At 31.2% G+C, this 72,089-nt stretch overlaps 1 protein-coding gene and 1 long non-coding RNA gene across 2 annotated transcripts in view; one reads left to right on the top strand and one right to left on the bottom strand.

The window, feature by feature from the left end:
- LOC134709407 (uncharacterized) overlaps nucleotides 1–192 on the top strand; it is a 5,830-nt gene extending 5,638 nt beyond the window's left edge. Inside the window, exon 2 of the mRNA XM_063569569.1 lies at nucleotides 1–192. This exon is cut by the window's left edge and continues 218 nt beyond it. Within this exon, the coding sequence (XP_063425639.1) occupies nucleotides 1–192 (192 nt within the window).
- Nucleotides 193–21,632: 21,440 nt separating this feature from the next.
- On the bottom strand, nucleotides 21,633–22,816 carry LOC134711389 (uncharacterized). The gene is made up of 3 exons (XR_010106182.1): nucleotides 22,673–22,816; nucleotides 22,357–22,469; nucleotides 21,633–21,716 (listed from the first exon to the last, which is right to left on the bottom strand). It is a non-coding gene; the product is annotated as an uncharacterized LOC134711389 (long non-coding RNA).
- Nucleotides 22,817–72,089: the final 49,273 nt, after the last annotated feature.

Raw genomic sequence — 72,089 nt, 5'->3', positions numbered from 1 at the left:
ACTATTGGTTATGGATATTCTAAGGGACATGGATATAGCGATGACGAAGTATACGGTACAGGTTCAACGTCAGCGATAATTAATTTAGCCATAGGTGATAAGATATGGGTAAAAACAAATGGAAATTACCATTTTGGCTCTGGAGATATGGTTGTCGAACTCTATTCTTCATTCATGGGATATCGTTTGTAAATACTGTAAAATAAAATGTTTCTCTTGTTTTATTATTTCTTACAGAAACGTAGGACGCTGAGTGAAAGATATGAAAGTTATTATATGTAATGTTTCCTTTTCTAAACAGACAGTTGGTAAACCCTTGGTAACTTCCGCCATAATTCTACTTAACTAGGACAATGTAATGTAATACAAAAATATATATTTCGTCTCTTGCCTTCACGTTACAAACAGATACTGTTTATTCAACTAGAGTGATTAATTTATGAATATGCCACTCAAATACTACAAATAAATCCTCAATTTAATTATCCCTGACAATATTGACAAACTGTTAAAAAAATAATGGCTTTTCGAGTAAGAATAAGTTGTGAACGCATTCTATGATGAACAATTCAGATTGTACCTACGTATTTATTAAGGAAACATAATTAACTCAACCGTGTTAACTCTATTGTATTGTTGGAAATTTGAATACACCTGATGGAGTATTACTTAAAAAGTATGAATTCGAAATACTAAGATTTTTCTTATCCCAGGCATAGAGTACTTTAGCAGTATTTGGACAACTTTTTGGAATTTTTGGTACTCAAAGCTCTTCAACTTTATACTCGTTTGTCTTTCTTACTATTTTAATGATGTACATAATTCATGAATCAGGTATCGTCGTAGGGAAAGAGCAACACATAGTTCTTCAAAATGTGAAATATCGTTCTTACTATGTTTATAACGAGAACTTATTATTTTATGAATTTGCATTCGTCTTATTGAATGTTCTACATAAAGTCTTCTTGCACGAATCTTTCCTTCAACATTTGTGTTGATCGCAGATTTTTACATTTCGATTGTGTACCTGCCTTTCAGTATTTGCTGTTGCAATGTGATGATCAGATGGATATATGGTATCGCCAATAAAGTAAAAATCACGAGGAAACGAAAATATCTCGTGTTGATCGATCGCATCCATCAATGTTTAAGTCATTGCGTCATTGTTATGACCTAAGAAACCAGATTTGATTTATCTTATTTCCTTTCCTATGTCTATGACTTGCGTAACAATACAGTGTATATTACAATGTCCACTATTAAAGAATGCCTGGATTTTTGGTTGGAATTATTCTTTTGCATGGAGGTGCCACCAATAGATCCAAATCCCTTTCTAATTCTCGCCAATTACTCTTTATAGATTCACATTCTTCATCTGAAGGCCTTGTTACCATTAATGTTGAGTAATTTCACGTGCAGCTTTATGGGTCGATGCCTCTGCTGGTTGACGTTTCGTCCCCGAGGGTATCACCAGCCCAGTAGTCAGCACTTCGGTGTTGACATGAATATCAATTATGTGGTCATTTTTATGAATTTCCTGTTTACAAAACTTTGAATTATTCGAAAAACTAAGGATTTTCTTATCCCAGGCATAGATTACCTTAGCCGTATTTGGCACAACTTTTTGGAATTTTGAATCCTCAATGTTCTTCAACTTTGTATTTGTTTGGTTTATTACTATTTTGATATGAGCGTCACTGATGAGTCTTATGTAGACGAAACGCGCGTCTGGCGTACTAAATTATAATCCTGGTACCTTTGATAACAATTTACACCACTGGGTCGATGCCTCTGCTGGTGGACGTTTCGTCCCCGAGGGTATCACCATCCCAGTAGTCAGCACTTCGGTGTTGACATGAATATCAATTATGTGGTCATTTTTATGAATTTCCTGTTTACAAAACTTTGAATTATTCGAAAAACTAAGGATTTTCTTAACCCAGGCATAGATTACCTAAGCCGTATTTGGCACAACTTTTTGGAATTTTGAATCCTCAATGCTCTCTAACTTTGTATTTGTTTGGTTTATTACTATTTTGATATGAGCGTCACTGATGAGTCTTATGTAGACGAAACGCGCGTCTGGCGTACTAAATTATAATCCTGGTACCTTTGATAACAATTTACACCACTGGGTCGATGCCTCTGCTGGTGGACGTTTCGTCCCCGAGGGTATCACCAGCCCAGTAGTCAGCACTTCGGTGTTGACATGAATATCAATTATGTGGTCATTTTTATGAATTTCCTGTTTACAAAACTTTAAATTTTTCGAAAAACTAAGGATTTTCTTATCCCAGGCATAGATTACCTTAGCCGTATTTGGCACAACTTTTTGGAATTTTGAATCCTCAATGCTCTTCAACTGAGTATTTGTTTGGTTTATTACTATTTTGATATGAGCGTCACTGATGAGTCTTATGTAGACGAAACGCGCGTCTGGCGTACTTAATTATAATCCTGGTACCTTTGATAACAATTTATGGTTTAATGTTTTACTAGCATCAAACATCAAAGCAATGTGTTCAAATGTAGGATAACATCTTAACCAAATCAAGTTTGTTTTGCTAGATTATACGTACCTCTCATTTATTCCTCTGTCTTATCCTCTCATGTTTTTTTTTAATGTATTTTAGTTAAAAAAAATCCATATCTAAATTATAGATTAATATTCATTGCTCGTTGAATTTCACTTTGCTACTTTGATAGATTCATGTAAATTGTTGAATCGATGATATACTCCATCTAGTGTATTCAATGTTCACACAATATAGTGGAGTAACAGGGTTTAATTGATTGCACATTAAAACATTTACCATTTACATGATTTACCTCACTACTTTTGGTTTCGGAATCGGTTTCAGTTTTGGTATCGGCTTATGGTGAACATGTCTGATAGAAAATCATGTATCTAAGACTAAAATATCAATATGTTGTTTAAAAGCAGACTAAGTCCTATAGATAATTTCATATGTAAACACCTTAAACCATGACATGATTTCATTCTTAAGAAATTTGTTCACGCACGCATTAACGTTTAACATAACAGTCATCCAATCAACAATTTACCTTTAAATATTTATAGATATGTCAGATATTCTAAAGTCGTATTTTTTCTCCTTTTTTTGATAACCATTGAAAAATTTGACAATATTGAGGTAAACTATGCGTTTTTTCGTTGTCACAATTGTTTATTGAGGATATGAGGGAATTAATGCACATATCTATAATACTAAAATTACGAAGTCCAATTTGTCAGCCGTCATCACGTAAAAACGACGAATCAAAGAATTCAACTTTATATATAACTAATATAGTACAAAGGTATAGATTAAAAATTACACCACTCCAGGACCTTTTGTTTTCCACGTAATTAATATTGCCAATAATTAAGAAATTCCGGGTCGAGTCCGATACCGATATCAATAGTATAATTTACCTGTTACCTATTACCTTATCTGTACGTCCCGCATCTGACAGGCGCACCACCAAACGGTGTATTCAGGATTAATATGCTATATACACGGGTCATAATCACAGGGTAACGTTGACACTACTAAATTGTCAAATTGTTACCTATTGTAGTGTTTTAATCAGTAAGACTTTCTAAGATAACCATACGCAAACTAAAAATCTATACTGAAAATAAGGCGCATAGGTACAGTTTTCAATTTGTTAGCGGGCATTACGTAAAACGGCAAATCAAAGAATTCAATTTTATTTATAACTTATATACGACAATGCTGTTGATTAAAAAATACTCCATTCCAGGACCTTTTGTTTTCCAAATAATTAATATTACCAATAATTGATAAGTTCCAGTTCAACGGGTTCAAACAGAAAGATTTGAAAGCAGAGAAAACTGTGTATCTTATAATCGGCATGACTTTATCAGATGACAAAACTAATACTAAAATAAGGCTTGCGCATAGTTATATACTTTAATTCAGTCACGGACCCACGATATCACGGGTGTGTTCTAGTTTAATAAAGTTTTACGAACAAGAGGATTCATACATACAGCAACGTTATTCATTAAAAACTATTATCTGTAGAAATTTCCTAAATTTAGACTTGTCTTGCAGCAGTGACTATACAGAGTTAAAATTAAGACTAAAATTACAAGTGAATTGTATGTTTATTCTTGAAGATATAGTTAGCAAAAACACGAACACCATCACTTTTTAACTGCTTATTTCTATCTAGTGGTTACACAATTCTTTTCACACTCCGCCATTGAAAGGAAGTTATTGCCATTTCCCCGGCAGCCACCATAAACAAACTCTGTGCATGAATTTGTCTTATGGTCATAAGAATACCGTGGGAAATACGCATCACAAGGTCCTACTACAGTTGGTAACAAACAATCTGAAAAAGGTAATCACTCGTTTATACCTGTTTCTCTAAGTTCTTCCTGAAAGAACGTACAGTAAAATGAAAATAGATAAATGAGTCATAAACATTCAATAACATAAATAAGACAAATAATACAACAATGAAACCAGACAAAGTGACATATAAAAAAGAAGATGTGGTAAAGCGCAAGATTGCAACTGAAACAATTCTTCACAGAAGACTTATTGACACAGACATAAACAACTATAGTTCAACGAATGGCCTTTAACAATGAACAAAGCCAACACCACATAGTCAGCTATAAAAAAAAACCACGAAATAACCGAAATGATAAATGTACAACTCAAACGGAAAACTAACGACCCAGTTAATGTACAACAAAAATGAACAAAAAAAAAACAAGTATGTAACACAACACCAAACGACAACAACCAATAACAAGTTCCTGATTTGGGACAGACACATTCATATAGAATGTGGCGGGGTAACATATATTAGCGAGATCCAAACCATTTTCTAACCTTGGACAGTGGTGTAAACGTGTAGCATAAGAAGAAACAATAAAAATCAGTTGAAAAGGGCTCAACTCACCAGACGGATACAAATAGAAATACATAAAAAAAAAAACACAGAGTTTTATAGTTCTCGTCACAATTCAGGTCGTTTTCTTTTTTTTTCTTTCTGTTTGACTTTTTTTCGTGCAAGTGCATTTTCTAACCCACTATGTGGCATGAGATTTGTTCCTTATTTAGGGTCATATTCTCACCATTTGATTTTAAGAGGATAGTTTTCCTATTGGCAAGCACACATAAAATGTTATGATAATAATACAAATAAAAATTTGTTTCCCTCAAAAGAATATAAAAAAATATACACAAATACGTAAAAAGGTATAGAACTTACGGAAGTAAATAACCGAGGACCAGAATAAATTCAACACTAGACCAAATAACTGTTTTTGCGCTAAGGGGTTGAGTTGTTAGCCTAAAGTTGATAACAGATTGTTGATTAACGAATAGTGGCAGTGATGCCATGTTTTTCGGGACCGGAACTAGTTAATAATAAATACAACAGGTAAGTTGGACAGAGTGGGACAACCGAGATAAAAGATAAAAAAATATACACGGTCACATGAGGAAGAAAGTGATCGTCCACAGACAAAGACCCCGATGTAAAAAAAACTCACTCTTTCTAGGTGGGGCATCGGAATTTAAAATACGAAGTAACGTGCATATTCATTCATGCCGGATAACCAAAGAGATTCACCACTTTAGCATGAAATAAGCTGTCAGAATATGAAAAAAAACAGGTGTCATTATTTCTTTATCAAAATTTATCTTGCAAATAGACATCTCAACGAGTTGTAAGAATTATATTACTCTGATGATATCATTGAACTAATTATTGGACGTAAACTCATCGTTCCGACAAAACACAGTGGGGAATTTACACATCCAAGCGAACGCTAAACCCACAGCAGGGATGTAATTCTGAATGGAAGAAGTCCATTAGAAATTCTAAATATAGAGGTATATTGGGAAAAATGTTACCATTATTGTGGTGATGTCCAGTTGTTGTGGTTTCCGGTGTTACGCTTGACACAAAAGTTAACAGTACCATACAGCAAATACAAACGATGGTTGATAATGCTTTCATCTTTCACCTACAAATAATTTATAATTTAGGAAATATCGTTCATTTGGCGTACGTACATGTTTATTCGAAAAAATTTAATAATTTAAACTGTAATTAAAAAAAACCAATACAATTATTGATATATAAATTTTATTTGACTTTGTTTGCAAGACACATCAAATACACATTTAGAGAAGCAAAAAATACATTCTTACCAATTGACAAAAGTTCCAATTTATCTTCATGTAGTCAAGACCTAAATATATCAGAAATTGACTTATTGACCTTCAGATTGTATTATTTAAAGGACATTTCATGTCACAGTTGATACCAAAGATTTTGTGTCAAAATCGTGAAGGCTTGGAAAAAGGAATATGGTCATTTATGTTATGTTTTTTCAAACCCTTATAAGATATGCAGATTATCTAACAAGTTTGGTTTAAACAGTAGAATCAAGTGACTTGTGAACAATTATTAATTAAGCTATTACACGCATCTTATCTTGTCACATAGAGATAACTGCCAACCAGATAATTCCCTGTACATTTGTGTACATGTTCATTTATAGCAAATGATGATTGGAAACAAAACTTTTATGAAAACATTTTATGAATTTTATATGCAATTTGAAATCCCTTCGTATTAATTTATTGGTTGTTTTCCATGTTCCTTATTTTTTTCATAGCGTTATATTTTAAGATTTTATAACAAAATATATATAACTTCCGATAGTTTAAAAAAAATGGTTGCTCCTTTTTACTTAAGGTGATACTCAATACATTCACTAAAATTAATTTGACTCGTTTAATTTCAAAAAATTTTGTGTATGTATTTACTTTGACCCTTTAACAAAAATTAAAAAAAAATCAAAAATTTTGAACCAACCGTTTTGTCAGGAAAATTACACTGGTTATATAGCAGTTTGACAAACTCCAATATTGATCATTGAGAAGCTTGATATTCCCTTCCAAAACAACGTAATTAAAACATTTAGCTGACTATACAGCGTTATCTCCCTGAAGTGTTAGGTACCACCTTAAGGTTACAAGAGCGCAATTATTCGTAATGTATTTTCCATAGGGTACCACTAGTGTTCCGTATTTTTTTTCTCGAAGACTACACAAACTAGGGAAAAACTGGTGGCAGTTCCTGTTACTAGAAATGCCAGTGTTGCAATAAAACTAAAAAAATATATAGGGTCATGCGGCTCAAATTGACTTAAAATGCAGTTGAAAAAAATCGTCTACTTTTTTCGCTTAATGAAAAAGGCATATTTTTAATGGCTCCGACGTGCAGAAATTGAAGATATTTTCTATACTTCGTAAAATGTGAATATGATGTTCGGCAATTTTTAAACCTAATTGGATAAGCTTTCGATTAAATGTAATTCCAATCCTGTAGCCAATCAGAAGCCGTATAGGATTCTAATCTGAGTACCATCTTGGGGTAAAAAACTTGCCGGTAAAATGTAAACAAATAATTGCGCTCTTGTAACCTTAAGCAAATTTAAAAAATACACAACCAAGTACTGACTAATGGACTTTAAATTAAATACATTAAGCCAATTGTTTTACCCATACATAACTTGCAATCTTAGAGTTAATTGGCTCTGCTTTGTATTATACACAATATATATGTTTGGCTACAAAAAAACCAACACAGCTTTAATCCTTTAATGACATAAACTCCATTATATGCATTCGAAATTGAACTGATTGGAATGTGTTTCTTCCGCGTTTTTTCAATAGTAATTACCTGCTTCCAGTCAGTTGTTCAAAAAAAATGTTTGACATATTATGACAACTATATATTATTCCAATGGGAGATATTTGAAGAGATTTTCTTTAAACTAGATATAGGAAGATGTGGCATGAGTGCCAATGAGACAACTCTACATCCAAGTCACATTTTACAAAAGTTAACCATTATAGGTTAAGGTCTTCAACACGGAGTATAGTCCCACACCAAAGCTATAAAGGGCCCCAAAAATTGCTAGTGTAAAACCATTCGAACGGGAAAACCAACGGTATAATCTATATAAAAAACGTTTAGCATGTTAACATGGGCATCGATTAATCTACATAATACCTCGATTTTAAGTTTATTTAACGTTTGTCATAATGATGTCATCAAATGTCTAGTCTTAAAAGTTCTGCAGCGAAATTAATATGACAAAATCCCATTAATCAAATATATAAACATTTAAAGATTTTCGTTTGACGGAGACTGAAATTATATAACTTTTGAAATCATATTAATATCAATCTCGTTTGGATAATTACCTCTTGAAGATTCTTTAATGTACTTTTCATTGTCTGAATTATAATGCTATAAAAGATAGGAATCATACCACAGGCAGCCAAAAGCTGCAGTCGAATGAAAAAGAAATTATGATGAAGATGTATATAAGACACTCTATAATTTTGATTGCTTCCAAAGGTAGCTTCGATATTAGCAAAGTAATTTTCGTAAAGGCTTTTGATAAATGAAAAAAAAATGTATAGGTATTGAAACACCTCTGGTACTGACATGATTTTAAAGACCGTTGTTCAAGAAAGTATATCAAGACAAGCTTTTCGGACTCATGTAGTTTGTTAAGTCTTTCATCACTGGGTACATGTAGGTACCGCTGATGATGGACTGACAGTCCTCAATGATATTATCAGCTCAGTAGTCAGTACTTTGGTCCTGACATGATTAATATTAAAAGTAACTGAAATTGTCTATCAGCAAATTCAGAAATAATAAAAAAAACAAACTAGGGTTTTAATAATAATTTTCAATATTTCAACTACTCTGCATGTGGGATTGACGTTTCCAAACTCATTTAGTATTCATGAGCTTGTTGCTTCTACTAAGACTCTGTAAAACGTTACCAGTGTCTGAGCATAAAGTTCATGAACCAGGTATGTCAGAGAACTTCTCGCACACTGAAAATATAATGGAATAAATTCTTTCAAGAAACATTTATTCATATAAAATCAGTAGTGAAAAACGGCAAACACGACATTAGCTGCTTTACAACGAGGCATAACACCTATTTGTGTTCCTCTACCTAAAAACTAAATCGACGACCCTATTATCATTTCACATCAAATAAACCATTTCAATTTTTAGGAAAAACCTATGTACTAGCCAATGGATGTAAAGAAAGCAGTTATAAGAATGATTTTGTTGAGCAGGATCAGTCTACTATTCTGGAGCATCTTACACCATCCCCAGTTTTTGTTGGGGTTCGTGGCGCTCAGTTTTTTGTTTTCAATGTTTTTTTATGTACTACTTGTTGTTTGTCTGTTTGTCTTTTTAAGACATTGCGTTGTCAGTTTATTTTCGGCTTATGAGTTTGAATGGCTCTTTGATATCGTACGACTATATTGAGCTAAGAAAGAATTGATGTAACTAAAAGTTGCATGTAAAATTTCAAAACAATGTGACCCATTTACTGTTCCTTGGCGGCCTTAATGATCTTTCTGTGCATATGTTACTTCCTCTTTTGCGTCATGTGGTGATTTTCTCATTCTTATCAAACACATGCAATAAATATCGCCAACATTCATATTCTTACTGGATATAGACGACGGAACGATGTGTTATACATTTCTTGTCATTAGCATTGTGGTCGTTGTATCAGGGCAGGAAGAAAGCAAACATACAGCGTTTCTAGATCGCGATGTGAATGCTTTAATTGAGATCAATTCGAAGATTCTTAAAGAAAATGAAAACTTGAAAAATCTTATTAATACTCTTGCTGATAAAAATATTGAACTGGAACGCAGAGTTCATTTTATCGAGAAAAATGTTCTTTTTTTTAATAACGAAGGCACAAAGAACGGATTCGAAAGAAACTTCCAAGAAAATATAAACGATAACTTGACAGAAAAGTATGGCCAAGCCAATCGCGAAATCGCGAAAAAGAAATATCCAATGCTAATGTCAAGGAATTTAAAAGATAAAAATTATGCACAAGACAAACGACATAATCAAAGGGAGACAACAGGTTAGTAATATTTTTATGAAAATTGAACCTATTTTACCGGTTTAAGATAAGGATTTGGTTTATTGCTATTTACTGCCAAAGAATAGTTAAATGGACTTTGTTTGAGGTTTTGTATGATTTTGCACAACATTTTGCAATTTTGGACCATCAATGCTCTTCATCGTTGTACTTTTGGCATTATAAATATTTTGATATGAGCGTCACTGATAAGTTTTATGTAGACGAAACGCGCGTCTGGCGTACTAAATTATTATCCTGGTACCTTTGATAACTATTTACACCACTGGGTCGATGCCAATGCTGGTGGATGTTTCGTCCCCGATGGTATTTCCAGCCCAGAAGTCAACATTTCGCTGTTGACATGAATATCAATAATGTGGTCATTTTTTTTAATTTCCTGTTTACAATACATTGCATTTATCGAAAAACTTAGGATTTTCTTATCCAAGGCATAAATTACCTTACCCGTATTTGGCACAACTTTTTAGAATTTTGGATCCTAAGTGCTCTTTTGTACCTTTGGATTTACAAATATTTTGATATGAGCGTCACTGACGAGTCTTATGTAGGCAAAATGCGCGTCTGACGTACTAAATTACAATCCTTGTACCTTTTGACACAACTTATAACTAGGCCATTGAACGAATAGCTTAGAATGGAAAAAAAACAATTTATTGATCTGTTGTAATCGATAAAATACGATTGAGTAAATAACCTTCAAAAAGTTCCAGACAAAACAACAATGTTAAACTTCATCCGACGTTTTGTTGTATTTTTCATTAAGAACACTGCTTTGACCTAGGTTAACCCTAAATTTTACATCAAGAAAAGGAAAATATATCAGTGAAAAACATATCGATCTTCAATCAAATTGTATGAACCGAATGTAGCAAATAAACTCATTTTAGATTATATACCAGTATTAATGTTTGTATTTACGACGACGCTTGAAAAGGCCAAAATACATCTAAGGTAATCTATTGTTGAGGTAGAAAAGCATTAGTATATCAAAAATTCAAAATTTTGTAAACAATTTTTTTTTATGAATGTGACCATATCAATGATAATTGATGTTAGTACAGTGCAATAGTTAACAAAGTTTTCGATAGATTTAACATACAATCATTTCTGTTAGCACATAACCAACAATGTTTACACAAAAAACTAAGTCGAAATTATTGTATACAATGTATCAATGACACAGAAATTTAAGTAGCAACAACTTATCTTACAATATGTAAAAATCCTTTCGAGACGGACGAACAGAACGACTGACAGAAAGACGGACCGTCGGCAGAATGGTCAAGACTATCACGTTAAACCCCAATCGACTAGCAGCGGGGGCATACAAAATACGTTTTATTCAGAAAAAAGTGATTTATGCCCCTACTCTAAAATAAAAGTTTTTACAGCGCATGAATAGACGGTTTCAACATATCTTAGCATAGGTAACCTGGACATTAATTGATAAATTTAATCAGTAAGATCAAATTAAAATGCAAATAGATAAAAAAAAAATTGGTGGAACTTTTATACTTATACTTTTTATACTCAAAACTTAATTTTTTTTAAAATATCAAGGATCTCCTATTCCAGATATTGATTATTTTTCCTGTGTTTATGAGAAAAAAAATAGTCAGGGTCCTCAATACTCTCCTCTTTCGTTCTTTATTTGACGTTTAGGTATTTTTTATTCGAGCGTCACTGAACAGTCTTTTGTAGACAAAAAGCTCGCCTGGCGTGCAAAATTTTAAGCCTGGTTTTTATTATGCTTTTTTTCTGAACAGGTATCTTGTTTGTATTTGTCAGGTTTACTGGCCTTTCATACTTAAGAAGTAGCGTTTGAGTGTTGGATTTTTGTTAAAAAAAAAAATTATACAGAAAAAATTCACGAGGAAAATCATTAAGGATATATTATATATATATATGACTCATTTATAATATAATAGTCTGCCTGAATATTTGAAACCAATTGTTCCTATTGATAATTATGAGATCACAGTCTCTACATTTTGTATTTGAATAGTTGATTTGTATAAATGCATAGCATATTGTCATCATGTCTATAAAAACCCGAAAAGCCTCATATATTTAAATGTAATTTTTATTTCAGATGAGCATAAATGTCCATTAAGAAAGCGAAAATATCCTATGAAAAAGTGCCAATCTCCCTTAATGCTTTATTAGGGATTTTATTTCCTTTACGGGGATTTCGGCTCATATCCCATGTTTAGACAACCAACCAAATTCAAAATAATAAAATCATTATTATAAACACAAATATCAACATGTCCAGCACAATATTACTCATCTTTTTAACCATTGTCCAACCTTTTTTTCTCATCCTAACACATGATATATGTATAATTGATAAACCCTGAAATAACATCAGTGAAAAGGTGAAATAATTATAAAATTACTAGTCATTTTCAGGGATGATATATAATATTTAATGAGTGTCTTTATTATGCATTATACCTGAACAACAAGGAATTCTACATGATCACTGATTACACAAATTCACTGTAACATAAATGAGGCTTTTCTATTCTTTGATACTGTGAAATTAAACAGTTTACTTTGTTAAAATTTTGTTTCAGGAGAAGTTGCATTTTCTGCAAAAGTATCGGATACTTTACAAAATTTGGGAGACCATCAATACATTCTGTTCAAAACGGTTGATGTTGATACTCACAATGCATTCCACGGAGACACAGGCATATTTACTGTCCCTGTTGCAGGTTATTATGCAGTCTTTGCAACTATACTTACCTATCCTGGAGTTAGGGTTGAATTTCAAATTATTCATAATGCTAACTGGTTGTGTAAAGGATACTCCAAGGGAGTAAGTGGAGGAACCAATGTATTTGGATCTGGTACGACCTCTACGATAGTCTATTCAAACGTAGGCGATAAGATATGGACCAAAGTCAATTCGGATGCCCATACTGGCACTGGTGATATGATTTTCAAAGATTATTCTTCTTTCATGGTATTTCGCTTGTAAATACATAAAATATGAAACAATTCTCTAATTCTCTAAATTCTTTTTCTAGCATGGCAGATGATCAACGACAGATTCTTGAGTGATAGAATTGAAAAAAAAATCTTCGACACAAATAACAAAAGAATGACAATGGGAATGGAAGATACACTATTCATTATTTGAAACATATATTTTAAACTATCTTTTAAGTGGGTAGGCCTTGGTGACACAAGAATTATCCTATCGTTTTTTTTCCGTATATTTACAGCATTGAAAAGGTAGGGGTCCATGCATCATCTGCCAAAGTCTTAAAAAACGTTTAGAGTTTACTACATTCTTGATATAGCATATCCGCATCATACGCTCTCTTGTGTATAATATTATACAAACAGATGTGGTACGAATGTCAATAAAACATATATTTTATTGACATTCGAATTCTTACCACATTTGTTTATGTTTAAATTGGCCTCAGACTTATACACACATTACTAGTAATTACTTTACATTCATTTGGTAGCAAGTCATATATGTGGTGACTTTTTATAAACAGTAAGTTTAATTCCAAATTATGTTATATATCATGCATATTTAAAAACAATTCTTGTTATAGAACAGAAGTGATCAAAACGAACGATCGACCGGAGGGAGGTCTTTCTTTAGGCAAACCCAAAACCCCGAGGTGTGGTATACAGCAAGAAAAACTTCACATTATTTAGGTCGAAAGTTAAAATGAGTGTCAACGACACTTTTTGTTATTTCAGTTTGATTAACACAGGGAACATTAACGGTTGTTTCTATCCAAGATCTAACAAACTGCAAAATGAAAAAAAAAAATAAACCCCCAATACGCAACAGAAAACGATGACTTTTAAATGAATTACATGTTAAAGTACATTATATTTTCATTTTAACCAGGGAAAGTAATGACCTTACACAGGTCATTGTTTATGCTTTGAGGCAAATTTTATTGAAACTTGGTATCGTCCAGGTTGATTCTTCAAAAGAACAACCTGTCGATCTGAAAGAAACCAACTCCATATAGGTACATAAAGAAGTATAATTTTAATTCAAAATAACACTGCATGTAAAAATACCAGTGAAATGTATTATCTGATTTAAGATCATCGAATGCAGTTTTGACACTTGTTTCCATCGTAATATGGTTCACCTAATAGCTGAACTATTACTAATAGTGTCTGAAAAAACAAATCGTTTCAATGTTAGATGAAACTTGTCAGACGAACAATCTATTTAGAGCTAATATTATAAATGATCCTTCTTGTCATTGTGGGTCAGATATTGATGATGTCTACCATTACTTCTTTGTTTGTCCAAAATACACATTATGTAGAAAAACCTTATTCAATAATCTCAACTGGCTATCCGAAAACATTGTTTTAGATACAAAACTATTAATTTGCGGACACATGGAACTTTCGAATGAACAAAATATTCAAATTTTCAAACATGTTCAAAATTTCATAAAATGGTCAAACAGATTTTTTATGCCTTGATAGAGGTTACTGTTACTGGCACGGAACATCATTGTCATCATCAGTACACACGTCACCGTCACAGAATCATATGACTTTTCAAACTTTCTTTTTCTCTTTTTTTACGTATGAAAGCTAGTATTATTCTATAAACTTATATGCATGTCCATTATATCATACTATTATTGTAATTTAAATTGTATTATGGAGAAGACTTCATAAGTATGATTTACTTGTGTCTAATCCTTTTTGCTTTAATTCAGCAAATAAAATATGTTTCAACTAACTTAGTCTATACTTATACATTATCTACTACTCACAGGGTTGTATCATTTGGATTTATCTGCATTATTTAAGTTAAAACTATATTATTCAGCTTCATGTCTTATGCAATATAAAGACTTCGCGGCATACATTCACTAGCCAAAATATTTGTTTCTCATTCAAGTCACCTTTTGCATATAATTTTTCACCACAATAACCTTGCATCAATGGTCTGCCATTTTAAAACCATCACTTGACATCTCTTCACAATTTATTTTTTATGAATAAATACAATAAAAAGGGTAAATACTAATAACTTATTGCAAAACACCTTTCATACCTGCCTAATTTTTATTAGAAAACTGAGAAGGAAATTTATGTACCGACTACAGGTTATGTATTAGTTATGGGGACTGACAGGCTTTTTTTTTTTATTATTTTTTTTATATTAATGCTCTTCAACTTTGTACTTGTTTGGCTTTATAAATATTTTGATTTGAGCGTCACTGATGAGTCTTATGTAGACGAAACGCGCGTCTGGCGTACTAAATTATAATCCTGGTACATTTGATAACTATTAACACCACTGGGTCGATGCCACTGCTGGTGGACGTTTCGTCCCCGAGGGTATCACCAGCCCAGTAGTAAACACTTCTGTGTTGACATGAATATCAATAATGTGGTCATTTTTATAAATTTCCTGTTTACAAAACTTTGAATTTTCGAAAACCTGAGGATTTTCTTATCCCAGGTATAGATTACCTTAGCCGTATTTGGCACAATTTTTGGAATTTTGGATCCTCAATGCTCTTCAACTTTGTACTTGTTTGGCTTTATAAATATTTTGATTTGAGCGTCACTGATGAGTCTTATGTAGACGAAACGCGCGTCTGGCGTACTAAATTATAATCCTGGTACATTTGATAACTATTAACACCACTGGGTCGATGCCACTGCTGGTGGACGTTTCGTCCCCGGGGGTATCACCAGCCCAGTAGTCAACACTTCTGTGTTGACATGAATATCAATAATGTGGTCATTTTTATAAATTTCCTGTTTACAAAACTTTGAATTTTCGAAAACCCAAGGATTTTCTTATCCCAGGTATAGATTACCTTAGCCGTATTTGGCACAACGTTTTGGAATTTTGGATCCCCAATGCTCTTCAACTTTGTACTTGTTTGGCTTTATAAATATTTTGATTTGAGCGTCACTGATGAGTCTTATGTAGACGAAACGCGCGTCTGGCGTACTAAATTATAATCCTGGTACATTTGATAACTATTAACACCACTGGGTCGATGCCACTGCTGGTGGACGTTTCTTTTTGGAGTAAATTAGTATTAAATGAAAATAAACTTAGCAGTACTTTATACAAGTTAATGCTATGTTTAAAAAGCAATCATGGTGTGAATTTCAAGTGGATAAACCACATATAATCTATATTTAATGAGCTAGGCATGAGCTTTATTTTTTTTAAACCAGTTTGCTGTATACGAAAAGGCTTTAGTAAAACAAATTTTGTGTGACCAGTTCATACAAAAATGGTATAGTGATTTACACACCACATCACGTGGACAATTTTATTCACTGTTCAAAAAGAGTTTTGAAATAGAAAGATACCTTATTAATTTACCAGAGACATCTAGAATTTGGATTTCAAAATTCAAAACTGCAAACTTACGATTGCCTATAGAAACTGGTAGATGGTACAATATACCAAAATCAGAAAGAAAATGTAATTTATGCAAAGAGGATATTGGTGATGAGTGTCATGTATTATTTATTTGTAAAAATGCAGAGATAGTAGATTTGAGAAACAGATATTTACCACAGTGTTATAGAAATAATCCAAACATTGTAAAAATGGAAGGTCTTTTGTCACTTTGCAATATTGAATTATATAAGAAACTGTCAATGTTTATCAGAAAACTGTCTTCTCTTCTTTAAATTTTGTTTGTATTAATTTTTTAATCACATGTTCATTTCTGTCATATTTAATGTATATATGTTATCAATGATGACCTCTTGTAACACATTGTAAATGTGTCTGAGTGTTTTCCTAATAAATCTTGAATCTTGGTAATAAAGATAAAAGATATATATATACCTGGGCTTCACAAAAATAAAGCTTTTGGTGACCGTGTGTTACCTTTCCTCGTCAGTTTTAATCTAGCGTCGTACTACAGTACAAGATATATAAGGCATGGAGATGTTATTGTTACAGATCAGCTATATATATATACAGATCAGATATATATATATACAGATCAGATATATATATATACAAACAGTTTTAAAATTGGGCATTTAATTCGGTGTCATTTTTGAATTTTGGATACACTTTGGTCAAGAGTGAACATTTTTCTATGGCTAATATCTCGAAAACAAGCACATTGACCTATTAATATTTTTTGCTCTTTTGATTGCTTTATTTATCCCCTATCAATATAAACTAGTGTTTTGAAAAGCTTATTATTTGGAAACTGAGAAGCAAACTCCCTTAATATTTCTTATTTTTATAAAAATTGTTTTGCGTATCTTCGTTTTTTTGTAATTTTTTATTTTACTGAACTCTTGCATATTGGTTTACTTTATTAAGTGTCTGGTGTTTTCAGTACCTTAGATCGGCCATATTTGATATGGTGGCATTTCATAATTTTGTTCCAGGCTATAAATATGAATTATGCTTTTTTTCTCTACTAACCCATTAGGCAAAGTTCACGCTTTTACCATAAATGGATACACAACAAAATCAAGCGTAACGGCATTAATGGATCATTTTTAAATTGTTTCATAACGTTAGTATAAAAAAAGCTGGGACATCATTTCACACAAAACAAAACTGATGTATTGGTAACAACTAACTATTTATTTCTGATGCTAAAAAATAGGTTTGTATGACCATTTCATAGGGACGGCTTGTGAGGAGTACGTGGTATCGGAAACGATATGCTATTTTAATATGATTCACGGTGACAACTGAAGTACAGTATTTGTTAAAAAAAATAAAAAAAATATATCATCTATTTGTGCAAGGATTTGAATGAACACTGGTATTGTAAATCGATTGCCCTTGTCAATTATTGTTCTTCTGTATTAAAAGGGCTTCATATATACATAGAAAACCATGGTCAGCTTGAATTTTAACGAATCTTGATATTTACTTAACAAAATATGTACTGAACTTGTTCATAGTGTCAAAACTCTTATAAATTAAGACACTATTAAAATAATTATGTGTTTCGAATGGATTAGAATTTATCATTTGTTTTTTTGCGATTCGCACACAATTTACCAGCGGGCCCATTTTAGCTTGTCATTTTTCAAGTAGCTATCAATTGTAAAAAAAATTTGTCATCCTTGTGAAAAACAGCTTTTTTCATTTGAACTTTAAATCAACGGACGCATCTGTTGTCAAAAGGATGGTGTTTCTTCCTGTTTACAAAAACAAAAATACAATTTGTCCTTCAATATAACTTCTTCCGGTGAACGTGACTTGTATCTAACTGTCATCCCACTTAGTCATATCAATTAATAATTATCTTTCAAGGTTTTTTTTATCAACAAGTGCAGTCGTCCGTTTATCAGTCCAAATCTGTGACATTTTTCTAAATTGAATACTGTCAAAACTTTTTAATAAAAATGTTCACATAAAACAGAGACATGCAATAGAAAACAAACAAATTGGTTTCAGAGTCTCGTAAAAATGCCCTGTAAATGTAAAAAAAAACAATCTCTTCAAACTAATAATTGTTAATTTGATTGATAACTGAAAAAAGATTTACGCTTTATGCACTTTAGTTCAGAACTCGCTGTTAGGTTGTTACTGTTATGTAATTCAAGTGTCGAAATTGATATGTTTTTTCAGGAATTGCACATTAAACGAATATTTTTTGTAAAAAAAATAGATATGGGCCAAACCCTAACCCATGTTGTTACCTCAGCCAACTCGTATGTTTACCAATGTTTTTCAGATCATTAAAGTGCAGATGCTTTACAACCAATTTGTATATTAAATAAATGATTAGTTTATGCCATTCTCTACATGTTTTATGTTCATTTTATTTTGGGTAGACACAATATATGTCAATATCTTTTTATTCCGATCGTTAATGCAGAGAATTTTACGAAATTGCGAACGGAATTTAATAACATGAATAAGACAGCCATTGTAATTTTGATGATGAAAATCGTTTTAGAAACCAGCCGTTCCGATTATGAAGTGAACAGTTACATGGATACTCACTTATCTGGTTAACTAGCAACACTAACCCGAATTGAAAAAAAAATTACCTCATCCGTTAAACTTAAATATTTTTACATGAGCGTTAGTGAGGGATAACATTCAAATTTATAAAACCTTTAAAATGAAATTCACCGTTTCATTTTATGTTTAAGGTATAATGAATGTGACCAGTTTTGGGGTACCCTGAAAAACGGTCGAAAACACTGGTAGGTAAAAATCATTGAGTTGTTTTGCACATATTGTCATATTAGAAATACCACTGACTGTTAAATTGCATACAAGAAACATATTTTTAAGTAAATCTGAAAAATCCTGGTAGTACAAAAAGCTTTAATGTAAAAAAACGGGTTATAATGATTGATACGGCGAAAAGTCTGGCCAGCTCAGATAACACATTTTTTTTTCAAATTTAGCCAGCAAAAAAATCTGTTGTTTAATTCCTGCAAAATTATTTAAACATTTATTGTTTATTAATCTTTAAGATAACAAAGTGTTAGCGGATTTGACCGTTTGAAATTTTCAAAATGTTTCAACAACTTGGCTAACAATAAAATTAACAGTACCAATTTTTTAACAAGGTACACGAAAAAAGTAAAATTTGGGGATACAATTCATTTTCCCCTTACAAAACCTCCTATAGACTGTATAGGCATTATTTTAATGTGTTATAGGCAAAGGTTGATTTAATAATGAAAACAGTATTATTCAGTTTGGGACGAGAATCTTTGGGACGAGTTGGCAATATTTTTGATCCCAACTTTTTATTGGTTTCTCTCCCCAGACTACAAAATGCCCCTGTCATCAATAGCAGACTGTCACATTATCAGAATTCATTGTTTTAACAGTCTGTCACTATCTATGTACTATCAGTGTGATAATGTAGATTATCTATCAGCATAAGCTTGTAATATGATTGATGCTCAGATCATATCTTCTAGAATAGTGCCTTTTATATTTAAAAAAAAAACCAAACACAAACAGTAAGTAAAAACTCAGTATCAATGACTTATAACTAAATCCATATTACTTCACCATTTAATTCATATGTTCAAATCGAATTTGCCAAAACTTCAAAGGTTTTTTCGAAATGATGCCACAAGGTCTTTTAGTCAGTATAGTTGCTCCAGAACTCATCGGACTCAGTTCATTGTTTTTTAAAATCATTTCGTGTATGAATGGTAATTTTCTACCTTTTCATCCAAATCATAAAAAAGTTCTATAATTTTGTGTTTGGTGGTGTCAAACATGTACAGCTTACTGAATCTGTCTGCATCATTCTCACAGCCAAATGTTAAAAACATAAATGCCTGATCACTGTTTAATTTACTACTATGTTAAAACGCACTAATGACTTTCAGTACATTTGAAGAGTACACCAGGTCTACCCCTTAATAAGCTGTCAGTAACTGTTTTATTGCCCAAACTACGATCGTAGAGGGGCATGATGTTTTCTGGTCTTTGTGTCTGCTCATCTGTTTGTCCATGCGCCTGTTATAAGTTCGTTCGTTAGTTCGTCCGTCTGACCCGCTTAAGGTTAAAGTTTTTTGTCAAGAAAGTTTTCGATGAAGTTGAAGTCCAACCATCTTGAAACTTAGTCACTTGATCCTTATGACATAATTTTTCAAATGTTAATGCCAAATTAGAGTTTTTACTCAAATTTAAGGGTCCACTGAATATATAAAATTATAGTGCGAATGAAGCATCCCTTTACTATGGACACATTTTTGTTGTTATTTGGTTTTGTGCTTTGTACAATTCTGATGAATTAAACCCTTTTTAACTGATTTTTAGTTTGTTCATATGTTGTATTGTTACACCACTGTCAAAGGTTAGAAGAAAGGTTTGGCGCCACATAACATGTTTAACCCCGACACATTATGTATGTGTCTGTACCGAGTCAGAAGCCTGTAATTCGGTGGATGTCGTTTATTCCATTATATCATATTTGTTTTTCGTTCCATATTTTGTACACAAATCAGAGTTTTCTCGTTTGAATTGTTTTACATTTGTCTTTTTGTGGACTTTTATATCTGATTATGTAGTATTGGGTTTACTCGTTTTATAGGCCATACGGTGACTTCATCTATAACTGAGCCAATTTGCTGTTTCAGAATCTAATGCATCCTGGGTAATATTTTCAAAAGCGTACACCAAAGCGTTTTGATTGGGTTAAAACGTTATAAACAATGGCAATTCAACCAATGACGTAACATTATTTTCACTTTGGGGTACGAACAATAAAATTACCAATGATGCTCTAGATTCTGAAACGGCTAATTGGTGGATAATAAAAAGTATGATGTCGTCACAACGTTTTGATGTTGATGTCATGTGATTCATAATCAGAATATATAATTATGTGTGTGTGAGAATATCTTCAAAAGAATATGAAAATTCTTTAACGAACTTTTGCATTGCGGGTAGAAAAATTCCATAGATGAATCTGTTCTTGTGGTATAAGTGACAGAATTAAATTTTTAACATAAATGCTTAAAGATTATTTACGCTTCATTAAGATAAAGTATTCAAAAGATAAAGAGTGATACAAATGTACATATTCATATCTCTATCTAGCAGTTACACAGCTCTTTTCACACTCCCTCTTTGTAAGAAAGTTGTTAGCATTTCCACGGCAGCCACCATAAACAAACTGTGTGCATGAATTTGTCTTGTGGTTGTAGGAATAACGTGGAAAATACGCTTCACAAGGTCCACTTACCGTCGGTAACAAACAATCTGAAATGAAAAAAATTTCATAATATTTTCTCCAGATTCAGCCTAAAGTAACACACAGTAAAGATAATTTTTTCAAAGGAGTCAATTACCCATAATAACACAAAAAAGACTAAAAAACAACAATAAAAACAAATAAAACAATTCCAAAATATCTTTTTCGTTTAATTTTTTTAGCATTAACACCCCTTATAGAGAGTTGCGGCAATAGAGTTCATCAACATGCGGAAGAAAAACACTCCTTCTACAAAAGGCATCGAATTTTAATATTTAAATTCCGAAGTAATGATGATTCGCATTTACAAATCTAGGATAGCCAAACGAATTCCCCTCTTTAGTATGAGCTGTATGAATAGGTAAACTCGTCGTTATTTTTTTTTTTTTTATCAAAAACGATCACTGAAAAAGCGAGTATGCCTTGCAAACGGATCTCTTAGAGAATTGTTAGAAACTTTCTACATATAGAGACAATAAAAATATACCTAACCTATAGTTGGATTAAGCATTATCTTTTCGACAGAACGTTACTGCGTATTCATTCCTTCTGCATATCCAAGTGATAGCCAAAACCCTTAGCAAAAAGTTATTGATGAATGAGAGAAGTCAATTAGAAATTTAAGATAAAGTTTTCGACAAAAAATACCATTATTGTGAGGGTGTCCAGTTGTTGTGGTCTCTGATGTTACAATGGACATACAAGTCAGCAGTACCATACAGCAAATACAAACGATGGTTGGAAATGCTTTCATCTTTCACCTACAAATAATGTATATATAATAGACAAGGAAATGTCGTTCGTTTGACATTATACATGTGTATGCGAATTGTAAAATAACTTATGCTCTTATTAATAAATAAAACAATACCATTATTGATATTCAAATTTTCTAAGAATTTGTTTGCAAGATACAACAATTACAAATTAAGAGAGACTTTAGATAGCAAAAATACATTCTTACCAACTGACAAAAGTTTCTACTTTGTTTTATCTTCCTGTAGTCAACACCTACATATATCGGAAAATTGACGTATTGACCTTCAATTTGTATTACTAGTACTTAATAGAGGACATTTTATGTTACGGTTGATAACACAATATTCTATTTAAATCAATTCCAAATCGCTAATATTCGGAAACCGGAATATGTCTTTATGACGGTATAAATAGCATTTTAAAATTTATATTTGGGGACTTACAAAAACTTACATGGTATGAAGATTATCTCATTAGTTTGCATTAGGCAATATAACCAATTGACTTGTGTACGGTTATGAATAAAGCTATCACACGCATCTTATCTTGTCACACAGAGGTTAAAATCCTTGATAAGGGCCAACCAGGTTAATCCCTATACATTTGTGAACATGATCATTTATAGCAAATGCTGATGAAAAACAAAACTTTTATGACAACATTTTATGATTTTTAAATGCGATTTGAATTAATTTGTATTAATTCATTGTTGTTCCCCATGTTGTTTCTTTTATCTTAGTTTTATATTTTTCAATTACGTTGCGTAAAAATCTTGTTTTTTTTTCGTACATGTTGGATGATGTCTTAATGTTTTAATTTGTGTATGTCTTGTGATATTTGTTCAATATTTCAGATTTTATGAAAAATAGTATAACTTTCGATTATTAAAAAAATATTATGTGTTGCCCTTTTGTCTTTAGCGAATTGAAAAAATACGGAACTAAGTACTGACTAATGGACTTTGAATTAAATACATGCATTAAACCAATTTGTGTACCAAATTAGCACTTGCAATAGCAGCTTTCATTAGCTCTGCAGGTTGTATATATAGTCAACCACATATGTTCAGCTACACAAAAACACAGTTGTACTCGATGTTAGTGACATGAACTCCAAGATATACAGCTGAAATTGAACTGCCTGGGATTTCTTTCTAATCGATTTTTCAATATTAATAACCTGTTTCAAGTCAGTTGTAATATACTATAATATAATCAAATTTTAAGTTTAGTCAGTTCCAAAGTAGAGTAATATATATAATAATGATCCTATCCATGTTAATTGTGATTGAGACTGGCTTTTTAAATTTTGCAAACGTTCATAATTACCCTCGTTAAGATAATTACTTGTTGAAAATTTATTAATCATATGTCTGACTTGTATTGCTTTATCATAAATAATACGACAGGCAGCCAAAACCTGAAAGTCGAAGGAGGCGGTAATGATGTAGGGAAACGTTTCAATTTTGCAACAGTAATTTAATGAAGATGTATGTCAGACGCTCCTAGCATTTTTGATTTTTTCCAAAGGTGGCTTCAATATTGGCTAAGTGTTACACGACACTTAATTTCCTTTAAGGATTTTGGTTAAATGCGAGCACAATAATTTATAGGTATCGGAACTACTTTGGTACTGATTTATAACAGACCTTTAAAAGTTCATTAAGAAAGTAATAACAGAAGAGCGTTTTGAACGCATAAAATTTATAAAGTGTGATTTCTTTTTTTGCAACAATGGGTTGGTACCGCTGCTCATAGAATATCAGTCTCCGAGGGTGTCATCAGTTCAGTAGTTTGTATTGCAGTGCTAACATGATATGTAACAAACATGTCTGATATTTATATAAAAAAAATATGTGTAATGATTGAAAGTGAGATACACTTCTCCACCGCCATGGTTCACAGTTTCTGGTGTTTAATCATCAGTCGCTTTTTTATCGGTAAGCAAATAAAGCATATATCTGACTCTGAAATTAAAGTTTAAACCTATTTCTTGTTTTTTTAGTACGGTATAAGTTCATTAATAAGTTCGTTAAGATAAAAGACATGCAATTAAATCACTGTTTACAAACGTTAACAAACATCAAAGCACAATTTAAGGGAACAATAATTGATATCGTATAATTTGACAGATTTGTTCAGCTAACCCATATTTCGCATTATACGGTAAAATCTCTTTCTCTTTCTAACAAATTGACATATTGACTTGAGGACTCGTCATTAGAATTGGATTAATTGGTATTAGATTGTGTATTACTCATAATGTTCCGTAACAAGTAACAGGAGATGAAATTGTGACAAAGACAGATTAAGGATCCTATAATTAGAAAAGTGGTGTCCGTCAATGAGATAGCAATTTGTTGATCATTTGATCTGAATGTAATCAAATTCTTCCCAGCTGGATTTGAAAAGAACAAGTAAAAAGGAAAAGGAAGACAGAAGCTTTTGAAGCTAAATTGACACTATGTTTACAAAGGACATAATTGGATTAATCATTTGATGCAACGTTTTTATATAATATTAATACCAAACGTCGGGATTAAGCAAACATGTCTGAGAGTTTCTGTCGTAGTCATACTTTTCCGTTGAGACATTTATTTTTTTAATTCTTCAATTAAATTGAAAGCTTGCTATTAACCATATGGTATGTCAGCACCATGCATATCACCGATCTTCTATTCATAAGACATATTAACTCTGTCCTAATGCATTCTGCGGTTGATCCGTGGTTTTCCCTTTCTGACTTTATTGTCAGTTTAGTCATCTTTAAATGATACTTGAGATTGTATAGATCTGTCAGTTTGGTTTCGACTTGAACCTTTATTTTTTTTATCTTTCATCTCTCGTTTCAGCTTTCCAATTGTGAACATTCCATTTCTAAGTAGCAACATTCCAGCAGCACCTGCATAAGGGGAATATATCTCCCAATTGATACGATATTCCCGTGCTTGCATTTCCTATCATGATTTTCTTGATAGAGGGTTCCTGCTCACAAGGAAGCTATTAAACCAAGAGTTCCAAATGGTGAAGTTGAAATCATCCGTTCGTAAATTTTACGGACGCCATCACGAGTTGGTTGACCGTTATGGAAAAACCGTTTCACAAATGATATCGGATATGTTCTTTACGTCGTAACTACAATCCCCTTACCTTTCATGAATGTGACCTACCGAATTAGACTATTTACCGGATTTATAATCACATAAGCAACACGACGGGTGCTGCATGTGGAGCAGGATCTGCTTACCCTTCCGGAGCACCTGAGATCACCCCTAGGTTTTGGTGGGGTTCGTGTTGTTTATTCTTAAGTTTTTTATGTCGTGTCATGTGTACTATTGTTTTTCTGTTTGTCTTTTTAATTTTTAGCCATGGCGTTGTCGGTTTGTTTTAGATTTACGACTTTGACTGTCCCTTTGGTGTCTTTCGTCCCTCTTTTGTATATGACATTGATTGCGTTCGACTAGCAATGCATCCATATCAAAATATGCATAAATAGGCAACACATCTTGTTAAACTACGCTTAGGATGCGTGTGATTCTATTTTTTTGATGAAAAGATAGTGTGTTTTAATTTCTATCTGGATGTTAATTCGCAATTTGAAACCAATTGACACCTTCTCTCGATAGACAGTGAATTTTCATTATAGAGGCATCTGATATCACCTAGATATTTTTTTTAATGTTCTAGTTCCTGAAGATTCATTTTCAAAGTTCAATGCGGTATTGTTTTTATCTCCCGATATCTTTCTCATTGTGAATATCAGTTTCTTATTGCTCCCTATAGCGAATTTGTTAATTAGCGTTTGATAAATTCTTGTACTAATACTATACACGAGTAAGTTTATTGAGACTAATATCATAATTATAGGATCTGCTATTATTTCTGATTATACAAATATTCAGAACAAAACAAAACGAACAAATGATTAATACGTATTCAGTTGGATGCTCTTTTTTCGGATGTTCCCCTAAAGTTTGATTGTTTAAGTGGTTGTATTGACAACACTATCAATATATAACCTCAAATGTTTTATTTGAACTGTGCGAGTAAGATCTGCTTACCCTTCAAGAGCACCTAATATGACCCCCGGTTTTCGGTTGGTTAGTGTTACTCAATCATTGGGTTTCTATGCTTTGTTTTGTCTACTTTGTCTTGTATTGTCTTCCGTTCTATATCATGGTATTGTCAGTTCTTTTTCGACTTTTGAGTTTGATTATCCCCTTCATTGTTAATCATCATTGCTGGTACTTTAGTAGAGTGTGAACAAATGAAAAAAATAGCTGAATGACGGAACAAAAGTTCGCATTACTCATAAGCTGCTAATGCAAACTGATTAAAACCTCAATTGGGGCAATCCATTACAAATGTATAATTACAATGTTGCTTGCATGGATTTGCTAATATGTCTCGTCACAAAGTAATCAGTATTTCCGAGATTAAAAAAGAAAGACTTTCGAGTTCACAGTTCAAGCGTTGATTATGCTTTGTAATTTGATATTAACTTCAATTTCCTTGCAAGTCTCTCATATTAGGTAAATTATTATAAATCAAATCAAATCAAATATTTTATTGTCATATAAACTTTACAGTTTGTGACCAACATATATTAACACAACAAACACAATAAACATATATACATACTTATCAAACATACATGTACACAATAAAAAAAGCAGCATCAAAATTTATAACAACAAACAAGCTATTAACTTTCAGTAGCAATTTTACCTGACCATATTGGGAAATAGGTATTTAGTCGGATCTTAACACGTACTTGTGATTTGGTTAAACCGGTTTTGTTATAAATATACGGAGAAATGTTGAAATATTCAGGACTTAATTAAATCTGTATTTCGGTAGGATGGTACAAGCATACGATTTTTATTGCGTCTTACACTTTAATAAGCGAATAATCTTTAACTATTACCAATGTTATTTCAACTGATCGGGCGGAGCTAGGTTTTAATTTGCATAAGGACAGTCTATTTGAAGATGTGTGTGATAAGGATGATTGCCGTTATAATTATTACTGATTTCTAATCACCTATCAGTGTCATCAAAGGAATTTACAAAAGAATTACTGGACACTTCATTGATGAGTTTATCCTAATACACCTATCTATAGATGGACTGGTTTATTATGAGCGAACCGGTTAAACTCCGCCCAGTCAAGTGAAATAAATTGAGTAATACTTTATTCAAATATTGTGTAAAAACATTAATTTTGAGCTTTGAAAGTCAAGTGACTCGATCATTTTCCTGAGATAGTTTAAAAAAAATTGCAAAGAAATATTTTTACAGTGGGTTACTCGGTTTTAGTTTGTTACCCCGATTTTGTTTTTTGTCATTGGATTTATGAGTTTCGAACAACGGTATACTACTGTCGCCTTTATTTAGCTTTCATTAGTCTTCACTATCTATAGATTAACAACTTTTGGTTATATTTATAATTTAGAATCATCATTGAAGGTGGAGCACGATTGCGCAGTTAATTAATTCTATTGATGTGCCATTTGCATGCAAGAGTGACATTCCGTTGTATTATGTGCCACATCGAAAAAGTTATGCGAGTATTCTCTCCCCTTAACAGGTTAATTATTTTATAATTAAGTTTACGTTTCTGATATAATTTTGAATAATTACAAAATGTATACATTCAATATATTTCAGTTTTTGTTATTGGTGTATCAAAACCATTGATGTACGAATATAATTCCATAAATTTGAAATGTTTAAAATGATTACATACCAATATAAAGAACCGTTCATCATTTTTGAAAAAGACTATGAACGAAATTGTGATTACATTATCTTCTCTTGATAATGGATTGATTGGCAAATGAATCAGCGTTATCTAATGGTAATCACAGAAAGGGACCGGCGAGCAATTTTTAATTGTAGCTTATTCAACCTTAAAACAACTTTCCACTATAAACGAAGGTTACTTTATTCAAATATAAGGACTTATTTAGCTAAATCTACTAATTTTATTAAATATTATGATTTTTTATTGCAATAGATTAATATGCTATATTAAGGTTCATGTGGACCCTATGGCTAAAATGGCCGTATTTTCTTCTCAAAATTTTCTCTGAGTATAGGCAAGCCTGTGCATCTGGAAAAGTATTAAAGCATATCATGCCCTAGATAAATAGAATTTAAATGCATTGTATGATTTACAAAATTCATAACTTAACTGGATTTTGCCGTACACTTTTTTTCGTCTCTGCAGAAGATGATAAAATTTACAAACAGTTGAGTTTACCTTCATATGGTCCACTCAGGTACACAGTTTAAATGTCCATCTAATGTCCATGTCAATTAAAAATGCTCACTTTAATTTTTACCTATGGGGAAGTTTTCGAACCCGTTTCCCAACTTAGTTTATTTTGACACCTTCTGGAGGAATGAAAAAAGTGCACTGCAAAATCCTGGTAACATAAAACATACTTAAAATTTGTTAATCTAGGGCATACTATGCCTGAATTTTTTTTACAGATGCGCAGGTTTGTCTGTACTCAGAGTAAATTTTGAGGTGAAAATACGGCCATTTTAGCTATAGGGTCCACATGAACCTTAAGAGTCCCCTGTCCTAAGTTCTAATGACTTTTTCCAAGTAGGATCCTAACTTATTTGTTTGTAAAGGCGTTTAGGGATTTAATAAATAATGATTTTTTATAAGTTATTATTTTCGTTATATATGTATTTTATTAGAGTTTTTTTCTAATCACTATAGAGTAAAAAATGTATCCCATCCTCTAATATTTAAATTGATTACAAAGTCGTTCCTCTCTTGGAATTATAAAATATCTCCCCTTTTCAATCAAGAGGGAGTGATCACTTATTTTAAATATAGTGATTAATCTCCTTATCTGAAAATTAGATATATTTAAAAAAGATTCTAGTTTGTAATCTTTTAAAAAAAAATCATAAAGATATAATATACTTTTATCATCAATGATTTCAAATTTAGTTTTAATTAAACCTTCTTATCTATTTTTAATTGTTAACTTTATATAGACTTTTATTTTATTTTCATCTTTTATGTCCTTACAAGAAGAAAGAATATTAAGGTAAATATTAGTCTCTTCGACAATAATTTTTGCATATGTATACCATGAATAAGTTCCCGTCAAATCTAAAAACTGTTTTTAGAGAAAAAGCTTCCTTTATCAATGGATTGATATATAGTCTAGCTAAATATAAAAGGATTTGTGGTTTGATAAAACATTTTATTAAAAAGATTATGTGCTACTTTTATAGGTAGATTATTCAATAATTGTATAGGATTTTATTGCAAAAAAATACTTTTTTTGCTGCAATTTATTTAAACTTCATAATTTTAACTCCTTGGTCAGCTAGTGTTATCCTTAAGAAAATCTTGTAAGCGATGAAATGAGGAGGCTTACAAAATCAAGATTTCTTTTTACAATACTCCAAAGGAAGAAAACAGTATGCTTCAGATCAATTAACAGATAATCATCGCTATATCATTTATTTGTTCGAGGCTGATATGATATATGACCTTATAATCTGAGAGATGTAACATTCAAGGTGAGCAAGCATTGGAACTGATAGTAAAGTGTTTCAGTCATATGCATTTGAAACTTTTTAGATATATATTGTGTGAATAAAAAATCCGAAAATCGTCCTAACTGGTATGTCAGATGCAAGTAACTTTGAACAGGAATTTTGCCCTACACATTTGGGAAGAGGCTATACAATATCATGAAAAATAAACAAAACAACTTACATTATCAATTGTTCATGAGATCAAAAATAAAAAGTTTCCTGTTCTTATTCATTAATTAAGCATAAGAGGACAGGACTCATTAAAAAAAATACCTGAAACAAACTATTCCGTGCAGGTGTTTCACTTAAATATGTGTATTGATCTTTATCTGAAGTCTAAGATTTAGGATTAACAAATATTAAGGATACATGTGTCATAGATAAGTAAGAATAGTTCAAAACAAGTTATAACACGAAAATGGTATCTCATGAACTGGAACCGGAGTAACACAAGGTTTGTCGAAAAGGTCTGTAGCTAGTTTTACATACATAACTCGTCATACTCATATTCCGTTGGAAAGCTTCGAACATGACTAAATAGATAAAAATGTGAGATGAGTAAGTTGGATCTATATAAGAGTTGATTTTTAATGAAACATTGAATTATAGTTAACAAGTTTGAAAAAAGCGAATACAACTTGTAATTTATGGTACAACTGCACGAAGATCTACCACAGTACAAATTCAGCGTACATTTCATATATGATCTTATCTTTCAACAACCTTAATTGAAGACGGTTGATGGTTACATAAACTATAATACAATTTATAAACCTTTCTGAAAGATGCACAAAACATTTACGATGGAACTAGTTTTGAATAGTAAATCAAATGCCGAATAGTTATTTTCTTTATGGGGGCATTTGCTGTAAAAATCCTAAAAAAATTACATTCTGAAGTATTTAGAATGGCGTTGTCAGTTTGTTTTAGATTTATGAGTTTGACTCTCCCTTTGGTATCTTTTGTCCCTCTTCTATAATAAACGTTTTCATTTTGCAACAGAAAAAAATAAAGAAAACAATGACATTAAATTATCTGTAATGCATTGACTCGGTAGTTGACTTTCAATTTGTGAAAGAACGACACTATCTCTTTCAATAATTGATTTCTTTTCTTCTTATCTAAAAGGTTGAATGCGCCCACATAAAGCTCGACATTAGGGTGGCAGACATGATAAATTTTGTATGGATTTCAGTTTGAAAAGTTTACATTTTAGCAGCAAGCATTCATCAATGTTTACAGTTTAGTTAATTTGTAGCTGTTGGCAGTGGTGAATTACTAGACACGTATCAACATTCTATTGTGATTTGAAAACTGCTTTAATTATCGTACATATTAATAAGAATTTCAACATTTTTCACTTCCAATATTGTGTATTGTTATATGTTATTCACAATGTAGTCTTCATTGAAGTTGCTTTTAACAACAGACTCAAACGTTACAACCATATTTCAACTTATTAGCTATAAACAAAAGTGCAATACAATGCTTATTCAAGCAATTCAAATGTTATGCACGTAAAGAGTATAAGAAGTATACAATATACCAAAGGGACATCCAAACTACCAAGTTGAAAGTATACTGACAACATAAAGTTTCACGTTCCAAAGACTCGTTGCTGCTTTTTACATGATAATCTTATAATTATGTACACATCACTTTTTTTGTAATATTTCCAATATGATATTTTATAACTAATTGTAAATATATAACCCAATACCAAAGGAACTTTGTTTTTATGTAGTCGAATTATAACTATTAAACAGAAGTATACTACTACTGTTGGTTTTATATTGGCGATTACTATTCATTTAACACAGAGTGAACAACTTCATGGAATGAACTACCAGAACGTATACAGTTGTACAGCTCTCATTGACGTCATGGTTCAGTATTTATGTAGAAGGAGAAACCTCGCAAACCAGTCAGAAAGACAAAACGAAAAAGCTTTTTATCATAATAAAAAATCTGCAGATACAAAAACTTTTAACATTTTTTTTTTAGTAATACACTAAATGCATATCGTAGACATTTCAGACATAGATACTTGTCCAATAAAACGTTTTTTTGTAATCTTCGATGATTTTCTATTTATTCAGCATCTCTTTCTTATCATCAGTTTTGTTTAAGAACCACGATGTGTCAATTATTAAGCTTTCGTGTCTTTCTTTTCCATCTTTGATGTTTTTATTTCTGTGTCTGACTTTTTTTCCAGCAGAATAGTGGTGCCTTTGCCTCTCATGTATGTTATTGTTATATTGTTATTTAAACAACAGATAAGTGTCAAATGTTAATAAGGATGATTCTAAGATCAAAGTATGTACGTACAATTCAGCCTGCATTTCTTTGAAGATGGCATTATGTAAACAATGTTTATTTCCAGGTTTAAGTGAAGTGCCTCTCAATTCTTTAGCATGTAATTGGATAGTTCTATTGAAACAAATTACATACCTACTTACTATTGTAATCCAAAGGCGCCTTTATAGAAGACACTCTTGTTAAATGTCTATTAAAGACATTCTATGGATTGTCCTTCATACTATATCTATTAGGATCATATGTTATTTTCACATTTTTTCATTCGGGCGCTCGTCTTTTGATTAACAACCTTTCTAATAATATCCGTTTATAACTTTTTTAATTGTAAGAATATTCAAGCAAAATTGTCCTTAGATAGATTTGGCTTTTCTATGTCATATATGTCTTAAACCGTTTCAGTTTTTATATATCCTCGGTTTTCAAATATTCGGCTTTCAGATTGCCCGATCAAGGTAAATCCAGAATGGACCGCAGACGCTAACGTGTTCTTTTCATTTTTGAACATTTGACATTTTTTGTTTATTTATAATATTATGAAAAAACATAAGACAAAGATAAAAAAAGTCCCCTTCTATCTCTCCATTGAAAAATGATTATTCTTTTCTTCATAAATATTTGCTTGCTATGAATGTAAAATTTTCATTTACTTTCCTCATTTTTACTTTACCCAGAAAGGCTGTTTGTATCTAGTTAAATTATTATTTTTTATTCTTGCTTATTGCTCACATAATATAAATTAATTTGGTTTTGCATAATTCATGATGAATGTTATTTTCATGTTGCACATTCGTCTAAATGCCTGCAATCAAATTGATCTTAGCACATTATCATTTGTTATCGAATAGGGATGTTCCATCAAACAAATGCATATCAGATTTGTGCTATCATGTCCTTTATTATTTCTGATGATTTTGTATTTGGACTTCCAATAAATGACAGACTAAGCAAATAAAAGGTCAAAAATAACTTATTTGCTCTTTATAAAGTTCTGCAGTTATTTTAAGCAAACACTTAAATTTATAATTATCTTAAATCACTGCTGGGGAATATGAATTTCCACAATCTCGAACAACTTTAAAAGATTTGATAATGATTCCCTTTCCACATAAGTTAAGAGTATTATTAGTTATACTGATCCCCTTGGGGATCCACAGAGGCCTTTATGTATCCGATGGGGGTCAGTTGTGAACCGTATAACGAATTTATCTCACACGGGACTTTTTTTGCTATGTAATGTATACAAATAGGCAATGAAATACAAAAAAACATTAATCGATGATGTCAGCATTCATAGAAAACGTGACGTAATGAACTCCGCTGGAAATCGACTAATCCCATACAGAAACTTAGGGATAACAACAAAACGGCGTAACGTCAATTATAACGTCATATCCAGGGTGTGATATATTAGCGCGTTTTAGCTATCTTTTTATTTCATAATTTTATCTTGGAGGTAATTGGCAGGTAAATGAAAGTATACATTAATGAAATACATCAGAATATACAACGTTGTCATATTTTTGAAAACCAAACCATCCAAAATTAACTATTTTATAATAAATCCTAATGTTTATTTTTTTTAATTACAAATTTCAGGAAAGTCCCCAGAAATAACGGACGATTGATTGTTTTATCGCTCAATCTTTATATTAAATAATTACTCTTAAATTCTGAACACTAAACTATAATTTTCCACTCAGTAAAATGCATATCTTGAAATGACGACTTGACATTTCCTGTCAAATGTTAATATTTGATCATAATTATTCCAAATTTACGTAATGTTTGATCTTTATTTCTGTTAACATGCATGTAGTTGCAGTGAATGGCAGAGTTTTATGAGGATCTTGATTGTAAATCATTTTAAATTGTTTTTCAACTGAAATCATTCATGTTAAAAAAATATATCTTCTCCCAATTTGCTGAGCCTAATGTGCATTTATTTTGCTACACACGATCCGTTTCAATTTAAACATTTTATGCATTAGTTGTCTTCATGAAACATTTATGTAAAACAAAACAAAATGAAATAATGTTAGAATGGTAGTTGAGATACTCTCAGATATTACGAAAATGGTCTTCCCTTTCTTGATAAAGGATTAGAAGTCCTTCTTTCATATATTTTTCTTAGCGAAACCCACATTATAAAAAAATCAGAGTGAGAGCAAACACAATTAAAAGCTTAGCAAACATTTCAAAAATAACCACATAATCTCCTAAATAACATGAGGACATCAAACTCGATCATTGGATAGGAATGTTGCTAAATATATTGAGTTATATTGTACAGTACCTAAGTGCCCATATCATATGACAATTAAAAAAGACCGAGAATATCTAGAAGTGATTAAACTTCAAGACATACGCATATCTAAAAAAAAAACAAATTAAAAAAAAAACCCAAGAATATAACATAGAATCGTAATTAAAAATTGGCCAGGGAAACGCACATCGATTGTACGGAAAAAAGAGAAATTTCTATCCTCTTTGATTCGAAAACAAAAAAAAAGTTTTTTGAACGCAACAGTCGTATGCAACTCTTCAATAATCATAATTTGATTAAACAAACAAACTTAACCGTTCAAATGCAATGTTCATTAGACAAAAAATCATCTTACGGTGTTTATATATCTCAACTAGTACAATTCGCTCATGTATGTAACAATGTTTGAGATTTTAACGAGAGAAATTTATGCATTACTGAAAAATTATTACACCAGAGTTTTCGATATCACAAACTAGTCAAAACATTTACTAAATTTTATCATCGGTATAAGGACATTATTCGTAAATAAAGCTCAGTATGCAGACTTCTTATACGTTCAAGTATTTCACATCCATTTATGGAAATATTCTTTATAAAGCACAAACATGTCAGTATTCACCTCAGAAGCTAGCACAATATTTCAATAGACTTATTAAAATGCATAGTTACGATACTGTTGTTAGGTCATTAAAGATTGCATATTTTGTCGTGAATATTGATTCACTAGTAGGGTCTTTGCATCTGAACTAAACACATTTATTCAAAAACCAGTTGTTGGCATGACACGGGTTATGTTCTTCTCATATATGTTATGATGGTATGATACTAAAACTCAAACGGGAAGGATTATGCCTGATATTCATATGATGAAGACACAATCTTTCAATCAGTTTAATTAAAGTCTGGAGCTGACATGTCAGTTCACTGCTAACAGTCTGTTGTTATTTATGTATTATTGTCATTTTGTTTATTTTCTTTGGTTACATTTTCTGATATCAGACTCGGACTTCTCTTAAACTGAATTTTAATGAGCGTATCAATTTGCGTATAATTTTCTGCATTGGCTAGAGGTATAGGGGGAGGGTTGAGATCTCATTAACATGTTTAACCCGGCCGCATTTTTGCGCCTGTACCAAGTCAGGAGCCTCTGGCCTTTGTTAGTGTGTCATTATTTTTAATTTTAGTTTCTTGTGTACAATTTGGAGTTTAGTATGGCCTTCATTATCATTGAACTAGTATATAAATTTGTTTAGGGACCAGCTGAAGGACGCCTACGGTGCGGGAATTTCTCGCTGCATTGAAGACCTGTTGGTTACCTTCTGTTGTTGTCTGTTCTATGTTTGGGTTGTTGTCTCTTTGACACATTCCCCATTTCCATTCTCAATTTTATTAGTAATTATAATTTAAAACTTTGCTTCACATATTTGAATTACGGATTTAAACTTCTTAAATTTTGTGGAACAATCCCAAAATGGTAGATGTTGGTCACACTTTTAATATGTTTATCGCGCCATGTTGACCCATATGTAAACTCTTTAGACTCAAGTGTCCAGGTAACATTACACTTTTAATGTTTTAACCAAGTAAACACAATTATGAGTTCGGCAAAGCTGTATTTTTTTTAATTCCAGAGTCTATATAATAGCTCTGATCACACTTCCTGTTTTCGGTTGAGTTCCTAATTTGAGCATCTATCTTTTGAAGTATTGTCGTAAAAATAGTCATAATAGATAAAAAAAAAAAATTGACTACAGCAATTATGTGATTCCCGTAACTATAGCCTAAACATATTACTAAGTTTAATGAGTACAAATGAAGGGATAGTTATCATGTGTGGTGTATCATTCAGTTTTGTTTTTTTTTCTCAATCGATTCTCGAGTTTTGAACAGCAGTATACTACTTTTGCCTATATTTTTGAACATGTCAATACTGAAACCTACACAAAATATTTTTGATTTTCTTGATTTAAAAAAAAAACGAATTCAGATAAAGCAGTGATTTGTTTGATTCAGTTGGTTGTTATTTTCAAGAAGACTATCTACTTTCCAGATCCCTAATATATCTGCAAGCGAATTGAAATGGTTAACTCCTAATGTATCTTCTTGTTAAGTAAAATTACATTAACACAAGTCCGTAGAAGTTAAACAAAATATAATAAGTTAGAAAAAAGATTATCTTTTACTTATGTATTGTCGAAAAGGGAATTACGCTATGGCAAGTTTAGCCGAAACATAATTAAGATTTTGCTTGCGTCAACGTTATCGTTTGATTTGTAGACACATAAACTTTCAGATTACTACATTGTGGGGAAATTGTGTATAATTATTTACAAGAATCATTTGTTATTTAATACATTGTGACAAAAATTAATAGCTTAAGAGTTTTCCTAAGAGAAAAATGTCAGAATGATAACTATCTATTGAACCAGAGAAGTACATTTTGTTTCTGTAGGAGGTAAAATGTGTTAAAACAAGAAACTATAAAAAAATAAAAAAATAAACAGCTTATAGATGAGTACCTCCTGGTATCGCTCAAGATTTTTTTAAAATTTTAAATTGAATAAAAAATGTCACTTTTTAAATTTCTTATTTTCATTCTCAACTGTTTTAAACCTGACAGTATGCTTATCTCGAAGGCAGCAAATCTCGGTTTCAATAGTAAGATTGCATCGAATGCAGAAGACTCGTTACTTCGATGGTATGTTTTTTGTATGTCTTGAAAAAAGTACAATCACAAAATTACTGAACTCAAATCGGAAAGTCCATATTTACATGGCAAAATCAAATTACAAAACACATAAAAAACGAATAGACAAGAACTGTCATATTCCTGACTTAGTACAGTCATTTTCAAATGTAGAAAAGGGTGGATTAAACCTGGTTTTAAAGCCCTAAACCTCTCACTTTGATGACAGTCTCATCAGATTCCGTTATATTTACAATGATGCGGGACATAAACAGACATAATCAATAAAATAGTCAAAATATGGGTGAGAGAACTAGGCTACAATCACCAGCCTTGAAAACCAAAGACTGTTCATTTAAATGTTTCTGTTTCTCCTCCAGTCATGGGACATTTTTGAGTCAGAGAAAGGAATAAACGGCTTAAGCCGAAAAAGGATTCCTGGTGGAGTATCTGTTTCATGGACGCTTATTTGGTGAACATAAAATAATCCGACCAAAAGTGTCAATTTGGTATAAGAAATAAGGTATACTTATATTTGACATTTTATCATCCTGAAACATACGTATTCATGATTTGTTGCTGAAAAATATAACCTCAATAAAAATTTATATCAGAATACATATTTCCATGACATTTTTGGCAAGTTGATCTTGATATTTCTAAATATCAATAATGTGGTAATTTTATTAAATTTCCTGTTTACAAAATTTTGAATTTTTCGAAAAACTAAGGATTTTCTTATCCCAAGCATAGATTACCTTAGCCGTATTTGGCACCAATTCTTGGAATTTTGATTCATCAATGCTCTTCAACTTTGTACTTGTTTGGCTTAATGAATATTTTGATATGAGCGTCACTGATGAGTCTTTTAGACGAAACGCGCGTCTGGCGTACTGAATTATAATCCTGGTACCTCTGATAACTATTTGCATGCAGAGAAATAGTATTAATTTCCAATTTCTTACAACTAGATATTCTTCTAATCAGTAAAGCTAAAAAAAAAGGTTCATGTTTTAGCTACAAAACTATATATCTATAAATGTATATAATGCAAAAGTGTATTTTACAACAAAATATATCAGATCTGGTCTTTCCGTGATTAAACTCAGCTGAATACTCAGAGTGTGAACGAAATACCAAACTCATTATTATGATTTATGGATAACGGAGTCTAAATACGATAAACTTACTTCAGTTTTTTACCAAATGTTAAGTCTGAACTATCCTTATGTACGTGTAGATATTGCGCTGTTTGTAGTCATATTTATTGACCAATTTATTATTTTATAAACGATATCATATTGCTCTGGTTGCACACAATGTGTGCTTGGTTGTATTAATAAACTTGTTGTTGTTATTAGATATTGAGATTCATAATCATTTTAACTTTGTCAAAAAACTCGTTTTCCCGATTGTCAGCGAACGTTAATGTATATGATATACCAAGATAGAACAGTCTAAGTTTAAATGCTGTGCAAGCTTTATTTTTACACGCTGTCATTTTTAGTATGATGTATTTGGTATTTTTACTAATACTGCCCATCAGTATATTTCAACTTTTGCTAAATGAGTAAACTGATCTGAATATAATCACAACTTTTCCTTATATATTAATGCTTTTACGTAATCATCTGTGGTTTATACATTATAAGAGCATTATATCAAACAATATTATGTAACAGCAACACATCAGCGAGCAACCTGTACCATTTATGACACGAAAATTGTAAATCAATTAGAAATGGAATAATGAAATTACTGTATGCATGCAAACAATTTGCTAACAATGTAAACTAATTTGGAAAATTTGTGTTATTAATACCACATGCTGAGAAAATAGAAATTGCGTAGCACCATCAATTTTTAAGTTGTTCAGGTTGTGAGACAATACAACAAGTTGCATTTCTAGAGGATTAGTTACTCTCATCTTTGTTATATTAAGGATTAAACTTTTTTTCGTTAAATGAACAGCGTTAATTAAAATAAGACTCATCAGGTTTCATCAGTCCGCAGCTTTTTCCTCGATTTGAATGTTTATCAGGAACGCTTAAATCTAAAAAATGTAAAGTAAAGGGATGACAAACAACTAGTTTACATATGAAATTACCAGATATTTTGATATTTCGAAAAAGAAAAAAAAAAACACTTTTTTTTTGTTATTCATCTGAGTGTCACTTATGCGTTTTTGGAAGACGTACGTCAAGATATCTAAATTTTGAGCCTGGTATCTACGATGAGTTTTGTAAAACCCTTTTTTTTATATAGCTTTTCAATTGTTTCGATTCTTATACACCTTTATTTTCTCAAGTATTCTACTTTGAGCGTTCTCGATGAAGGAACATCCAGAAAATCGGTTTGACGCATGAAACCTAACAAGAATATAATTTCAAATATACTAACCGAAAGTTCAAAGCAAGTTTAAGTTTTATTTTTCCCATTTAATTGAAGCCAAGCATATGTAGAGCAAAATCATAAATGTATCAATTAGAAAATAAAGATCTCGAACACTGAATTTTAAACTTTCTATAGCAACCTCGTTGGGAAATATTCAGTGTAACAGTGCTGTGTTGGATTTTTGTCACATGTGAATTCCGCTTGCATATAGACGTGTTTTCTGTACAATTTTTTTTCTTTTTGTTTCTTTTTGTCTTTTTTTAAGCCATGGCTTTGTCAGTTTATTTTCAATCTATGAGTTTGACTATCCCTCTGGTATCTTTTGTCCCTCTTTAAAATAGCAAGAAAAAAATTACAGTGTTTTGTTTTTAATCATTCTTGTTTCTTTAGGTTTAATGTATTTGTTCAACAAACAAATGATGAACAGCAACGCATATGTTTTTTTGTTTAAAACTTGTCGATGAGTATGAACACATTGCTCAAATGAAGTACCGTAATGCTAGTTATCTGTAATGGAGAGAAAATATTTCTTTCTCATTTTATAAACCAACAATTCAACTTTAATAATTGATACCAGATAAAATACATATATGTTTTATTACAAAGAGATAATTATTTATAAATTTCAATTAGAAAGTCTGTGCATCTTTATGAAAGTTTAAAGCACCAATCCATTTGCTCATCAAAGAATCTTACAAGCATTACTTCCTCGCAAGGGAAATAACTTCCATCTAATTTAAACAGTTCATTTCATTACTTAGGTTTTATAGGAATGCGATAATACTTTATTGATTAATTATTTTGTTTTGGTTTTAGAATGAATTTACAAAATGAAGTCATATTGGAAGAAAGCATACATTCATCAAGATTGTCAATTGTAATTAGTTTAGCATTTTGTAATAAGATAATTTGTTTTAATAATAAGGATAACTATATAAGATTTAAGCCAATTTAATGCATAAGCTACATTCTAATGTTTCGACAAGCCATTAGACAATACATGAATCTCACTTTCCCTGAAAACTTGTAAAGATATAAGATTACTTTAACAACGATTAAGTGCAAAGATAAGACTTAATTGTTTAAATAATTTATGTTCTCGTCTAATAATATAATCTTCGGAATCCTTTATGGATTTATTACCGTGTTAATATAGAGTGATATACAGTTATGTTATATAACAATAGTTTTACTCTTCAATTAAAAAGTTAATCAGTTCTATTAAAATTTCTTTTTTTCATAATGATGACTGAGTAACAACTTGAATGATAAAATTCTGTATGCAGACTTCCTCTTCTTTGCAATGTTCTCTGACATGTTTTATGCCCCATTTATGGGCATTATGTTTTCTGGTGTGTGCGGCCTTCAGTCCGTTCGTCCCACTTGAGGTTAAAATTATTGGTCGAGGTAGTTTTTGATGAAGTTGAAGTCCAATCAATTTGAAACTTAGTAAACATGTTCCCTATGATATGATCTTTCTAGTTTTAATGCCAAACTAGAGATTTTATCCCATTTTCATGGTCCACAGAACATAGAAAATGATAGTGTAGATGGGGCATCTGTAAACTTGGGACACCTTCTTGTTTAATGTTTGAATTAACTCCTCCTATACGGATTTATGTGGGTTGAACTGCATGTGTATTTTTCACATACAGACATAGAAATGTCTTAACGTTATGTCGTATTGCTTCGACAATTTGATGTAACAATTATGCGTACTGTGTTGGTTTTGTTTTTTCTTGGTGATATTTTTAGATTATTTTCATTTGTCTTTGTGAACTTAAAGTTTCATAATTTAGTTTAAACTTTGAACTATCTTGAATTTTCTGTCGTGTATCAGATACGACATAAAGCCTTTCTGTGAAACTACCTGATTTAAATAAAAAATAAACATCAAATAAAATTGAGAATGGAAATGGGGAATGTGTCAAACAGACAACAACCCGACCATAGAGCAGACAACAGCCGAAGGCCACCAATGGGTATTCAATGCAGCGAGAAACTTCCATACCTGGCGGAGTCCTTCAGCTGTTACCAGTTCAGTGATAATGAACGTCATACTAAACAAAAACTAAAATAAAAAATCATACAAAAGTCTACATGTTAACAAAATCATATAACCCAGTAGTTTGAAGACTTTTTGAACTTCGTACATTTATAACCATTTCTAATTGCCGATGGCGAACAACGACCTTGGATGTTTATCTTTTTTTTAATGACCTTGTGCGAACGCTAACCCATTGCCTATAATTCCATATATTGTTTTACATCCTTAATGTTTCCTAACAAGCAATGACAAGCTTCATTAAATTAGTAATTTTATATCTCAGATAAGGGCTATTTTTCACACTCAGAAAGTTAGAGTACAATATTATTCGGGTTAGGATTTCCGTAGATATAGTACTTATATAACTCTTCTAACATTAAAATAATAAAAACCCGGACTTTAACTTAAAAGATTAAAATATTGAATTACATATACAAATACATTGTTGAACCTGAAAGAATTTAATTGTTGGTAGATATTCATCTACAAAGAACATAACAAAATTAATTCATTTTTATAATAGATAATTATAAGCGACTTCTTAAAACAAGAAGTCTGAACCTTGACGAAAAATAACGTAAACACTAGTAAATCAGTTGCTTTAATTACGCTACAAAGCGTACTGTCTAGGTATCAAGATACATTTTTGTTCTAAGATGAATGTATAGTATACATCGATCATTGATCTTCCGATTGATTTCGTTTAACACAGATACAGATGGGGTTGGGTGTTTTTTCCTGACCGCACAATTTTATTTTATTTTTGCAGATATTATTAGTTATCTTGGTGTAATCAGTGGTGTACAGAATTTTACACCGTTTGTTGAAAATTCATACACCCTGAGGCGCAGCGGTGTAAAACTCCGTACACCAAGATAATGAATTTATTTCTCATGAACAATTCCTTTACTCATTTTGAAACCAGGATGTAAAATTATAAAAATGGTAATGAAAAATTTCCAGCGTTATATTTTTTCAATGTCCATGTTGTTGCACATTGTCAAACACTTTTTACTTTATTTTTTGAAAAAATCAGCAATTTTTTGTTTTCTTTTGAGTTTACAAAAAAAAAAAAAAAAAAAAAATATTTAGATTTTTTTTCTTTTTATTGACATCTTTATTATTTTATGGTCTGACGATGATATAGTTAGTAAACTCCAAAGAATAACCTTTGTGAAGATAGGAATGTCGCATTTCTTAATCCAAATTAATGAATGTTTTCTATTCTGGTGACTGAGTCCAATTTATCAACAAAGAATTCAGCAAATCGAATTGTAAATTTCTAGAGCACCATAATGACTGTTTTCCTCATGTTCTGTCAGTCTAGGAGAACGTTAAAGACAAGTTCATCGGATGATATTTCAAAGGGTAATTGTTGCTTGTAGTAGACTTGCTATTACACTTCTTCAAAAGTAGAATTATAAACTAATCAACGATAGCAGGCTTATAATTTTGCGCGCCAGACAGTCTGTAAAAGACTTATCAGTTACGCTCGAATAAGAAAAAAAATGAATACCAAATAAAGTACGAAGTCGGGGAGTATAGAGGATCAAACCTTTCAAAAGATTTACAAAATGCAGCTAGTGAATCTTTTCATGGAATTGAACATTTTAAGTGTTTTCAACAAATCAAAGTTTTGTAATAGTAGATTATTAATGCAACAGAAGTGTTGAATCACTGATCTATTGACGCGACTAGCGGCAAATGAATTTTCAGAATTTTGCTTCGGCTAACCTTAATATAAGAACCAATAACAGTTTATATTCTTACTATGTGTTTCCATTTTTAAAAAAGAAGATGTGGTATGCTTGCCAATGAGACAACTCTCCACAACAGACCAAACTGACACAGAAATTAACAATTATAGGTCACTGTACGCATACTATACTGATGTGTCATATTGCATGTTATAGGCATTTAAACGCTACAGATTTTGTTTTACAGTAAAATGGACACTGAATATATCGTATCAAAACTTTTCTTAGAAAAAGTATGAAATTTCAATTTTAAATAGATTTTACATTCAAAAGATTTAATCAATATTAATACACTTTACTTTAAATGTAGGCTTTGCCATTGTAGTTAAGGTATTTATGGTTCTAATTCAAGCGAAAGACTTGAGGAATATCATGCCAACGTTCTGGAATACATGGTCACTGATTGTTGATGATTCTCTGTAATGTGCTAGTACATTCTCGCTAAGTTTTTCTTCTTGATTCCAGATTTTATTTGCACTTTAAACAACTTTTCTACTTTCTCCTATGCATTTCATAGTACTTAATTACCTTCATATATTGATGCATATATGTTGTGATATTTGCATAATTCAATATTTCAGTGAATTTCAGTTCATTAGTAAATATATTCTGACCTTAAGCTTTGCCATTTTCACACTTCAATTTCTTTATGTACTATTTGATTTCAATTGACTAAAATCTCCCATGCATATTAATGCTTACTGTATACCCGATTGAGTTATATCTAGTTAATTTTCATAATTTTTCCAGATAAAATCGATCTTATATCGGCGACAAAAGTGTCAAATGGCAATGGGACTTTTGAAAATAATTTATCATAGATAACAAGATTGGTATTTTGTATCTGCGCCAGACACGCATTTCGTCTATAAAAATCGCATCAGTGACGCTCGAATAAAATAAAGTTGAAAAGCCAAATACAGTACAAAGTTGACGAGCTTTGTGGACATTCATAAAATATTTTAAAATTACAAAAAAGTAATCTATTCATGAACTATTTTCTATCATTTTTTTTTATCCTTTTTGATTTTGACTTCTTTTCATCAATACTGAACCTTTTAGAAAAATCCAATTTCAATGAGCCATTTGATGAGATAACCTAAAAATGGATTTAATCAAATGATTGAATAACGTACCGACACATCTATTTTATTTACTGTAAATAAAAATAACATTTTATAATTTTACAAGTCCAAAGCGGTACAGCTGAACTTGTACTTGAATCTAGAAAATACGTCTTTCTTATTATACCCAAGGACAGTTTTCATCAAATTGATCAATATTAAAAGGCGATTATTATACAATCTAAATGATAAATGCTGATTTCAACGATGTACTACAAACTGCAACTGTTGCATAATATCACTTTAGTTACCGCGTCCGTAACATCAAACAAATTAGTGATCCTTGAAACAGCAGTTCTCTGCTGATGAATAAGATTTTAACAAATCGTTTCAGAGATCACTGGGTTTACAGTTTGATTTATACAAACGCGGACGGTCCTTAGAGAAAAAGTTTCATTATTTCGCCCTTCTATCATTGTCATTCGAAAGAATGTGTACTGTGAAATTAACTGTGTATGTCATTTATCAACACGTCAATATAGATAAAAAGTATTCTTAATTCACTTCAATATCGAATCTGGTCCAATGTTAATGCGTACAACAATGACGGAAACTTTGGCAGCTATTAGAACCCACAGTAAGGCATTAGAACAATGGAAACTAAAAGTTTGCACACATTAAACTGTTAGATTTATTTTTTGTATTTTCATTTTCAATCTCAGACTGTAAAAGAAATAAAAACACAATTCATATTGTACTGAATGAACCGCTGTCGTTTTCTGAAGTTGATTATTCAAACTGACTAACTCTGTAAAAAAAAAAAATCTTTGATAAATATTTAAATTTGCGTTTTGTTAATTGATTTTGCCATGTAATTATGGACTTTCCGAATTGATTTTCCTCTAAATAAAGTATTTTTGTGATTTTTCTTTTTACAGTATCTATAGAATGGATGTTTTTTCTTGAAAGTTTCATAAAAAAGGACGAATAAACTCATCATAAATACTAGATTTAACATTTTGTAAGGCAGAAACGTATTCTGTCTACTAAAAACATATAAGACTCTCAAATGAAATAAGTTAAGAAGGAAACAATAAAGTATCAAGTTAAACTTTCCATTTGTTTGATGTGTGTGAGCTTTTAATTTTGTGATTTTATTGTGTATTTTCCGTTTTGAATTTTTCTTTGACCTCATTTTTTTGCTATTTTACTTTTTGCAAAGCATTGCTTACCTCAAATTTCGAATGGTTTTGTTAAACTTATATTCTGCGGTTGTTTGAGATGTTTCCATATGCTTGATTGTTCTTGATGAAGGTAAATTCAGAAGATAGCTTTTCATTTTGTAATTTGATAAAAGTGGTTCTGATTTGAATTTTCCTTGGAGTTCAATAATTTTGTCATTTTACTTTCCCACCCAAAAAGGTCATAACTATCGACTTAAATTGTTATTCTAAGTTATAAGCGAATATCTTATTACATTTTATGACAATGAATGCCATAAAATACACAAGTCTGGCTAAGGATCCAGACAAATCAATGATATCACTTGGATAGTTGACAGCGTGGTTTACTATTATTTGGTTAACTTTAATTTGGATGACTATTATTTGTGAAACAATTGATTTAAGTCGGTTGTATCTAATAATATATATAAAATGAAACCAAAGTAAAGCTTAAGTTGACTTTTATTTGGATCTAAAAAATAAAAACTTATAAATAAAAAATTGGCATAGCAAATATTTGTTTTTCTTCAATTAAACTTAAAGGCAACAATACAACACCAGAAAATATGGACAAATTATTCCGGGTCAAAATCAGGATCTCATTTTGTGTAATTGATGACAATAGGGAATGATAACTAAGAAAATATAGTTTTAAGTTAAGACTTACCGTTTTGGAATCTGGTAATCTTGCAGGTACCTTTAAACCATTTTAATAAAGGCAACGTTAGTCTATCAATGTTCAAATCTCGTTAAATCATTTAAGATTTAGATATAAAAAAAACATCATTAGTTTTGAACCCACTGTTAACAGATATCCAAACTAATTAGTTTGAGCAGACAGTCAACAGACTAAACAAGAAGCGTATGCTATATAAAACAGGGTATTTCGATTGCATTTCAGGAAACCAAACAAAAGCTATACAGAATAACTTCCAACGACATACTAAAGAATTTACAGAAAAGTTTTAGAATTTTCTAAAATTATTCCGTAAGAATTTCGGATAATTTCAGAAGTCATATTTTAACTGTTTAATCTATAAATCCCTTAAATGTCCCTCATAAGTAGCTGATACAAAGAACTGTATAAAGATTAAAGTGTCCACTATTGCAGTATTTTTTAATCAGATTCATATACAGGATTTTAAATAACGTGTCAACGTCACCTGGGAGATATGAAAATTTTAATGTTTAATATATAACAATAATAATATTGACAGATAAAACTTTTTTTAATTTAGAGATTGCGTACAACTCAAAAGAAAAGACGTCTACAGTCTTGTGCATTTGATGATTTACGTTTTTTTAATCTAAATTTTAATCCTTACGTCGTAACTACAATCCACTTTCCTTTCATGAATGTGACCTACCGAATTAGACTATAAACCGGATTTGTTATCACATAAGCAACATGACGGGTGCCACATGTGGAGTAGGATCTGCTTACCCTTGCGGAGAACCTGAGATCACCCTTACTTTTTGGATGGGTTCGTGTTTATTCTTTAGTTTTCTATGTTGTGTCATGTGTACTTTTGTTTGTCTTTTTGTCTTTTTCATTTTTGGCCATTGCGTTGTCAGTTTGTTTTAGATTAATGAGTTGGACTGTCCCTTTGGTATCTTTCGTCCCTCTTTTACAACAAATTGGTGGAATCTATATCAATTTAACGGAAATTGAAGCCAACAATCGTATATAATCATTGATATATGTCTCTTCATATTATCACCGATAAGATTATTTTAATCGTCATTGAAACTGCCGCTTTTGAGTAGTTCATTTTCAAAATTTGAAATTTCCTAGACAATTAAAAAAAAGCATCAGTTTATCCAAATTGTAATATGTACCTTATTTTCCGCTACTTTCTTTTAGTTGATATCCATATAAGATAAATATGCAAGTGATACTACAACTTTTTGTCTTTAAAGGAATGATATCTTCTCTTTACAAAAGAAACATATTCAACTGCATGACATATTAAAAAACAGGAAACTATGTTGTAATTCCGTGTTGGAAATACTGAGCAGAATATAAAATCTGTATGCTCTTTAAAAAAATGTTCAAAATTATATAATGCTTTGATGTACCATATTAAACATGTAAATGATTATACCTCAGAAATATTTATCTCCTTAAGCAGGCAATGAACAGTTCCATTGACATTTGAGTTAACACATTAGATTTCTTACTACATGTACAGTATTTAAAACACACTTTGTAATAAGGGTTGAATAGCTATTTAAATAAAATTTTCTATGATACGTCAAAGATTTTGAAAAGTTTTATAAAAGGTGATGGGGTTCGTCTAGAAAAATACACCAATAAAAATGTTTTATAAGTATCAAAAAGTAAATTCACAAAATACTGAATTAATATAGTTAATTATAAATACATGACTTTTATTCATAATGAGTTGATTTTGATTATTCCCCTTGTGAAAAATTGGAAATGCAAGTTAGTATACTATAAAGTCATGCAGCAAAAAGAATAAAGCCCGATTCAATTTTGTTTCTGAAACTAAGCCTTATCAACAACGAAAAAGAGTAAACAACTACGATAGTTTCCCATTACCTAAATTGTAATATTTTGGTTGGTGTCATTCTACAATCTATGGTTTCATGACACTTTTTGGTTAAAAGCTATATTTTTTGTTGGTTGAAAACATTTAATTCTGTTGGTTTATATGGACTCCACATTTTTTAATTTACTATGGACTTCGATATTTTTGGCTCCCGAAACACCAACCACAGAAACATGCCTAACGCGCACCAAAAGGATTTCAATTCAATTATTACATCTGAAAACAAATCTGGCGCTATCGAGAGGATTATGATGCATCAACACTGACAAAATCACCACACGTTCATGAAAACAAAATACAAATCAAAAGTCTAAATCTTTTATTACTGTTTTTTTCATCCCCAAAAAGTGATTACTATTGTACTCGAATATAGAGAGGTTAAATACAGTAACAAAATTGATAATTTAATTTGTTGCATAGTTTTATTATGAAATCGTTCAAGTGTCTTATGCCGCCAAATCAACTGATGAGTTGATAGGAAATGTCAGTCGAACTTATCAAAAAGTTCAATTAGCTGTGTATGACATTTTTTACTAACTGAACCTTCTGAATTAATTCATATGCATCGAAAAGCAACGTGCAATTAAATTTGCATGTTTCATTGCAGATTAATATCATAATGGATTAAATTAGTCTCTTCGACTAAATTGCATATTACAGATTAAATGAAATAATTGGTGAGTGTTTGGTTTAAATTACAGTTACCTAACACTCGAAAAATTCAATTTGTATTATGAAATTAACGAATTATCAAATAGAATTTTTTGAAAAACGAGCTTACGAATATGCAGTCAGCAAGAAAAATCTAATTAAAAGCTTAGCTGTAATCCTTTTTATCATATCTAAATGCGTTGTCTTGACTGCGCTCTCAATTAAAGTTGCACTAAATCATTTATAATGTACACAATTGTTTTTTCCTACCAATAGATGGGTTTAGCATTTAATCTTTCAATTGTAATATTTCAGTTAAAGAAAATATTCTCTGAAAATGTACAAAATAAAGGTATCGATTCAATTACGTGTTGTTGACCTTGAGTTTTGATAAGATTTCCTGTCATCTTACGAATCCTAATCTCCCGGATATTCCCGATAACCACTGTTTTGACAACTCTATTTTATTTCTTTTTGAATATACTAAGTGACAGCTTTAGAAAATATTTCAGATCTTTGTCCAAACATTGATTACTATTGTGTGTCTTTTGTAAATTTTATTATATTGTGGTCCCCTATAAAATCAATTCAAGTTCTTATGAGCTGATAAAGGTTAAACTAGTGTTATGGGCTATGTAGTTCATTTTGCCGCTAGTGAGCTGAGTTTATAACAATATTTTTATTTTTGACACCACTGGATCGATATCGATACTAGTGGACTTCAACTTCGTACTTTATTTGGCCTTTTATAACATTTTTGATTCGAGCGTCACTGATGAGTCTTTTGTAGACGAAACGTGCGTCTGACGTAAATATTAAATTTTACTCCTTGTATCTATGATAAGTTTATTTGTCCCCGAAAGCATCATTAGCTTAATATATACAATCGTAGATACTGACATTATTTTCATGTTCAATGCTCTCCAACTTTTTTAAATATTTTTGTATGAGCGTCACTGATGAGACGAAACTTGAGTCTGGAGTACAAAATTATAATCATGTTACCTTTGATAACTTTGAAACAAACATTTCCTAAAGAACCGTTTACAAATGTATGAATCATTAAGAAACTAAGGTTTCATCTCCCTCAGGCAAAGTTGATGTACGATATATTTTGCTATTATTTTTTTGTTCGCGTTGGTCATATAGTTCTAAAATCGTTTCAATTCTTATACATTTTGGATTTCAAATAATCCAGTTTGCACGTTACTAATAAAAGTAAAATCCAAAAGGAAGCGCTTCGACGCTTGTAATTTACAAGGTATTGTTTTAATTTCTTATTTTGATTTTAACGTTTCAAATGATGTAATTATGATGAAACTTTAAAAAATAAAGATAAATGATAGGTTTGGCAATTTTCCATCAAAGAAATAGTTACAAAATAAATGTAAAAAAAACCTAAACGATTTCATATATTAACAAAACAATAAACGAAACAAACATAATGTACAGCAACAATCGTCAATCGCTTGATAACAAGCTACATATTGAGGAATAGACTGAATGCGGCAGGTTTTAAACTTGAAAATTAATCAGTGACTCTATCAAGAACAAAAAAGAACAAGAAAACAGACATGTGTGGGGTAAGATATACCTATATGACTATATAAACATGTCATGACATTCGTTTGTGTTCTCTTTTTGATTTTGAATGTCTTTATTATTTTTGTATTTATCACTAATTTTTTCACTTCATTCCAACATGGTTTTGTTTAAAAAGATATAATAAAAGACAACTTTCATATCAAGAAACTACCATTAGCGAAACTTGCTGATATTATATCGTTTTCCAATCAGATTTACCTCACTGATAATATCTATTGTCAATTTATAAAATAGTTAAAGCATAGTATGATTTAGTTTAGAGTGGGGGAACACTAGTGTTTAGAATGCTACCAAAATCGGATTCCTTACTTTGAGCATACATGTTTTAGGTTAATCAAGAAACACGCGTCATTTGCACTGGAATCAGTACCATACTTCATAGTAAACACATGTAAATATAGTGTAAAAAAATCAGCAATTTTCATTAATAAAATGTACCTCGAACGCTTTCACAAAATCGATTCATCCAAATGATCAAATTTTGTATGAAAATAAATAAATGAATAGATAATTTCATGCGTGCGAAGTACTTTTCTGGATTAACCTTCTTCAAGAATGCTTTAAGAATTTTCTAAGCCAACTATAATTTTGAAATCTATAAACGGACAATTTGAAATTTACGATACCCTCGGAAACTACTAGCAAACCAGCAGAGGTATCGACCAAGTTCTAAAATGAATGAAAAACAAATGTTTTCATTAGAGAAGATAGTTTTGGGGCCCTTTATAGCTTGCTGTTCGGTGTGAGCCAAGTCTCCGTGTTGAAGACCTATAATTGTTTACTTTTATTAATTGTTACTTGGATAGGGAGTTGTCTCATTGGCACTCATACCACATCTTCCTAAATCTTTAAAGCGTTACATAATTACATCACGATGATAGTAAAGAAATAACATGGCAAAAAAGAATGTTCATAATTTTAGAATACTATTAACTAAAGGAAACAAATTACGATTGTGTATTTTAAATGAAGAAACAGCAAATTAGTTTAAATGATATAGCATTTTTTTGTATAATCCTCTGCTAATCCAAGTTGGACAATACATGGATAAAATGTAAATACACAAAAATACTGAACTCTGAGGAAAATTCAAAACAGAAAGTCTGTAATCAAATTACAAAATCAAATGATAAAACACATCAAACGAATGGAGAACAACTGTCATATTCCTGTCTTGCTACAGGCATTGTCAAATGTATATTATTAGCTCACTTGGCCCGAAGAACCAAGTGAGATTTTCTCATCACTTGGCGTCCGTCGTCCGTCGTCGTCGTCATTCGGCGTCGTCTTTTAATTTTTACAAAAATCTTCTCCTCTGAAACTACTGGGCCAAATTTAACCAAACTTTGCCAAAATTATCATAGGGGTATTTAGTTCAAAAAATGTGTCAAGTGACCCTGCCAGTCAACCAAGATGGCAGCCATGGCTAAAAATAGACCATAGGGGTAAAATGTAGATTTTGGCTTATAACTCTGAAACCAAAGCATTTAGCACAAATCTGACACAGAGTAAATTTTTTTATCAAGTCAAGATCTATCTGCCCAGAACTTTTCAAACGGATCGGACACCCTAGTGTTGGGTTGCGACCTGAATTGGTAATTTTTAGAAAATTTTTCTGTTTTTGGTTATTATCTTGAATATTATTATAGATAGAGATAAACTGTAAACAACAATAATGTTCTGCAAAGTAAGATCTACAAATAAGTCAACATGACTAAAATGCTCAGTTGACCCCTTAAGGAGTTATTGCCCTTTATAGTCAATTTTACCATATTGTCTTAAACTTTTGTAATCTTTTACAAAAGTCTTTTCTGAATCTACAGAGCCACATTTAACCAAAATTTACAAAAATCATCATCGGGGTATATTGTTTAAAATGACCTGGATTGCAAACCAAGATAGTCGCCATGGCTAAAAATATAACATAAGGGTAAAATGTTGGTTTTGTCTTATAACTCTGAAACCAAAGCATTTAGAGCATATCTGACATGTGGTAAAATTGTTTACCCAGTCAAGATCTAACTATCCTGAAATTTTCAGATGAATCGAACCACCGGTTGTTGGGTGGCTGCCCCATAATTGGTAATTTTAAGGAATGTTTGCCGTTTTTGGTTATTATCTCCAATATCATTATATACTGAGTGCCAATGAAAACGCAACACTTTTGTTTTTCAAAAAAATCTTATAATTTTTATTTTATTTATATTAGAACTTTGTATAGTTGGTTTAAAATGACTTTTAAGACAATTGACGACAACTTTACGGTTGAGTGTTTTTTGGAACAAATGCGAAGTAAGGGTTATTTTGAACGGACATAAACCGAGTTCACCGCTTTTCAACATACGCACCATTTTCACGATTTTGTCATTTAAAGCTTGGCTTATGTCATGAATTTTCCCACCCTTATTGTTAGAAAACTGCAATAAACATCTTGAGTAAATGCCAGGACTTTCTGACAACCAGCAACATGCAGTTTTGGGCATGACCCAATGAAGCCTTTCACTGCATACAATTACGAGAAGACTGAAGTTGTAGCCTCTACAATAACCTAAATCATCCACAAATTCAACCAAAATGAGTCATTTGATGATAAGCGACATCCCGGGGTACAAAAAGCAAGAAACGCTCAGCCTGACCGATACATTTGGTCTTAAACATATTCGATACTGACTCTGATGGGTGTACAAAGGTCACGAGAGTTCAATGGTGGCCACGGTAGATCCTTTGGAGCAATTTCAGTAAAGCATTATTTGCGCAGAAATTGTTTAAGAGCACCAAAGTCTTTCCTTAGTGACATCTAAACGACCGTAAGGCGTAAATATCGAATTCTGTAGACCAAAAATCATTCATTGTGTACCAAAAACCATCAGTGGTGGTTACATAGACATTTGACACCAACTTGGCCAAAAGTCATGTGTTTCATCCGATTTTGGTCCGATCGGGCAAATTTTGCATCAGATTGGACATGTTTTAGACGATGAAACACCACCAATATCATAAAGTCAACTTGAGTTTGATATGCGGGATAAGTGGAACAACATTCTTCGAGATCACATTAAACGTCCGGGATGATTAGTTTCACGGCGCTGTCGGGATTGCGCTGCACCACGGGGTTGTAACGTGTTTTGTTAGGACTGTGAGTTGATGAATCGACATTGAATATTTCGTTTACCTATAGCGTCTGAAAGATGACAATGAAACATTTTTGTTTGATATCGATCTATCGTTAGAATTGTTAATTTTCAAGAGCAATTTATTTTGAAAGATTATCATTTCTAATATAAATTTTATTTTTGAAAAACCAAGTGTTGCGTTTTCATTGGCACTCAGTATAGATAGAGATAAACTGTACACAGCAATAATGTACAGCAAAGTAAGACCTACAAATAAGTCATGATGAGCAAAATAGTCAAATGACCCCTGTAGGAGTTATTGCCTTTTATAGTCAATATTTAACAATTTTCATAAATTTTATAAATTTTAGTAAATTTGTACAAAATGTTTTTTCTCTGTAACTACTGGGCAAAGTGCATTATAGATAGATATATTGTTAACAGCACAAGAGCAGTGTTCAGTAAAGAAATATGGCGTCACAGGGGCTGGCCAATATCTACGAACACATCACCATCACCAAAACACAATTTTGTCATGAATCCATCGTTGTCCTTTGTTTGATATGCACATAGACCAAGGTGAGCGACACAGGCTCTTTAGAGCCTCTAGTTTCTTTGCTTTGCAATTGACAAACCCATTGTTTTTTTTCACTCAGCAAAGACAACTGAAGATATATAAAGAAATAACCTTTCTATTTTATTATTTTCAAAAGAAGGATTCGAAATTCTTTCTTAAATCATTTCGGCAAAAGAGTAATCATCATCTACGGGTATTTCACAAATCATTTAAATCTGTATACCTAATTTCAACATTAACAGCCTCTCACCATCCAGTTCGAAACTATTCTTAGATTGATATGTCCTACATTCTTATACCCAACTCTTTACTTAAGGTATATCCTGTGATCATATACAGATATATAACAACATAAAAAAGAAGATGTGGTATGATTGCTTTTGAAACAACTCTCCACAAAAAACCAAATGATACAGAAATATACAAATATAGGTCACCGTACGACAATCAACAATGTGTAAAACCCATACCGCATAGTCAGCTACAAAAAGATCCCGTGAATACTTCGCTCTACGGAGTACATACTTTCATCATATATGAATATTTCATAGATTATTTCGCCTTATATACCTAGATCCTGACCAATACCCCTTCATCATATTAGAGGTGTAATAGATTGTTACGCTTCATATACTTATACCACTATTATAATTTACCCAGATTGCATAGTACTATAAGACTCAAGTTTTATTGTATTCACAGTTTAATGTATCAAAAATATATAAACAAGAATATAAATCAGACAAGAATTATCTTTATGTTAGGGTGTGCCTTTTTTGACTATTTCTTGTAACAAAAAATACTATTTTAGATGTCGTTATATTTTAAAGTACTGCTTTTGAATCATACACTGATAAAATGCTTCAGTAGTCGTAGTATATTATCTAATGATAACATCCTTATGATTAAAAAGATTCGTTCTACAGGGATCAACTGTACTTTGATTAGATCAAAGTCAAAGACTCTACTGATCTTTGCAGAAATTTATCAGATATTTGTACATTTATAGAGATCTACTATATGCTTAATCATTTAACTGTTTGATGTTTCAAAAGAAAACAGAAAAGAATTGGGTAACCGTAATATAGTTACATAATAGTCAGTTTCATTGATTTAACTGCAACTTGAAGGATGCAATTCCTGTTCAATTATCAGCTATTGTGAATGCATAGGATATTTTAAAGAGTGAAATATGTATCATGATCAATCTTAATAAATAGTAACTTCTGGGAAGTTTCATTTCACATAGATTGCAATATAATCATATCAATGTTAAGACATAATTATCGTTTACACGAGAAACCTTTAAATCCTATAATTATTGTAAAATAACAAATGCAAAAAGAACACGAAAGTTAGTTCAAAAACAAATATAGACTTAGTGAGCTGATACCCAATTGTCTATAATTTCATTTATTGAAAGACTACATGTTCTACTTAAAACATACGATACGCATAATTCACTAATTACAAGCGATGGATTATAAGACGAACTTAAACAATTTTTCAGAAATTTATAGCAAAAAAAAAAAAAAAATTACGTTACACGACGAAGAATCTTATGTTATACAAAAAAAGTAAAATCACAAAAATAGTGAATTTAGAGGGAAACTTATCGGAAAGCCCATAATCATATGGCAAAATCAAATAAAAAACACATCAAAAACGAATGGACAAGAACTGTCATATTCCTCACTTGGCACAGGCATTTTCAAATGTAGGAAATGGTGGATTCAACCTGTAGTATAGTACGTACCCTCTCACTTTGATGACAGTCTCATCAAATTCCGTTGTATTTATAATGATGCGTGAACTTATCATAACTATCGAAAAGAGTTGCGTTAATAAAAAAGTAAAATAACAAAGATACCAAACTCCATAGAACATTGATATCGGAAAGTCAAAAATTCAAACACAGAAAAATGAAAAAATTTCATATATATAACTTGATACAAACAGTGCCTTGTGTAAAACATGGTGGATTAAACCTGGCTTTATTGCTAGCCAACCCTTTCACTTGTATAACGCATTAAGTTCAATTGTGTTGACAACAATATGTAAACAAAGCAAACCGACGTAACAAGATAACATTTCAATATTAGGAATAAAGCAGTCATCATCGTCTTATTTGATCCTAATCACCATTTGAACAAATAAATATAAAGACAAAGAAAAACAAAATGACATGTATATGTCGTGTACAAGTTGCGATTTTGTACAGGTTATAACATGGACAAAAAATTTGTACATGTTATAACTTGTATAATGCAAAAATACAAGTTATAACATGTACAAGAGTACAAGTTATAACATGCAAAAATACAAGTTATAACATGTACAAAAGTACCTCATACATAGACTTTAAAATTACCAATGCATAAAGAACAACAATAAAAAGGCCAGAACGTGTCTTTTTTTCCGTAGAGGACAATGATCACAAAGTTTCAGGAATATATGTTTCATGACTTGTATTGGCAAAATGTGTTTTCATGTAATTGTATGTTTTATGCAGTCCATCATGGCTTAAATAAGTGTGACACTATTTACTATAAGCTTACATTTCCTAAATGACAATTACATTAAATACTAGTTCTAGTAACTAAAGTCTTCCAAAAAAATTAAGAACAATGCCTAATAATTTTGGGTAATATTCCTCCCTCTCGTTGTATAGCATGCAAAGACTTAAACAATGTCTTATATGCTTACTCTGTAAAGCAAGATAGAGCTAAAATAGTTTTCATTGGACCACGCTTCATTATCAATGTATTTGGATCTACTCTTCAACATTTTTGGCCTTCAGCACGTCACTTATGTAAATTTATAACTCATTTTTGTATAAACTATAAGATCAATGCATGAGGCGAATGTCGTTTTGATATTTTAAATATATATCCTCTACTTTGAAAACAGGTTTTTGTGGCATTTGGATGTTGTCTGCACCATGGGCGGGTTGTTATCTTTTAGACACATACCCCATTTGTATTCCTAATTTTATTTGTAGACATCTATCCTGGCTATCTTCTTATGTCTTTTAGTGTCAACTAGAATGAAAGTATTTTACTATTGCCTTGAAAGTGGACACTCACAATTATAATTCATCAAATAAAAATATGACCATAGATAGACATAACAGGATGATAAGACATGTTCTAAGATATATCATAAGATATGTCCTAAGATATATCATAAGATATGTCCTAAGATATATCATAAGATATGTCCTAAGATATATCATAAGATATGTCCTAAGATATATATTAAGATATGTCCTAGGATATATCTAATGACAGATCTTAGGAATGCTTTGTAATACCGACCCTGGCCATTATTATATCAAAAAAGAACAAAACACACTAACATGAAGGAATAATAAAAAAGTTATGAAAATATTATTGAGGTTAATAACGTCTGTTAGGATAATAGAGACATATCCCTATTTTTCGATTTTGTACAAGTTAAAACCATTTTTAAGCAATATTTTGTACAGGTTATAACATGTACGAGGTACTTTTGTACATGTTATAACTTGTATTTTTGCATTATACAAGTTATAACATGTACAATATTTTTGTACACGTTATAATCTGTACAAAATTGCAACTTGTACACGACATATACAAAGCAAATGAGCAGTAATGAATGAAAGAATAAAAACAAAAGACCACAGCACAACAACATATAAACTGGATATACCAGTAACGAGCCACACCAAAAGATAATTACACTTTATAATTGACAAAACTTAATAAAACTGATCTGAACTTTCGCTGTTGGGAAAAATTAATAATTAGTTTAAACATATTTATTTATAGTGGATTGGGAAACAAGTTTTGCAACTTATATTAATCCCTTTCCACTTTGCGAATCAATAATTGCATTTCATAGTAACAGTGAGCACTAATCAAGTGTTGTACCCTGCACATATTAATTGGCTTTACACATCTTTGATGTTTTATCCAAGGACAATGATTGTGTAATAAATGTATGACGACTTGAGGGCATTACAGACGCATTAGACTGTGAAATGACATTGATTGACAGTTCTTGATTATTATTAATTACTGTACAAACAAAGGATTAGGATTATCGTCTGACTTAAAGAAAACCTTTGAATATCGATGTGTAATCAATTAACCTATTTATGTCATTGTCTGCATTTATGTTCATCAATTATATAATGTCAATAGGATTTAGTCAGATCATAAAAAAAATGTAATTCTTATCCGCGAAATAAACGAAATTAAATCCCCCACGAAAATTTCTGCTTTTACAGTTTTATCCATCTTCGCTAGCCAAGGGTTACGATCCACTTTCGAAAGTGGATCGTAACCCTTGGCTAGCGAAGATGAGTATTATCTGTCTATGTGTATTTTTCATTTTTAGACATGGCGTTGTCAGTTTATTTTTTATCTGTGAGTTTTAACTGTACATCTGGTATCTGTCGTCTCTCCTTTACAGTCGCATGCAATACATGTTAGTCACATAGGATCTCATGTTTGTAAAGTTTTGTAGTTGAGCTTTGAACAATAACAACATTCGTAAAATGATTGTAAAAAATAAATAGGTGATAAGATTCTGAAAATCATCTTAGTACTATTCCTCTCACTGATGGCTGCTTAAAAACAATCATCATTTGATTATCCCTCTGGTATATTTTGCCCCTCTTTTACTGACGTCATTACTAATTGAAACTATTAAGGTATAACGCGTTAGGACTTTTAAACGTATAACGAAAACATATTTTTATCGTTATGTTTGTGAAACACAATAAATTTACTCTTGATAAGGCTTTCGTGGATGATATCATTTCTTTCAAAGAACAGGAGAAGGTATGTGAACAAGAAATAAATATCACAATTTGTTTTTTCACTATCTGAACGTGTGTCAAATCATTCTTCACCAACTAACCGGTAAAAATTAGCGTGTGTCATAAAAACTATAGCCGTAATGAAGCGACGATAGGGAATCAACTGACAGATATACTGCATGTTATTAAGAGCAAGCCATTCACAACATAAGCGATTAATTAATACTCATGAAATAAAACAGACATCTAGACTGCAAATTTAAATGATTAAAACTATCGAATTCATTAAAAATGCCATTAAGATTACAGGGGAAGATAAAATAAGTAATATGCAAGGAAATATGAATTTTAATTAACCGTTTCTTGTCAAAATAAGGACGAAAAAAAGGAAGGCTATTTATTTTGGGCATGTCTAGATAAATAGATCATCCTACTAGTGTTGAATTAATATTAAATGGTAGATTATATCAAAATGCACGGATATGCATTCGTTTTAATTAATGCATTTGAGAGTTCTATAGCGTGCAGTCTGTTAAAACAGCTTTGATGTTATGAAAGTTACAAAAGATGAGTTATATTTATAAATAAAACTATATTAAAAAAATAGTTTGTGACTATTTTCGACTGCAATTCTTTGATTTTGTCCCTTACTTTAATTATTCCCTTGTTGATTGTAAAAAATGGCTACCCACTTGCGATTATTTTTTCACAAGGGTTTTTGCTATAATTTTTATTTTTTATAAACAAAACAAAATTAAGTTGATACAAAATGTTGAAGAAGAGAATTCGTGCGTGAAAGTTTTGACGTTAAATCTTTTATTTTATATCTGTGCTTTAGAATTCAAATATATAAAAAATATTTTTTTTAATGTTGATCTTAAGTATAGATCCATCTAATAGAACCGAAGATTAAAGGGAAACAAAAGTATCAATATATTAGAGATCTGATGATAGAAAGACTTATTTATTTATTTATTTATTTATTAGTTGTTGGCTTACCTATGTGACCAGATTTTTACCGAGTTTATCATATTTAAGCATATCTTATGCTGGATTTTTTTCGTAAAATATTCCTAATAATTAGAATTAATACAGCAAACAAATCTATATTTGATCATAACCACAGATTCTTAACCCATTATTATGTTATGATGGCATTGAATTACTTCAAGTTTTCTCGAAGAAAAATGTTTTGTAAAAAGAATGTTGAAAGAAATCATTTGACAAGAGAGGCGAAAGGTACCAAAAAGAGAAAGTTTATACTTATAAGTCGACAATAAACTGAAAACGCCGTGGCTGAAAAAAAGAAAAAGACTAACACAAAAAAAACAAAAGTACACATAACACAACATAGAAAACTAAACTCGAGCAACTTGAACACCACCAAAAACTCAGATACTCCTTAAGGGTAAGCAGATCCTACTCAAAATCTGGCACCTATCATATTTCTTATTTAGTTCAAACCCGGTAATTCGGTAAGTCACTTCGGCAGAACGTATACAATTTTTGAACAGCAAGAAAAAAAAAGTTCTCCGAATAAATGTTCTAGCATTCAATAAATTATATGCAATATGTGCTTGTTTCTAAGGATGTACTACCATTACAATTTGTTCAAATGTTCGGAAACACAACTAAATGTTCTATCAAAACATATAACACGCATACTTATGCAAATCTTAGTGAAGATAGCAACCCATGCTTAATAAAAGGAGAATATCTTATATAACATAGGGACAAATTCCACAGAAATCTTTTAGGCTACCTAGGAGTATATGGAATAATTCGTGACCCTCGTAGTTTTCAAAATGTCGTCAAAGTAGAGGAATAACATCATAAAGACTGGATTTGGGCTTTTATAGTGTCAATTAAGCGTTAATAAGGATCTGACTAACATATATGTCTATAGCGTGTCGTTGGAGCAAAGTATTTAAAAATACGTCTGAAGTGATATTAATGAAAAGAGGTAGACATCTAGACACTATAAACTATCGGATTCATAAGAATTACTATCCTGTTTATATAAGAGATAAAAATACGTCTTATGGAAGGTCAGACGGTTATTGATGAAAATCAAATAAGGGAGTAAAAAAAAGCTATTTATCCAAGTATTTTTTTTTAAGAAAAAAGATCGTCCCATTATTTTTCTCGCATATCTATCGAATTGGAGATTATATTCACAGATATTCATGCTTAATTTGAGAGCTTTATAGCATGTTGATTGAAGAAATGTTATCCCCTTTTGTTGTTAGAAGATGTTCAATGATTGAAAATGGTCCAATGCGTAAATACACAATAGTATTGTTTGTGTTCCTTTATTTTGTAGATCAACTATTATTCACATAATGTTTGATTACTTTTCGCATATCTTTTTCATACTTTTTAAATCGAACACAACAACAACAAAACATGACAAACCTCTATTTGATCATCAGATGTCGATATCTTTAAACATTTATAAAAATCTTTATTAGTTCAAAGTTGACATTTGCCTAACAGCTAGCTATCTCCGACAATATTTGCAATTTTGTAATTTATAACTATGTCAAACTTGAACAACAGAAACTGCCTCTATTTGGAGTACACGATTTCACACTATGTTTTTGTTCTTTTAATCATTGTTTTGCCATTGTTGTTTAAGTCATTGTTTGCTTTTATTCTTTTTACCCTAACAATTTCATAACTGCATTTAGATTTATTTGTTCACTATGAATACCACATATTATCATTTCATTGTCAAATTACAGGCAGTCAGGCATGTCCAAAGATATTTGGTCGATGTTAGTCAATGGTTTTTTTTGTACTCAAAATTTAAAAGTACTGTCATCCGGGTAATGATTTATTGAACTATAATCTGCATATACTTTTCCATATGTGTTAAAACAAAATCAGGCCTGTATCATACAAAGATTGGAGTTTCAATGATGCGTCAACATGGAATCCCCTGACAGAAGTAGCTATTGCATGTCAATACATGGCCTTATTTCATGCGGTCAGGCAGGTTTAAAGAAATTTGATCGATTCTTCAAGGTTTAAGTGTTTGTCAATGCTGTGGTAAGTTGTACTCTCCAATATTTTGATAATACTGTTAGCCAGGTTATGTTTTTTTGACTATCAGCAACATATACTTTTCCAGATGTGTTAGAAAAAACTGGACATGTGTCATAAGAATATAATCGCAGTGTAGTGTCGATTGGGAATCAACTGAGAGATATTTATATACTGCATGTTAATACATAGCCATATTGAAGGCGGTCAGACAGGTAGGTTCAAAGAAATTTTGATAGATTTTTCAAGGCTTAGTTGTTAGTCATTGCTTTTGTTAGTTGTTTTCTCCAATATTTTGATAATACTGTTATCAAGGTTATGTTTTATTTTAACTATCAGCAACATATACTTTTCCAGATGTGTAAGAAAAACCTTAGCATGTCTCACATTATTTTAGTCTCGTTGAAGCTTCGATAGGGAATCTACTGATAGATGCAGATACTGCATGCCAATGAATGGTCATATTGCCGGCGGTCAGACATGTTCAAAGAAATACGATCGATTTTTCAAGGTTTAATTGGTAGTTATTGGTTTAGTATGTTCTCTTCAAAATAGTACTGTCATCCGGTTTGTGTCTCATTTAATTATCAGCAACATATACTTTTCCAGATGTGTAAGAAAAAACTGGACATGTGTCATAAGATTATAGTTTTAATGAAGCGTCGATAGGGAATCTAATAACAGATGTATATACTGCATGTGGTTAGAGCAAGACATTTACAACATAAGCGATTAATTAATATTCATGATATAAATCAGACATATAGACTCCATAATTCAAATGATTAAAACTATCGAATTCATTAGGTATGCTATCAGGATCGCTTAGGAGATAAAATCAGATATATGTAAGAAAATATGAATTTTAATAAACCATCTTGTCAAAATAAGGAGGACAAAAAATGGAGAAGATGTTTATTCTGGGAATGTTGAGATGAATAGATCATCCCAATCTTTTTCTTGAATTATAATTTAACGGTAGACTATGTCAAATTGTAAGGATATAAATTCTGTTAACTTGATGCATTTGAGAGTTCAATAGATACATTAGACAAACATGATGTCAACAAACAAAATTTTAGAAGCAGTACAGTTACGTGTAAAAGTTTCGACTGTAATTCGTCTTTTCCTCTAACTTTATTGTGTCTCTCATACTTTACGTTATACCAAGTTTGTGTTTGTTTAATAATACATCAACTTGATAAATTATTTGCAAATATGATTGTTTACAGGAGTAGATTACGTTAGCCGTATTTGGTACAACTTTTTGGAATTTTGGGTCGTCAATGCTCTTCAACTTTGTATTTGTTTGGCTTTTTATCTGTTTTGAATTGAGCGTCACTAATGAGTCTTATGTAGACGAAACGCGCGTCTGGCGTATCAAATTATAATCCTGGTAACTTTGATAACTATTTACCTATTATCCTTAAGCGACAACATCATGTTTTGATGTTATAAAAGAATTGCAGCAGAGAAATTCGCGATGAAATTTTCTGCCTTAAATGTTTGTTTTTGTTTTTAGTTTTACTTTAGAAATCACCTTTATAACAAAAAAAATTCTTGTGTAGTCTCTCAGTCGAGATCTTAGTTATATATGTGTCTTATGAGTCTTATGTAGTCAAAACGCGTGTCTGGCGTACTAAATTATAATCCTGGTACAAATCACAAAAATACTGAACTGCAAGGCAAATTTAAAACGGAAAGTCCTAAAGCAAATGGCAAAATCAAAAGCCCGAACACATCTGACGAATGTCATATGAAAACTGTCATATTTCTAACTAGACTTCTCGCTTGTTTGACAGTCGCATAAAATTCCAATATTTTACAACGATGCGTGAACAAAACAAACAGACATAATAGGTAAATATTTCAAAGATAGGGGTACAGCAGTCAACATTGTGTTATAATTACATTAGATGTATGTTTCATTATATTACTTTATTCTGATTTGCTAACTGTACATCACGTGTTATTCCTTAAGCAATTGCATTACTCAATACAACTTATCATTCATGATAACACGTGGTCCCACAATAAAGTGCACAGGTGAGTTGAACAAAAAAATATAAACTCGTGTTTCCGTGATCATAGCTAAAAAATGTAATTATAATATTGAATGCTTCTTTTTGTAACTTCATATGGTTTTAAAAGCGTTTACCGTGCGTACATTTTTAGAATTTTTTAAATAATCTTAATCAAAATAAAAACAAATAAATATTTAACAAAGAAGCACAAAAAGACATATAATATGAATTTAACAAAATATTTCATCGTTACCTATTTTTGTATGCTAAATCCACCCATAAAAGATTGAAAGATTTAAGTATTGGGAAAGCATTGTTTGATTAACAATGATTCTGACGTCGAATCGCACGTTTGACGTCAGAATATAAACGTCACACAGGTAGATATATAAAGATATATAAAATGAAGTTATCGTTCAAAGTATGCAAAAGTTATAATAGAACAATAACACAATGACGGTATGTTTATGTACAGACCCACGTCATATTTATTTTAAAGAATCACAAAAAGTCCCACGGACAAAACACATAAGCAAAAGTGGAAGATAAGAACTGACCATAAAGGAGAACGAACCTTACACTATATACGCAATCTGCGCATTATGTTTTGTTCTATAATTACTTTTTTTATGGTGGGCTTTACTTGATTATGTAGCATCTTGCAAACGGGGTCGTACTTTATCATTTTTGAGAATTAAAGGCCAAGGAACAGTAAATGCCCGATGTCACAGATTTTAATAACATTTTTGCGTGTCAGTTGGCCTGGTTAACGTATATCTGATTATAACAAAATGTGTGTCTCTCTAGATATTCAGTATGGTTCTCGAGAGTTAAGTATTTGATTGGCCTTTTCAGATATACTTCAGTAATGTAGAAAAGCAAACATTATACCTTTAATATTGAATGCATGAATGAACATTTATACTCTAAACTGCACATATTTGTCTAGCAATCCCCGATGTAAGAAAACTGTATGGTCATCAATACAATTTTTTTTCTTCGTTACGCAGCATGGTTGCGTGCAACATTCTCTAAATGACCTTTTTTCTGATTGAAGATTCAGCACAATACCGAATAAGACAAATGTTTTGCTTTGACTACATAACAAGACCACATAGTATGAGTGACCACGAGTGTTGTGTGCTTTCCCTATTTCTAACCAGTTGTGATTTGTGTTTTTCGTGTCTTAGCGATTTTTCTGTTGCAGTCTGTTTTATACTTTTACTTATCTCTACCACAGATTGTTAATTCATTCAGTATAGTAGTATTATGTAATCATTTTGTAAAGGTTTTCGATGGCGCAGTACGTTGTTGCATATGTGATATCATTAAAATACCAGGGTTTGAATTTTATTAAGACCTTCACACATAATTAGAATATAAATGTTCATTATAGATTGAAATTGCTTTTCAGCTTTAAGATACAAAAAACTTTGATGTGTTTAATCTGTTGCAGTGTTGAACTTGGGTGTAAATCTTGCCATTAAACGATGTAAACTGCCTTCAATAATACGAAACATAAGACGATTAAAAAGTCTCTTTAACAACGTATGCATACTTTTAAACTTATAATTAGGCATTAACTAACAATTAATGCGAATTTAATTGATTTTCGTGACAAGCAAGCCATTTCTTACGTAATTGTAGATACCAGTTTAAATACAACTCCTTGCCATATTATTCTATTCTTCAACGAAAAACAAACTGCCGATGTATAATTGCTGACACAAGACATATGAATGAAGTATTCTGTTTACATTTTAAAGAATCAAACTAATTCTAACACAGGTTTCAAATAAAAATTTGACATTAAAGTTAACTGAACCGGGTTACCTTGGTCGTTGCTTTGGGACGACAGTATCATTTACTTGCTAACCTCCATGTCAAATTGGTCTCCGGTGGATAGTTGTCGGGCAAATAGTCCCGCATCTTCTTATTTTCATAATGTAGAATGTATAAAGGATGGATGTAATGAAACGATTCTCATTTACTTCTTAGACATAAACAATAGTATAAATTCTTGAAGGAACAACATTTAATTTGGTTAAAACAGATTTGAAATGTCCCCGATGAACTTTGAAAACTATACATATGGTACAGATCGGATTATCGAGTGGATATAACACAAACCGATGACTGATGTATGTGTTATTGAATGTATGAATAATTACATATAAAATTGGTAACACGTAAGTTTCAATTGTGTAATTTATTGGCCAACAAAAGAAAAATGCAAATTAAAAGCAGCATCACAGATAAACAGGTCATTATCAAACTGTTCGTTAGAATATTTGACAATAATCACTTATGTTGAACTACAACCAATGTACTTTATAACAGATTTTTAACGTAAACAGTTTACTGAATCTAGACATGTTGGAATAAAAATAAACATGAGAAAAAAACTTTAATTTCGAGAATTTCACCTAAATAGACAAATTATGTGGTATACCCCCTTACAAGTAATCGGATATTGCAGCAGTACTGAACCAGAGACATACAACATTAATCAACAAATAAAGCATAGACATCACGATTGCATGTAATATTATGACAGCCCAACTGGTTTTGCTCCTTTTGATGGGCTCGTTCGATTCTCCTATTAGTATTTCATCATCTTGATTTATATCTACCTATGAATTTATGAGGTTTGAACATAGGCTTATTGTTGTTGCCTCTAATGTAATGCAAAGAAACATCGATTCAATGATGCTCAGTCGATATCTCAATTATGGGAATTAACCGTCTGGCTTTCGTATGTTTGTAGACAAATTTGGAATACTCTTTCCCAGAAACGCACAGAGTTATTCGTATGGATGTTAAAGACGTATTGTTTCATAGGATATAAAAAAAAAAAAAAGATTGCGGAGACAGTAGTAAACCTATGTTAAAAAATCGTTAAATCGATTAGAAAGAACAAATAAAAGTTATAAAAAGAATTGAGACTATGTGCGTCGATAAGATAAGCTTCAGCTGGATAAAAAAATAAATCCAAAAATGTACCAATTTCAGTAATGATTCAAGTAAAAATGTAACTTTCAAATTGGATAATATGTGTTAAAATATCTGCCATCATATTGATTTGATAGTAAATTGAAGAAGAAAAAATAAAACAAACTGATTTTTGTGTACTCGACTTGTAAGTTTGGATAACCTTCACCTGGAAAGTTCTTAAACTATAATTAAAATGTATATTAAGCGTATAACTGGATGTACCGTTCCAACCTTTTTCCATGTTATAAAGAAAATAAAGAGCATTGGGAATAAGATTTTTTTTTATAAATGATAAAAAGTAAAAACACAAAAATACCGAACTCCGAGGAAAATTCAAAAAGGAAAATCAAAAATCAAAAGGCAAAATCAAAAGTCCAAACACATCAAACGAATGGGTAACAACTGTCATATTCCTGACTTGGTACAGGCATTTTCTAATGTAGAAAATGGTGGATTGAACCTGGTTTTATAGCTAGCTAAACCTCTCACTTATATGACAGTCGCATCAAATTGTTAGACATGAGTCCTAGTTTCCAGGTGACGTATAAACGTCATTATACGTTTTGAAAACAAAAATAATATGGAATAAAGGAAAATTCAGCATTTCTTCGTTTTTAAATTGTTTAGTGTGTAATTTTATTGTTTTGAATGACAAGTTACGAAGAAAAGGGAAAAACTAGTGTTTAACATATTTTGTGATAATATGACGCATTCCCGGTATATAACGTCAAACTACTTAAATTCAAACTAGGACTCATGTCTAACAAGCGAAAACTTTCTAAAACAGCACTTTTAAATTCAATAGTTTCAATGCAAAATGTACTTAAACAATAAAAAATTGTTTTTCATATAAAATTAGCGCGTTATTCTTGAAAATCTGAATATAAGTACACTTATAAGGTAAATGAGATCAATCCTTAATCCTTCAATTGACATGCAAAGAGTAGAAAATGACAGGCATACATGATGTCTGAGTGATTATTTTAATTGCAGAAATGTAAAGGAAAAGAAAAATGCATATGTATCGAGAAACATTAAACTAATTTGTATGAGATACTTTCCCCTTATGCAGTCTTTTGTTACAATCATCTTCCGAAATAAACGAATAGAACATTGACACTGATTACAGTAATTAGAAGTCTTTGTGATTTACAGAGGATATTTTGAAAATATTTTTTTAAAGATAAAAATAAAATTGAGAATGGAAACGGGGAATGTTTCAAAGAGAACAACAAGACATATAATCAAAAACATCGAGAAAATACCTTTCAGGAGGCAGGCTTCATAGTTTCCGAAATATACAGTCGTTTATCAACGAGGATTTTTCAATCAGGGGAGATGTATCATTATTGAAGATAACAGCACGTACTTTTTTTCTAAGAAAATATCTGCATCTCAGCTATAACAATTAGTGTTTAAATGAATCGATATCATTAGTTTTACTATATTTATATTAGTTTAATCAATATAAAAAAGAAAATGTGGTATGATTGCCAATGAGACAACTATCCACAAAAGACCAAAATGACACAAACATTATCAATTATGGGTCATCGTACGGCCTTCAACAATGAGCAAAGCCCATACCGCATATAGTCAGCTATAAAAGGCCCCGATAAGACAATGTAAAACAATTCAAACGAGAGAGTCAATTTATTGCTTGCTACGATAAACTTTATTCTTATAAATGTAGTTGTCTACAAATCCTGAAACTTATTTATTTTTCAGTTTCAAGGTTAACACTCATTCTGTGAAAATTAAACCTGACAGGCTAAAATGTAATTATAGCAACAACAAATACTGGCATGTGTTGGAAATGCATACGGAATCAAATTAGAGAAATTCTTCAAGAAGTTCTGATCATATTATGAATGTATGTAGTAGTTTCCCCGATATCGGCATCATAAACCTTTCATTTACGCAAATACTTCATGATATAATGTAAAATAGATGCAATCAAGATATTTTCAACTGATGTTATGAAATTCAAATTCTAACCTGAGTAGTTGTTAAATTCACACAAGCAAATTTTTACCAAGTACTCAACCAAGTAGGTTTAACAGAGGAAAACACTATAATTTTCAATATGATCAGTATATTCAAGTTAAGGTGTACTAAACACTAGAAAATGTTTTTACATGGAAGCTTGAGTGTAATTCACTGAAATGATTTGCATTTTATTACAATGTGACTATAAATAGAAATTTTCAATTGTAATGACAAAGGGAAAAACTCTGACGATTTGTTGCCTATATTTATTTATATCTAGTCACAATTCTGAAGAACCTGAATATTGTGTACAGGTGTAATACCACCAAATCATGGTATGTCACTTCCGGTTGTATACGAAAGTAGGTCGAAAAAAATATTCCCTGAAATTTGACCGTTGTGGGTAATTAATCCTACATTTTATTGCAGTAAAACTATTTCTGTGTCATAAACATATGTCTTGGGTATTTCAAAACACCATTTCATTTTTATTTGTGATTTCTATAGAAAATTTTGTAATCTTGAGGTTACATGGTGACTTAACCTTGTGCACGGATAGAATAAGGAGAGAAATTTGATTCGTAAATTCCAATGATGGTTATTTTCTTATATGCAATGAAATGTTATGTGAAAATTTTTCCATAGAACTGGACAGGATAAAACTTTACTCTTGCCAAGTATTTTTTTATTTGAAACAAAGATAAATTCTGCACAATTTTTTGAAAAGTGCAAATTTAACAAAGACTAATAGGGGAAAATCAATGGTGGTATTAGACCTACATGTGTACTTTTATTTGTTTTTGAAGGGCTTGTGTTGTTTATATCAAAATCCTTGATAAAAGGAGGCTGCATATAAGAAGCCTAATGAAACCGAGGATTTTTTATCGTAAAATGTATTTTTTTGTCTTAGCTTTAGGGAAGTGTTTTAACGGTTCTGAAATAACTGTTTTGCAGGTGAGTAGGCATACGTTCTTCTTTGGGTTCAGTTAAAATCAATTTTAATATCATTACTTTTTATCAAATCAAAAGTACAGGCAAAATGAAGTACCTTCAATTTGTAATGTGTTTTCATATTATAGTAGATGTGTTTGAACTTAGAAGTATCAGACAAAGACCGATTTATATGCAAATCTATTCACTTTTTTTTTTATTTTTTTAAAAGCCTCTTCCCCTTGAGACACAAAATCTGACACCCAGAGCGACACTTTATATTTTGGCGAAGAAATAGTTTTAAACCCAACTAATTTTAAATTCAGATTCTGGTATTTGGTTTAATTCCATTGTAGGTTTTAAATTCCATTTAAATGAAACGGATGGAAGTCGTCTAAAGTAGTTTTTATTCAGTATTTGAATATGAATATCTGCAACACGGAAAACCATGGAGAGGTGTTTGAGGAAACAGAGCACTTAAAACGACTGCTTCTGCTTGCAGGTTCTTAATTATATTTCAGTTCCGTCGGGGTAATACACTATATGGTACTAAGAATTCTCAAAAAAAAATTTGATACTTGAACTTACTTTGATAGTTTTTCTTCGCTTCGAAATTGCCACCCCGTGGCAAACATAGCCGGCACCCTGAATGTGGCGCTCTACAAGTTGATTTAACTATTTTCAAAAATGTTCTCCATATGAATCAGAACTACTACAAGATATTCTTAAAGATCGCATGGAATAACACATAGCAAAATCTTTAACATGTTTATCTTTCACATAAATATATTCTTTTATTCACTTGACATATTTCCATGGAGCCATTTGATATATAAAATATTTAGGGTTGGATTTCAAAATTGTTGTCCCATTGCGTTTAGCAATGAACCATGTTTTACTCTCTAAATGTAAAAGAGTGCCGAAAGAAACCAGAGGGACAGTCAAACTCATAGATTGGAAATATACTGATAACGCCATGGTTAAAAACAAAAAGACAAACAGACAAATAAAAGTACAGAAAACACAACATAAAAAACTAAAGAATAATCAAAATAAAATGGATGAATCCACGCGAACAATTGTCAAATTAACGTTTTGCTTCTTTCTGAGTTCAGGTAGTTGCATATTTGGAATGGGATTCGACAGTAATATCATAAAATCTATAAAAAAAAGTGCATGTCCTAATAAAATTTACGAATCAAGAGAACGTTGTTTTGAAGTCATCAATGATTCATCTTGATTGAAAGGGGAGATAATTAACCCGACACAACTTTGGTTTTTGGATTAACAGTTTTCTTTAATTCGCCGAATTTGAACTCTATAGCACATCTTTGGAACGAAGATGGTAAAGGCGTCCACCAAAGACATCTAAATCTCAACGCCCGTCCGGCGTACACATTATAATTCTGGTACCTTTGGAAAACTGTTTACCCCACTGGGTTGATGCCACTGCTGGTGGAAGTTTCGTCCCCGATTATATCATTAGCCCAGTAGTCAACACTTCGATGATGGCATGAATATCAATTATATGGTCATTTTTATAAATTTCCTGTTTACAAAACTATATTTTTTTCGAAAAAATAGATTATCTTAGCCGTATTTGGCTAAATTTTTTGGAATTTTAGATCCTTAATGCTCTTCAACTTTATACTTGTTTGGATTTATAACTATTTTGATCTGAGCGTTACTGATGAGTCTTATATAACGTGCGTCAGGCGAATAAAATTATAATCAGGGTACCTTTTTTTTTAAATAACCATATCAAAGGTCCAAAAATAATATTTGATTCAATAGTACAAAAGATGTCATACAGATACAGATATTAGAGATTTAAAATTTCCTTTTTTTTTATTGACCTAACTTTAAAAAAATCATACACACACATGTGACTATTTTTAAATCTTGTTTAGTATTCTGTATGACATTTTGCTTAAAAATTCAAACTTAATATAACAACAAATTGCTTAAACAATGTTTATTATACCCA

The sequence above is a fragment of the Mytilus trossulus genome, chromosome 3, assembly GCF_036588685.1.
Source record: "Mytilus trossulus isolate FHL-02 chromosome 3, PNRI_Mtr1.1.1.hap1, whole genome shotgun sequence".
NCBI classification, from domain to species: domain Eukaryota; kingdom Metazoa; phylum Mollusca; class Bivalvia; order Mytilida; family Mytilidae; genus Mytilus; species Mytilus trossulus.
This window is presented reverse-complemented; position numbering and strand designations above follow the sequence as displayed.